The 72,089-nt window shown below is 43.3% G+C and overlaps 1 protein-coding gene across 2 annotated transcripts; it reads right to left on the bottom strand.

Moving 5' to 3' along the window:
* Positions 1-21,374: 21,374 nt before the first annotated feature.
* LOC147447693 (GDSL esterase/lipase At4g01130-like) lies at positions 21,375-46,717 on the bottom strand. 2 transcript variants are annotated; one of them, XM_086523419.1, is made up of 6 exons: positions 46,324-46,709; positions 45,708-45,827; positions 25,840-26,037; positions 24,232-24,398; positions 23,350-23,620; positions 21,375-21,781 (listed from the first exon to the last, which is right to left on the bottom strand). In XM_086523419.1, the coding sequence occupies exons 1-6, from the start codon at positions 46,544-46,546 to the stop codon at positions 21,513-21,515; spliced, it is 1,248 nt and encodes a 415-aa protein (XP_086379545.1). In that variant the 5' UTR covers positions 46,547-46,709; the 3' UTR covers positions 21,375-21,512. The 2 variants fall into 2 exon arrangements, with proteins under 2 accessions (XP_086379545.1, XP_086379546.1); XM_086523420.1 differs by lacking the exon at positions 21,375-21,781 and adding an exon at positions 21,882-22,178 and having other exon boundaries at positions 46,324-46,717.
* Between the last annotated feature and the right edge of the window lie 25,372 nt (positions 46,718-72,089).

Genomic DNA, 72,089 nt, shown 5'->3' with positions numbered 1-72,089 from the left:
CCTCCATTGACCACTTGGAATTGGCGTGTGTTGATCAACCGCTTCAACACTCCCCCCTCCCGCGTTCTTGTTGTCCCCAACAAGACTTGTTGGGGATGACAAGACTTGTTGTCTTTTCCTGTGGGCGTCCTTTGCTTTGTTTTGAAGGTCACTGTCAATTGTTGGAGATGAGCTTTCGCTTGTAATTTTTTACTCTCTTTAAAGGATTCTCTTGTGTACAAAGGGTAATGGCTTTTGTTGACGAAGCTTTTCTACAACTTGTTATAAATGTCGCTTTTCTGATGATTGTTTTTTCCGTCTTCATCTTTGAGTACTTTACTTCTTGTGAGACTTTTGTTGAAGCTTGTACTTTAGTTTTTGTGACCATGATTTGTGTGGAGAAGTTTGCGCAGCTTTGTCTTGCGAGACAACCATTATTTGTACCTCCTTAGTAAGATCCCTGTTACCTTTTGTAGTCTTTCCTTATTGTCTTTGATGTATGTACATGTATTATTGAGATGTTTTCCTACATTAAGGTCTGAAACTTGGATGACCAAAAGAAAAAACCCAGTGGGAAAAATGCCTTTGGTATACGCTCTTATTTGAGTTGAGCTTGTTGGACTTTGAGTACATGTTCATGCAAGGTGAGTGCTTGGGAGAATCAAGAAAAGAGTGCCTATTGCAAGTGCCAATTATAAGACACTCTAAATGCATATGAGAATTGAGAATTTTGTCAATAAAACCATGTTGTGTGAGAAGTGGAGTTGATGGGTACTTCAAGGGAAGAATGTAGCACTTGTGATATCCAAAGACATCTCAATAGCTTCCACTTCTCCTAGAAGGGTTTTTGATGTAGAAGCTTCTCCACTCATTCGTCACTGTGCTCAGTGTGTGAGTGTCTTTTAGACATTCTCCTTCTTCTTCTCCAGACTTAGATTATATAGATTTTGACTTTTATGCTCACATATTCCAGCATGAGCGACCTAACTTAAATATGCTCAACTCTTCCAGCTCAAGCAGTACCTATGGTAGCTAAGACTCTTAGACCACAAAAATATTACATGAAGCTTTGGGACTTATGCCTTGCTCATTAATTGGCTCAACTACCCCACTCTGACTTTTTATGCCATTTTTAATGGTGACTTGGACTTACCTTTTTTTGAAGCCGTTACATGTTGTAAGAAGGTTCTTGAGTTTGGGGACTTCATCATGGTGATGGCCTTTGGATGCCATCATTTTGTTCATAATTGGTCATTGTATTTTGAATTAGTGTTGATATTTACTTGAAGCTCAATTTTTTCTCAAGTCTAGTGATTTCGATTATTGTAGTTACCATTTGGATCGTCAAAATCTTTTTCTCTCTTGATTTGGTAAGCTTTGATGTCGCTATACCTTTTGTCCACTTTTTGTTGTGTTGATATGAGCTCATGAGCTCCTTCGTTTCATGCTTGATTGTGGGTTAGTATTTTTTTTTCTTTTTTGGAGGCATTATTTCGTATGTCTTTTTATGTAGCATTTGCTCCCCCTTCTCGTGGGGGCTAAGTCCTCTTCAGCAATTTGAAATTACGGCTTGATGGCCATTTATCATTGTGTATGGATGATGTCACGTGTTAATTTGATATGTGATGGGCTTTTGAACCCATTTCACCTTGACGTCTATTTTGGTTTGGACCTTTGGTCTCCATTCTTGTTTGATGGGTAATTCCTTTGAAAGATACCTCCTTAGAATTTGTCACTGGATACAAATTTGATAGTAGTTCTTTTGGGCTTGATATAGCTTCTTGGGTACCCAAATTTGCTTTGTTGTAAATTGTTGGAGTCCTTGTTTGTGCCCTTGATGGAGACTTCTTCTTTTGGTTAGTTCGTTGATCTTGGGGTTTTGTAGTGGCTTGTTTGGGTATCCAAATATATTCTTGACTCTTCTGTGCATGAAGTACTTTCTTTGAAACCCATACATGTTTGTAATAACCCTTCGGATGTGAATATGTCTGTTTATGCTTTGGAGACTTAGATTTTTGCTTTGGTTGTCTCTTCTATGATCTTTGTTTTTGACGCCTGGATGTTAAAGTTGAAGATGTATCTTGTGAGAGTTTTCTCTCTTGATCCATATTTGCGGTTGGCCAAGCTGTTCTTTAGGTATCCAAATTTGACCGTGTGTACCAGGTTCAAGGTTGATCTTGGGGATAATCTTTGTCGGTTGGGCTTTTGTAGGGACTGTCTTTGCCATATTGGTTGCCACAATTTTTGAATCTAGAGTTGGTCCTTGTTTGGGCAATTGTGAAGCTGACGCTTCTGTAGGTTTTGCACTTTCATGAGTCTTGTGTTTATTAACAAATGTAGTTGTGTGCTTTCCTTTGAATGTTTGAATCTGCAGAGCACTTTGTGAGCAGGGAATTTGGGCGTCATAAGCTTTTTTCCACGGTTGTCCCAATAGCATTTGATATTGCATTTGTGTATCCAAGACAATGTAGAACTGGTGTGTACACATGGTATTTCCCAATTGTAGTGGAATTACTGCTGAGCCTATGACATTAGCTTGATAGCCAATAAATCCTTCAATGTCTTCAACTGTGGCTTGTAATTCCACCTCAACAAGCTTGTTATCTAAGCTTAAGGAAATCAAATTTCCTAGTGCTTTTGTATCAACCATTGCTAGTGCTTGCACTTTATTACAACAAGCCATTACTTAGACAATTGGCTCTAAATAGTTATCCTCCTGGCTTTGTTTTGTGGCAGTATTTGGAGTTTGTTGAGTGGACTGGGTTTCCTGCACCTAAATACCCTACTGTAACATGTCTTTACAAACCAATTGAGATTTCTCTCCTCCCTCTGTTAGCACACTAAAACCATAATAAGTTACCACATCGTATCCGCTTTCATTGCAAAATTTTGTCGTTGGTGGACAACTCATTGTGGCACATACATTTAATGTTTCTAGGACGTGCTCCCATTCCAAGGGTTCTAAAGCTTCTTCTGGAAAAAGTTATGTGATGTAATTTGTGTCCTCTATAGCTCTTTCTAGGATATGCTCCTCTCGTTTAAGGCTTCTGCGATTTGATGCTCCACACATCCATAGCTCTTTGGGCTTACCCAACCATGCTGGAAGTTCAAACCCGGCGACAGTAGCGGAATCAAACTCCTCAACAAGTGTTCTCATGAGGTCTTTATAGCTATGGTATTATGCAGGTTGTGGTTTCCAAATGTCTCAGATAGATATGGTCGTATCCCCAATCTTGGACATCTTTAGCTGTCGCATGAATGATCGCCTTAATATGACATCATAGATGTTCTTCTTGCCAAAATCAACCATAGCAAATGTATGCTCGTACTCAATACCGCAAGAGGTTACAACTATCTGTTGGAGGGGAAGCGACTCACACACCCATGAAGTGCATGAAAACACTACCTAGATCAACATAATGTCAATCGAGGACACACATGACACGATAGGCACACGGAGGAAATCTCTTAAGCCTGTCAGGCTGAGACCATCCTACACATACAACACTCAGGAAGGCCAACTAAACCACAATCAAGAACCTCACTGCTCTCAACTACACCACCTAGCCACATACACACATATGGAAGGTAACTCACCTAATCATGCCAGATTCATACGAAACTTAAGGAACACCATCCCCTCACTAGGATACACCTGTCCCTAAGCTTCTACACTCAAAACTCTCACTCTAAACCCATCTGCGGAAAACGCGTAGGATGACAGAACAAAATTTTGAAAGTGCCCGAAACTGAAATTTATGAGTACCTATGCGTAGCTTATGTCACCACGATTCTATAGACTACTAGCACACAGAAAACAGACATCGTTTGATACACTTACGGCCACAAATAGCTCATAGATGCGTCGGCGTGTGCGCTTCGTCTCACGTGGAATGCTTGGTGTTGTCGCGTAGCTCTCCTCAAGCCTAAAACAATGGTGCAGTCGGATCTCCAATGTGTTGAGCGAGCCGGGGGTAGCAAGAGGATGAAGCTCACACTCACTCTCTTTGTCTCTCACACACAGTAGACGGCAGCGCTAAGTTTTAATTATGATAAAAAGTCTTCTTTACAAAATGACCTAGGTACCTTATATACTAAGGCTACCTTAGGTTTAACCAAAAATGGGGTTGAAAAGGTCAAATGGCTTTGTATTTACAATCTGGAAGTGCCATTGCACCCCGGCTTCTGAAACTAGAATAACTACTCATTACAAATGACGTTTATAGCCATAATCCGCAGCATTTCATAACTCGCAAAAGATAAGACTTTGATACGAAACTTGAGCTATGTTGTGTTGTTGACCCAGCGGTCAACATTCCCCCCTTTCGCGTTCATGTCGTCCTCGACATGACCTGATTGTAGATGGCGATGTGGTCTTTGCTGTCGTTTTGCTTCATCTGTTGCAGTGCTTGTAACGTTGTCGAACCACAACAAGAACTATGATCCATTAGAGCGGACATGTATCATCATAACCATTCATCTTTTGAGATCCTCTGATTACTTTTATGTCTGCTCTTCTTCATTGGGGACTTCTTTGTTCCTGTGCAATCATGTTGTTAGTGTTGTATGCAGCTTTGTCATTGTAGGCCATTCTTCGACTCGCCATTGAGGAGAAGTATGCTATGATTTGAAATTGGTGCTCCAATTCATTTGTCAATTGATTTGAGTAGCATTTACTTATTGTTGATGTAGAAGGAATATGTACAAGAGGATGGTGATAGGTGTCTTTAGATTAGGGTCTAAAACCTAGATGACCAAAGGGAAAAAACACGGTGGGAAAAAAAATGCCTTTGGTATACGCTCTTATTGGAGTTGAGCAGTTGAACTTGAAGTACCTGTTTATGAAAGGTGAATGCTTGGGTGAAACACGGAAAGAGTGTCTGATGCAAGTGCCAATTATGGGACACTCTATATGCATATGAGAAATTTGTCAACAAAAGCATACAATGTGAAAGAAGGAGATGATAGGTGTTTCGAGGAATAAATGTAGCACATGTGACATCAAAAGATGTCTCAATAGCTTCCACCTTTTCAAGAAGGGTTTTCGATGTAGAAGTTTCTCCACTCGTATCTCGTTGTGCTCAGTACGTGAGTGTCTTTGGACCTTCTCCTTCACTTCACCAGACTTAAGTACTTAGACTTCGACTCTTTTGCTCATCTATACCAGCATGAGCGACACAACGTAAATATGTTCAACTCTTCCATCTTGAGCAGTACCTAGAATAGCTAAGACGCTTAGACCACAGAGAATATTACTTGAAGCTTTGGGACTAACACCTCACTCATTTTGTGGCTTAGCTACTCGACTCTGACTTGTATGACTTATCGGTTGCATGATGACACTGCTTTGTGACAAGTTCTTCCGCTGTTGTAGTGGTTGCTGAGACATACTTCGTGAAGTTCCATCGTTTTCCTATACCTTCTTCTCTTTGTAGTGCTCAGGCCTCTCGTCAGTCTTTTCTTCATGTGGATTATGATTTTTTTTTTCTTAATAATAAACAAAGAAAATCTTAAAACAACTCAACAAAAGAAAAATCATTCAAATAGAAATCTAAATGATATGTACACTATACACATGTCCCTAGGGGCTCATATATGGATTTTGTCCCCATACTCCTCTGTAACACTACTATGAGGGCATATACTCTAAATTTCGTCAAAAAATTATCACATTAAAACGCAAAAATTCGATGCATCTCACAAAACATTGCCCTCTAATAGTCATAATGTTAGGTCCGCATTCAAAATGCCTCCCCCCTTCCTATTTGGAGTCATCCTTTACGACAGGGTATCGCAAAGGGTATGTGTTGTGCTTGGGCAATTAAAAGTTGTGCCTATGCAGGCCTTGTAATGTAGCCCTATTATGCATACATAGTCAATGCATGGAAAAGATTTATGTTGTGCAAGATGTGGGTATAAGCAATTTGCTTATTGGCATTTGTTGGCGAGGCTTCCTATTCTAAGCAATGTAATGGTCTTTGAAGCTCCTGTATCGTTGCTTGATTGAAGCGACTTGCTCTTTTCTAACTGTACTGTAATCGTAGGAAGAATTGTAAGAATTCGAGCGGCGATGCATTTACAGCAGTTTTGTTGTTCTTCTTTGGGACCCATTTCTTTGCGATTATTCGTTGTTTTGTTGTTGGCTCTCGTTTGGGAACCCATACTTGCCCGTGCTTCGTTTGTGTATGAAGAGACTTCTTTGGGATCCACCTTTTTGTTGTGTGAGTCGACAGTGGTCTTTGCTTCAGCCCTTGTACGCTTGGTTGGTGACGGGATTTAGGCTTTGAAAGTTGATACTGTGGTTGTTTTGGAATCCAAATGAATTCCTGGTTTTTTTGTGCTTGAATCAACTTCTTTGGAGCCCAAACCTGAGTTGTGAAAGCTTGCGACTTTGTGATATTCTTACTCGTTCGTGCACGCTTTCCTTGTTTTTGTTTTCGTGTTGGATCTTGTGATTTGTCATTAGAGATCTTTGTCTTCTTGATCCATATCTGTTTTTGGCCGATCTGACTTTTTTGTATCCAGATTTGTCGAGCTTTTTGGCTTTGACTTGTTGTCCTGTTCTTTTCACCTGTCATGGTTGTTGCTGAAGGGGTTGGTGATAGTGATGGCCTGAGTTGATGATAGGGGATGTCGTAAGATTTATCACTATCGCTACTATCCTCATCAAGGTTGACTTCTTGTACTTTCCCTTGATTTTTTGGCTGGTAGTGGAAAGTTACTGTCTGTTTGCTCGTGGGTGGTAGTTTCTTGGAGGACTTTTCTAGCCCATTGATTAGAGCATTGTTAGCTCGTTGCTCTAGTCGTATTCCTCCTAGTTGAGTTTTAGCATCCTTATTAGGAGCCATGTATGAGCATGCTTGTAGTGGCTGTGTCTTCATCGAGGACTTTGGAATCCACTTTTGATGCACTTTATTCATGTAACGATGACATTGATTTCCGGGTCGTTGATCTTCTTGAAGCTCGAAGTGTTCTACAGAGTCATAGAACTCGTCGTCTTCTTCATCTTTTGATTTTCCACATTTCTTTGTTTGCTCGTTATTTCAAGAGCTTGTTGATGTCTGGTTCTCTTCGTTTTCCTGGATTACACTCACTGCAAAATAAGGAACGACATCATAGCCATTTTCATCACAAAACTTTGTTGTGAGAGCATCCTCCACGGCGCACACGTCCAGAGTAGCCAAGATGTGTTCCCATCCAAAAGGCTCTAACTCTTCTTCAGGAAATGGTTCTGGGATATAGTCCATATCCTCTATAACCCGCTCTAGGATACATTCCTCACGTTTCAAGCTACCACATTGTGAAGCTCCACACATCCACAGGTCTGTAGGCTTACCTAACCAAGCTGGAAGTTCTGATCTTGCTACTGTGGCAGAATCAAACTCCTCAACCGGTGTTCTCATCACATCCCTATAGCTATGGTCCCTCAAGTTTACCTTTGTTATGGTTTCCATATGTCTCAGGTATATATGGTCATAACCCCAATCTTGGACCATTTTCAATTGTCGCATGAATGGTCTTCCCAGAATGATGTCATAGTTGTTCTTCTTGCCAAAGTCAACAACAGCAAAAGTGTGTTCATATTTAGTGCCACAAGAAGTAACAAGTACTTTTTCTAGCAGTCCTAGGGGCTTTTCCTTGTGTCCGTCTGCAAGCTGCAGGGTCATTCGTGTGGATCTCAAGGCAGGTTTTCCCCACTTTTTCCAAACCTCTTTGGTTGCAATGGCCACACCAGCTCCATTGTCAAGGATTGCCATGGTTTTTACACCATTGAATTCCACAGGAAGGGTGGTGTTTCCATCTTCTCCCTCATAATACTTGCCTACCTTGTTTAATGGAACTGGCCTAGTATTTAGTTGAGGCATTTCAAGCTCTTTGATGCCCTCCTCGATTCGAGTCATTGGGGTTTTTACACCAAATTTCTCTAGACATTTACTCACATTAGCCCACATGTTTGGTCTTATTTTGAGCAACTCGGCTAACATTATTGTACAGGTGGCTGGGGTAGATAGAATATCTACTAGCCCCTTTGAATCAATGGCCTTGTTGGGAGACAGTCTCTGTGATGGGACTGCAACCACGTCTGACTTGGTCTCGTACTCTCCCATGTAGGACGGTAGTGTTCTTAGCGAATGGGGTTGACTATCCATAGATTGTGCAAATCCTTTGTCGCCCCAATACGATCGCACGTCTAGAATCATTTGAGATCCAGTCTCAAATTCCTCTATTGGTGGTAGAAACACTCCTCGTTCATCACCAGTTTTGTCTACTCGTCTTCTTAGGTCATCGGCTTCATTGGCCTCTCTAACTTGTTTCCACAATTCGTCAAGACCATCTATCTCTTTACAATCCTCAGGTATAGCTTGGTGAAATCCCTCGGAAGAGTTATCTGTGGTATTCAGTACTATCCTTGGGTCTAATGCTAGGTCTTTGAGGTTTGGTCTGTGCTTATGACTAGAATCTGGCTCTTTTAGTTCCTGGTTTGGTGGGATTACTCGTGTAGACATGACACGGATCACATCCTCGAGTTTTGCAGCTGGTAGTTCTAGTAAAGCTTGGGCTGTTTGAATCATTTTCTTGCACAGCTCAAACCTTTTCTTTTCTAGATCCGCATAGGGATATGTCATCCACCTGTGTTCTTGGGTTTGGTTGTTTTTGAGCCTCACATCATAGGCTTTCAAGAGGGCATCTAATGCCTCATTAACCTTCTCTGCCAGCACACATCCTCCTGAACTAGCACTTCTCGGTTTCTCATCCGTGGATGGTTCTTCTAGAGGTTTAACCACCTGTGTAAGAGAAGGTGCCTCCTTTTCCTCATGTTGTTTTATCTTATCCTCAGCTTCGGTAAGCTTCTCAGCTAGGGATTTTTTCTCTCGTTCCCTGCGTGCTTTCATCCTAGTCTTTCTAGCTTTCCAACTATTTAGTTTTTCTTGGTTTTCTGACTAGGTGTGTCTGTCTTTGGTCCATCATCTGTCTTTGGACTCGTGTCACTTTCCGTGTTCTTTGTCTCTGGATTCTCATCAGCTTTCTTTTGTGACAATCTGTCTCTGGTTGAGGAGATTCTTTTAGCATTTCCTCTTGGCTATAAGCAAGCTTTGACCTAGATAAGCTGCTATTTGCAATGGATCGCAATGTCCTTTCGTCCATTTCATACCTTCTTTCTTTTGACTGAAACCCAGGAGGTGGAGGTTGTACCAGCCTCACCACTCCATGTGTTTCTCTCACATTTTGTTTCTCCGAAGGTTAGTACCCACTTTGGTTGCTATACCACATTGTAGCTGGTACTCGCGTTGGTTTATTTGATGCTTCCATCATTGGCATGTATCTCATGTCTACCAGCATTGTAGCACCTGGCGACGGAGGTAGTTGTCCTGAGACAAGCTGTGGCCTTAAAACTCCTACTGGTCCTGGCACATTCCCCGTAATGTATCTAGGTGGAGTAGGTGCTTCTGGAACAGGTTGTACATACCTCTCCCTAGCATTTTCCATGCTATAATAGCACTCTTCCCTCGTATGGTTCGTCCATTTTCTCTCAATTCCACACCACTTCGGCTCTCCTGAATCAGACCTTACAAGAGGAATCAACCTCTTGACCAAGTCGTCCATAAGCTTTTCTTGATCAATAGGTGCCGTTGGCTTGGCAATGGACTCACTTATCTGTGAAACACTGTGCTGAGAGGATGGGTCATCTCCTTGACTCTTTAAGTCCTTTTCTTTGTATGCCTCACAGTTATCCACTAGATAAAGAGATTCTTTGATCAACTCGTTTAGCGTCATCCTCCTTATCATATGCAGATCCTTCTGAAGGCCCGCATGTCTCATTCCTTGGATAAAGATCAGCATCAGTCGTGCTTGCGTAGGTAATTCCGCTCTCGGACAGGGCTTAACATATCTCTTGAGCCGTAATGATGCTTTGCGTACTGACTCATCCTCTTTCTGTTTGAATCTATGGATTTGCGAGACCGTGTTGTGAGCAATGCCTTTTGGCGAGAATTCTTCAATAAACTCCTCAAACAGCTCATCTAGGGTCTCAAAATCCCATCTTTCCACCGAGTCGAACCATGTAGTTGCATCATCTTCTAGAGTCAATCCAAATCCCGCAAACTGTGTCGCAAAATCTAAAACTTCCTCTGCTCTAATCACTCTTCTAAAAGCCGCTACGTGATCTCTCGGATCTTTATCTCTGGAGTATTTTCTGTTTATCCATTTCTGGACTTGGGATGGTCTAACTCGTCAATTTTCTACAAGTCTAACCAGAGACTCTCCCAATCCTTCTCTCGTTATCACTCTTGAAGGGAATCCTGGTGGCTCTCTTCTTGGAATTCCTATAGGAATTCTCATGTTTGGTGGAGGCATTTGTGGTCCTTCATTGACCAAATATCCACCTCTTTCTAGTACAGTCTGTGGATTTGTGCTTTCTACAACTCTGTATTCTCGTCCATACTTGTCGACAACTATAGATCTCCATTCACAGTCGACTCCGTATGTGTAGACATATAAGAGCTTGTAATCCGTTATCTCTTCTAGGTATGGAACTGAGCACCTATAAAGATTGACCTCATTGTCGTCAATGTATCTATGTAGTCCTTCACTCTCATGACCAATCATCCAAACTCTCTTAACAAGATGGGTCTTTATCAATTGCAAGTTTGGAAGATCCATTATGGGAGGATATTCCTCTATCGTCGGGATCTCCAAGCTTGTGTAAGCTGCGTTTGAATCTAGGGTAGACATGATTTCTGGGCTTAAGAGCTTTTTCTTGGTTCCAGTAGACTTAGTCCTCTCTGTTCAAGTCCTTTGGTTAGGGAAAAGTCGAAACTATGTCCAAAACCGCAACCGTTTCGTCACAATTCTCGCAAATTGTCGCTTTTAGACACCCCTAACTTCCGGATGAATTTTGAGGCCTCAAACGATGTTTTTTTCATAGTTGAACTAAATGGTTTCCGAGGGCATACATTTAGTTCAAGTTTTGCTCTAGGATCTGTAGAGCCGCTCTCAGGCTACGTTTTGATATAAAAACTTTTTCAATCCGATACCCTTTGTGAAAGTTATGGCCAAAACAGTGAAATATAGTTTAGAATGGTCAAAATGAGTCCAAATTCAATTTTAAATGAAGATTTGGGATCTCTGTGACACTGTGAACACTTCTGTATGGTCAAAATTTCAGTTGGACCCTAAAACTGGCCTAGAGACATCCTACGCGTAGGATGTCTATATGCTCAGAATTTAACAAAATTTGGTCCAGAGACTCCCCTTAAGTCCAGCAACACAATGGTATGCTCAGAATTTTATTTGGATTTAAAAATGGCCTTGAGACATCCTACGCGTAGGATGTCTTTTTGCTCAGAATGACTTGAAATTTTCACCCCAGCTTCTCCTTGATGTGCTGATCACAGTGGTGTGCTCATAAGTTGGTTTGAAGTCCTAAATCAAGCTGAAGACATCCTACGTGTAGGACGTCTAACTGCTCAGATTTTGTCCAAACTTCCACTGTAGCTTCCCCTTGATGTGCTAAACTCACAACTATTTTTACTTTTTGATTCTGACACCTATAGGTTGGTCAAATGATCAAGAATCTGTTCCAGAAGCCTGATGTCTGTTCTGATGAATTCGTAAGTCAAATCAACTCCAAATTGGACCAAATTTGACTAGGAGGCTTGCCTAAGGCTATACAACACCCTGCTATGTCCACAATTTGAATTTGGCCTCTAAATCATGCCTTAAACATCCTACGCGTAGTATGTCTAACTGCTCAGAATTGCCCCAAATTTGAATCACAAACTCTCCTTAGGGTGCTGATCACAGTGGTATGCTCAAAATTAAGTTTGGAGTGCAAAATCACACATATGACATCCTACGCGTAGGATGTCTTTTTGGCATGTTTGACCCCAGACTTGACCCAAAGCTTCCCCTTGATGTCAGTAACCCAGTGGTATGCTTAGATTTTAATTTGGATGTCAAAAGACCCCAAAACTAGCTGTTCTTGCCTTTTTCAGTCAAAATACTAAAGTCTGTTCAATCTTCCTTTCACTGACCCAAATGAGATGAAATTTATCACATGCACTCAATACAACATTTAGAACATGCCTTTGGAGTCATCCTATGGTTTGGTCTCAAAAATTATGCCTTGGCACAATTTGGGTAGGATGTTTGGCAATTCTCGTCTTTTGGCTTTGATCTGTCAAAATTTGGTCAAATTTCCACTTTCCATGTGAAAATAGGGTAAAACCTACCTTCTGAACACACTGGTCAACTCAGAATTTCAAAATTTCCACCAGATCACCCTGTAGACATCCTACGTGTAGGATGTCTACTGCTGATTTTTTGAGACTGAAGTGTCCCTGATGCTTCCTTATGCTCTCAGCAAGTGCAAGTATGCTTCACAATTGCAAAAACATGCAAAAATCACTCAATTAAGCCTTTTTTTTACGTTTTCTGACTTCGCCTTTTGGCTTTTGGTCAACAAAAATAGGGAAAAACACCCAAGTCAATATGTTACTAGGGTAAAACCTACCCTCTGAACCCACTAGTGTAGCAGAATTTTCAAATTTGGTCTCCAGAACCCCCTTGAGACATCCTACGCGTAGGATGTCTATGTTTATAGAATTGCAGGTTTTCTTCACAGAACCCTTGCAAATGATCTTTTATATGCACAGCATCAGTTAGTCATACAAAAATATCCACAAAAGCTTGTTTAATGCATTTTTACCCTCAAAAGCACACTTTTCCGTGATTTCAAATGCAATCAAGCACTTTAGCAAATAATTCAGTGTTGAATAGCTCTAGATCAGAATCGGATCACTTACCTAAAGCTACTCCTACAAATCATATGGGGTTTTGCATCTATGAGTAGAAAACCGCTTCACTACCACACGCGGACTAGTAAACGCTTTTATCACCTCACAAATCACTCGACCACCAACAACTACTCTAATCCACAGATCCTAACTAAACCTATCTAGTCGCAGACCCTCGGCAAGACACACGCTTCCTGGCTATCCACTTGATCGCAGAATATCCTCTTCCGGATCCACTTAAGAAAAACGCTTTCTTTAGCCAAAACTAAATCAAGCAACCGTCACACGAGTGTTAGTAGGAAACATACTTAAGTCCTTGTGTCCCCGGCAGCGGCGCCAATGTTGGAGGGGAAGCGACTCACACACCCATGAAGTGCATGCAAACACTACCTAGATCAACATAATGTCAATCGAGGACACAGATGACACGATAGGCACACGGAGGAAATCTCTTAAGCCTGTCAGGCTGAGACCATCCTACACATACAACACTCAGGAAGGCCAACTAAACCACAATCAAGAACCTCACTGCTCTCAACTACACCACCTAGCCACATACACACATATGGAAGGTAACTCACCTAATCATGCCAGATTCATACGAAACTTAAGGAACACCATCCCCTCACTAGGATACACCTGTCCCTAAGCTTCTACACTCAAAACCCTCACTCTAAACCCATCTGCGGAAAACGCGTAGGATGACAGAACAGAATTTTGAAAGTGCCCGAAACTGAAATTTATGAGTACCTATGCGTAGCTTATGTCACCACGATTCTATAGACTACTAGCACACAGAAAACAGACATCGTTTGATACACTTACGGCCACAAATAGCTCATAGATGCGTCGGCGTGTGCGCTTCGTCTCACGTGGAATGCTTAGCGTTGTCGCATAGCTCTCCTCGAGCCTACAGCAATGGTGCAGTCGAATCTCCATTGTGTTGAGCGAGCCGGGCGTAGCAAGAGGATGAAGCTCACACTCACTCTCTTTCTCTCTCACACACAGTAAACGGCAGCACTAAGTTTTGATTATGATAAAAAGTCTTCTTTACAAAATGACCTAGGTACCTTATATACTAAGGCTACCTTAGGTTTAACCAAAAATGGGGTTGAAAAGGTCAAATGGCTTTGTATTTACAATCTAGAAGTGCCATTGCACCCCGGCTTCTGAAACTAGAATCACTACTCATTACAAATGACGTTTATAACCATAATCCGCAGTATTTCATAACTCGCAAAAGATAAGACTTTGATACGAAACTTGTGTTATGTTGTGTTGTTGACCCAGCGGTCAACACTATCTTTTCTAGAAGACCGAGGGGCTTTTCCATGTACCCATCTGCAAGCTGCAATTTCATTCTGGTTGCTCTTAAGTCCGGTTTTCCCAATTGTTTCCATATCTCTTTTGTTGTGATGGCACCTCCAAATCCACTATCTAATATGGCCATAGTGGTGACACTTTGAAATTCAATTGAAAGAGTTCTATTGCAATCCTCTCCCTCACAATACTCTCCAACCTTGTTTAATGGAACTAGCCTAGTGTTGAGTTGAGAATTCTCAAGTTCTTTGATCCCTTCTTCGATTCGAGTTTCTGGATTCTTTATGCCAAACTTATCCAAACATTTCCCTATGGTTCCACATGTTTGGTTGTATTTGTAGAAGTTCAGCAAGTGTGATTGTACAATTTACAGGAGTAGATAGAAGGTCTATCATGCCCTTTGAGTCCATGACCTTTTTAGAGGACAATCTTTGGGATGGGATTGCCATGATGATTGATTTAGATTCATGTTCTCCCGTATATGAGGGTAGGGTTCTCAAGGAATGAGGCTTACTGTCTCTACAGACGAGACAGGTCCCTTATGTCCAAAATATGATTGCATTTCTAAATCCACTTGAGACCTTGCCTCAAATTCCTCGATCGGAGGAAGAAAGATATATCTCCCCTTACTGGACTAATTCGCTCGATCACTCAGCTCCTTGGCTTCATTTGACTCACAGATTTGTTGTCATAAGTCATCCATACCATCCGCTTCTCTATATTCCTTAGGTATTGTAGGATGAAGATCCACAAATGAATTATCTATGGTATTCAGTACTACCCTTGGCTTTTCTAGCTCTATGTCAGGCTTTAGACCCTCAGTCGTCTTTTTAGGTTCCCATCTAGGTGGGATTATTGGCATTGGTGGTGGAACCTCTATCCAACCTCTTCGTTTGCTAGCCGGAGGTGCTATTAAGGCTTGTGCTACATCTCTAGCCATTTATTCTCTAGCTCAGTATATGGATATGTCATCCATTTTTGCTCTTGCGTTTGATTGTTCTTAAGCCGTGCTTCAAAGGCTTTCAGGATGGTGTCTAACGATTCATTGAATTTTTTGACCAAGACAGATCCTCTCAAACTAGCACTTCTAGGCTTACTTTCACTGGTGGATAGCTCTTCTGGCGATGAAGTTATTGGTGCAACCGTAGGTGCAACCCTTTCTTCATGTTGTCTTATTTGCTCCTTTGCTTGCATAAGCTTGTCCACTAGGGAATTCTTCTCTCGTTCCCTACGTGCTTTCATCCTAGCCTTTCTAGCTTTCCAGCTATTTTGTTTACTTTTTTGGTTCTTTGCTAGGTGCATCCGTTTTTGGCTCTTCAACTACAAGTTCTTCAGCAGCTTTCTGAGTCTGAGCTCTAGTTATAGCCTGAAAAGGCACAATGTTATCATCTCCTTGGGAGGATATTTTGATCTCGGTGCTTCTCGTATTTTTGGATGGCTGTAAACAGGTTGTGCCATAGTCATGGGCCTATTTGCGATAAAGGAAAGTGTTCTTGCATCCATATTATATTTCTTTTTTGTTGGTTGGACTGTTGTGTACCTTGGTAGAAGAGGTGTTATTGGGGCTGGTTGTGCATATCTCTGGTTATAGTAACACCCTTCCATTATATGATTTGTCCATTTCTGCTTGATTCGGCACCATTGAGGTTCTTGGAGGTCAAATTTGACTAGAGCAGCAAGTTTCTGAGCTAATCCTTCTAAAAGCTTCATTTGCTCATTAGATACCTCTGGCTGTATTGTGGATTGGGAGGTGAATCACTTCTCTGAGAAGATGTGTCACTCTCACTCTCAGTATCATATCTTCTCAAGGTTCTGCTCTGATTTGGATATGAGTAAGTTATAGGGGGTGGGGGTGATAGATATGGTCCTGTTGTGACCATAATTCCACCTCTATAAAATTCATGTTCTATGGTTTCATCTGGGTATATCCATGGTGGCAATATAGTTGGGCTTGTGTCAAAAAGTGGATAGATTGGCATTTCAACACTTCTAGGTTGGCTTGCCATACCATTGGCAATCCCGTTGTCTACAGATCTCGCATTGAGGCTGTAATTCAGTTTCTAGGAGTTGTACTGTGCTTTGTGTATTACTCTGGTCATATCTACAAAAGGATTGGTAGAATGATGTCTATTGTGGCCAAATCAAGGGAGTTTTACTCCAAAGGATCTTTATCAGTTGGGAAACTCTCAGCAACTTTCAAATTTGAATTTGAACCAATTTCGTGCAAGTTATGATCAGTTGAAGCCTGACTCTAGCCCAATTTCTGTCCTTTGACACTTACTGGCCCAAATATGCTCCAAATTCCATGAATTTTGGCTATTGGCTTCTAAGGTCCCTTAGAACACTAGGGTATGCACAAATTTAGATTTTGGAGTCAACAGTGTCAAAAACACATCATACATGTGTGATGTCTTTTTTCTCAGAATGAAGAATTTTTTGTAAGTTTGTGCTTAGAATGGTGTGTTTATACACCTTGTATAGTCAAAATTTCAAAAATAGGTTCAAAATCACCAAAAACACATCATACGCGTTTGATGTCTTTTTGCTCCAAATGAGATGAATCTTGCTTCAGAGGTAGTTCACTACTTAAGGAACTCACAGCTACTTTCAAAATTGAATTTGAACCAATTTTTGTGCAACTTATAGCCAAATTGGGTGTGCAGTCTGTCTGGACTGATTTTTTGTCTTTTCAAGCTTAGAACTTGGTCCAAATGCAATGAAATTTAGGCTATGGACTCCTTTAATGCTCTAAGATACTAGGGAACACTCACTTGTACAATTTGAGTCTATTCTGGGCCAAAACACATCATACACGTATGATGTCTTTTCTCTCAGATTGGACTTTTGTTTCTACCCAAGGTTCTCCTCTATGGGTACACCAAGTATATGTGCTTAAAATCAACTTTTGATGTCAATTGTACACCAATTCACCACTTTTCATTGTTATTGGCTAGAATTTGCAAAATTCTCTTCTAAATGCCAGATTGGGTGTCCAAATGATGTGAAATCTTGCAATCAAGCTTAGAACTACCTTCCAGTGCTTTAGTGATGCCAGATATGTATGTCAATACCCAAATCTAGGCTGGCGACATCATACGCATGTGATGTCTACTGGACAGTTTTACACTCTGATCATACCCAAACTGGTCTTCAAGGTCGTTATCCTTGTTTTTAGGCCTTACCAGATGTTTTTGTGCTCTTTTAGTATTTGTAAGAGTTTTAGACTGACCAAAACTCTTGCTTTACGGTGATTCTAGGGTAAAACACCCCTTTTAAACACTTTGGTACAGTCATATTTTCAAAATTTTGTCTTAGGATGAGACATCATACGCGTATGATGTCTATCATCTCATATTTCAGATCTATTTCTATTCTAAGTTCCCCTTATCATTAGCAACATGTACATGTATTTACAGCAAAATTTAAAGCTCAAAATGCTTACAAACACAAGTTTTTGCTTTTTCAATCACAACCACTCCATCTTCTAGCATTTGGTCCCCAAATCTATGCCAAGACTCCCCATTCAAGGGGCTCCTAGAGTAAATGATACCTTTTGAACACACTAATAACCTCAAATTTTGCAAAATTACCTTGCTGTCACCCCTAGAGACATCATACACGTATGATGTCTATTGTACAATTTTCATTTTTTTGCTTTCCCAAACTCTTATTTGTGGTCTACAGTTGTTTTGATGGCTTGTAAAATGTTTTTATCTTCTTTTAAGCTCAATCAAGGCTGTTTTCAATTTTTGCCACTTTTGACTTCTCGGCTCTTGTGTTTTGAGTGTTTTAAGATGACCAAACTTCAAGTTTCAAGGTGTTACTAGGGTATAATGACCCTTTCGAACACACTGGTACAGTCATTTTTCATAGTTTTGGTCTCTTTTTAGCCCTTGAGACATGTATGATGTCTATGATGTCTAACTTTGCAGATTTGAGATTTTTATGTGCAGAGCCCTCCCAAATGTCTTCTTATGTTCTGAGCAACACTCAGCCATGCAAAACTTTTTTTTGTGAACTTTGCTTTTGCACTGTTTCTACTAAGAATCAAATTCTTTTCAAGATTTCAATGCAAACAAACAAATCAAGCAAATCTTCATTGATGGACAGCTCTAGATCAAGATCAAATAATCTACCTAAAGCTACTCCTAAACATAAAAATGGGATTTTGCAATTGTGAGTAGAAAAACACTTAGCTTCCGCACACTGACTAGCTAATGCTCTTATCAACCACTCAAACACCAAAACGTATACAAATATAAAGTAAAAACCATCTACACCGGTGACCCAGGCAAGACACATGCTCCCTAGCATCTCTCTATGGATCCTAGCTAAACGAACATAAAAAGAATACTCTGGCAAAGCAGAGGGACTCTTACCTTCATAGGATTAATCAAAGGTCACCTACTTAGGGTATTCGTCCCCGGCAGTGGCACATACCAACAAGTGAAACTATTCAAGAGAGCCATGGTTTTGTAGAGCTCTTTCTATGTACACCTATAAAATGCCAAAATAGGGATTCATTTAGTAGATCATCAATGTTGATAAGGTGAGATCCTAATTAATTTAGTCATTGAAGTAGGAGGTACCAGCTAGCGTAAAATCATAAAATCTCTCATTAGAAAAGAATATCCCCTTCGCATTGGATCACACAGAAGGTCGCGCATAGGAGGGAGCAGGCTGAGGTGTGGTGTGGTTGGGGGGGCGATTGCAGAGCGAGAGAAGTAGGGGGGGCAAACTCCCCAGCACACATGCATCGATGCCATCTTGGTTTACAATAGTAGTAAGTGGTGAACCGACGCACACGGAAAGAGGACAGGCGATCGGGCCAGGAAGGTGGCGGTTGAGCGTGCAAGAGAGGCAGGCCCTTTTTTTTAAATGTACAGAGAAGGTCTCTTTGCAACCGCGACAACTGCGCCACTGGTTACAGCAGCAATTGTCTAATCGAAAGTTGATACGCACGAGTTCGAATTGCTTCTCGGTTTTGGCTTGACGTCAACCGGGGGGGGGGGGGGGGGGGGGGGGGCGAATCTTTCAAGATTCTAGGTAAATATAATAAACATCCTGCCATTAGTCATTGAAGTAGAGGCCAATGAAAGGGTTAAGCAGGAAAAAAGTCAAAGACTCAAAAGAGCCCAAGCTTACGTGAGAGAGTAAGATAAGGTAAGAGTGGATTGAAGTGAGAGAAAGACGACCAAATGTACAATTTTGTGTGTGTGTGTGTGTGTGAGATTGTTAGTGTTCTCTCTTGTTGCTAGCTGTCATCTTCTTTGGTTCTTCCCCTTGCCTTCTTCTTTGACCACTTTGTGAAGAGCTTCTTGAGAAAACACTCCTCTTTGAGAGATGCATAAACATACAAATTTTTTTCTGTTTTTGGCATGCAGTCACCACCTTTATTAGGTGCATATATGCACCCCATAACTTTGAGGCAACGTATAAAAAACCTTTTTGCACACCCCAATTTCAATTGTGACTCTTGTGTGAATGACTTCTTAGACTGAATGCTACAAAATTAGGAATATGTTTGCAGAAGCTCAAAATTTGAAGGTTTTTGCACGATTGCTGAGTTTTCAAGTTGCCCAAAACAACCTTAATTTGTTGTGTGCATCAAGAGATGCGTGTTGCATTAAATCTGTAAAATACTAATACCTTCCCTTGTTTTAAATTTAGAGAAAACTGGAGATGGCCAAAAGCGGATATTGATGGAGAGTAATCTTCTCAACTTTGAGCAGAGCAAATACCAACAGAAATATACCCTCTTGGGCTCAATAAATCTTCTCAAAATTACTCTCTACACACACCCTCAATGCAAGAAGATGACCGTCTTAAAGAGTACAATCAAGGGCAAAACCAAGACCAATTTGAGCAAGATGAAGTGCACTTTAGTGGGGCTACGCACACGCTTTTTTTTTTTTTTTAACGATCAACGCAGGGAAGGAAGTGGGGAGACACTATACACATATCATGGATTTACAACTGTACATTGCTGCACATTACACCCTCGAGGGGCAACCATGGGAACCACCCCCCCAATAGGGGAGGAGAATACACCCAAGAGAACACAACTTGTGAGCCTCGAACCCTCAACCTTGGGGTTACATCTCAAAGGTCTCACCAATTGAGCTACGCTTCTTGGGTAACTATGCACACACTTGATTGGAACTTGCAAATGCACCATGAAAACAAGCAACATAAGCTTCCACATCAGTAGAGGGTGTTTACACATGCAAGGTGCAACAAAAGCTCACACACAACAAACCTCCCCTTTACTTAGACAATAAACAATATCCTCTAGAGGCATAATTCAAGATATTCAACACTTTCTTTCTTGTGGACCAAAAAAAACAATAATTACTTGTTTTTAAGAAGGCTAGTAGGATAAAACGAAGTATATACGATGTATGTAAATAATTGGGCAAGTAACCAAGTCCACTTCTAGTTATAATGAGGACTTGTCTATAGTATCATTCACCAATCACATAATTGTATCATGATGTTATAGCGATTACTAGTTCGTATTCTCTAAACCAATGTCACTGAACAAAGTAATGAGACGAGAGAAATTAATCAATACCCACATTATGTAATTACTATGCTACTATGTTTGACAAAAGGATACATATAAGGTGAGATTTCTCATATTACAAAAGCAAATCACCTACATATCTCAATAATATGTGAGAGACTCATATAAGATCTAGACTTAAGGCTACTTGTTTATCAAATCCAAAAAAATTTGTAAAAGATAGGAAATCCATGATTGAAGTGTCTACAAAACACCTTACCTTGACTAGTTTTGTTTTCGGAGTCGGGTAGGGCACACCCGACCGCTCCCCTCATACACCAAAAAAGTATACAAGAAGAACAACAAGGACTATGCACCCAGAAACCGAAGGCAGACGCTTTTGTCACTAGTTTCCTCTGGACTACGACCTTGACTAGTCCTCCCTCTCTAGCCTAGGTTCCAATATTTGGAGTACCATATAAGTCAAAGGAATGAAAATTGAAACTTACAAGTTAAATATCATCAAACAAGCTCTGTGATCTGCAAGAGAAGTTGAAGATCCAATCTCTATACGTTTAAACTCCTCCACAATCTCAAGAAAAAAATATACAAAATTACTTCCAAAGACGGATGTACATCTTGCTTGGGTGCACATGCATGCATATTGAGAGGAGGGATGATGTCCCTTAAAAAAATGGAGAGGTGCACATTCCTTTAGTACAACGTTGATATTTCTACACAATCGATTAAGCAACAACACATGTGACATGCAATAGCTTAGTAATGTTTTTTTTATATTCAACATCAATCAAAGAATCATGCATGCTTATGCAATGCATGAGAGGTACAAGGTGAGGATGGATAAGTTAATTGCTAGCCTAATGCTAAAGTTAAAGACTTAGCAATGTCACTCATATTGTGTGAATATGGGAAGGGCATAACTCCGAGATGGGGAAAAAGGGATGAAAGAAAGAGCCGCTAAGAATATGGCGAGCAAGCAAGCGATTCGCTCTATCCGTTAAATGGACACCGTCCCAATTTAAATATGTTGTAGGGTCCACACAAGGCAATGCTGTTAGATATTGACCATGCACATGATTACTACTACCACATTGGACACCATAATCATAATTATGGTTTCCTCCCACACCACAGCAAGCTCGAGTGGTATACTCAAAACCTGCAAAAGCATAATCCACAACTCTTGGTCAAATTGAAACCAATATAAACTCTCAATATATGTGGCCATCACATCGTAAAAGAAATGGAAAGCACAACTATGGCACATAATTCTTATTTTTACCAATGACATGGGGTTTGCACATGTTCAACATTTTTCTCACCATTGTCTTGCTTGGAATGACCCGCTTATCTACGAACTTCTGATTTCATTCTCTTATCGTCTTTCATATTGTCATTTACTCAAAGAGACCCTTTGTTATTACCATCGACCCATTTAAAGATCTTAATAACAATAAAACAATGGGTTGATCAAATTGAAATTACTCTTCACATGGAAGGGTCTAGGATGTATTTATCGTGCTAATCATTGTTGTTGATGAAGAAACTGTCCCCTTCTGTCGACAAATATTTTCTCGATTAGTTCATTTTTAAGTTTTGAACTAGTTGGTAAAAATTAGTAGTATAAAATTACATATTTTATGTACCTACTCTTTCACAAGCATGTTCTAATGGTTATTTTACTTCCTTGGGTCACTACCCATATTAATTATTTGGCATAATTTTTTCCACAAAAGGTTATTAAGGTTTTTTAAACAAAGAGATAGACACCAACTTTTCCCAAATTTTTGCCACGATGGTTATTCAGTCTGTTTTTTTAAAATGAAGATATAGAGACCCTGGCCCATTTAAGGTGCATGTAGATAGCCTTAACATCAATGAGCTTTTTAGCTTATTAAAACAAGCCTAGCCTCAAGGAAGAAGCGTTGGCGCATCTCGTTATGTTGGACATATGCTACTACAACCAGCATACATATATTTTTTCTTGATATCACACCAATGATCTTTTTGGCTTGTTAAAACAAGCCTAGCCTCGAGGAAGAAGCGTTGGTGCATCTAGTTATGTTGGGCATACGTCTCTCAAGCAAGAACGGTAATTCATTCCTCTTTGGATGCTAGCAAGGTTTATTTAGTATTCTCCTTTTCTTTGAGAATGCCTTTTAAGGAAAGGAAAAAAAAATGCAGCTAGTTTGTTGAAACTACCGTCCAATGATGGACTTCATCCATCATTGGACACATGAATTGCTTATCCTTTTACATAGGTCTTGAATTGAATAAAAGCAATTACATTTTGCAATCCAATGATTGTTGCTAAGACTACAAGTTCAACACTATAGGAATGTCTTTGTGTGTGTGTGTGTGTGTTTTGGGTTTTGGGGGGGGGGGGGGGGGGGGGGGGGGGGATGAGTAGGTATGCTTCTTTGTAGCCCGTTGTTCGTCGAGACGACGACTACTTACAAACTCGTTGGGCCCAAAGATTAGTGCAACCTACAAGGACCTATTTCCAGAATGATTTGGAATCTATTTGCTTTGATCTATGAATTTTTAAGCCAAGCATGAACCTACAAGGACCTACAACATGTTTGCATGGATGAAGGCCTCTCTCTCTCTCTCTCTCTCTCTCTCTCTCTCTCTCTCTCTCTCTCTCTCTCTCTCTCTCTCTCTCTCTCATACACAACTGCGTGCACACGTGCACACACACAATAAAAAAGTTGAAGAGTGTCTTACCAAAACGTGGAGCATTTTGAATCATGGTGTAGATGATGGAGTAGGTGTCCACGTAAACAATGGCAGCATCTGAGAACTGGTCTTGCAAGATGGAGAGCTGAGAGCGTAGCAACTGGTTATAATTCACGACCACCTCATTGTAAGGGAGGGCACAACCGGTGTCATCTAAGTCAGCCATGGTATGCGGGTATTTTGATAGCACAAAGGGCAAGCACCCCTGCGGCCCCACGTCCATCACCCAAAATGTGCGTGCCCCCGTCTCATACAAATCCTACATCCACAACATCATCATAACCATAACTATGTTACCTAATGGCTCACACTTGAAGCAAGGTCAAGAACATGTGAGGAGCTCATATATAGACATTTTTCTGTCTGCTGCTAATACAGGTAGATGTCAATAAACGTAGTGTCAGATATGAGTTCATGTAAGTCGATATGAATGCATAAGTCTATATGTATGTTATCTATATACATAGAGAAATGCACGTGTCGATGTGTAAGTACTCTACATGGTGATGTGTGTATATATTTAGTTTTTGATAGGCATAGTTATGCCAATATACATAAAATTCTCTCCGCGCACACACACACACACACACACACACACACACACACGCAGACAGGCGTGTGCGTATGCGTGTGTGGATATGCTTACTTGTATCTATTTATTGTTTAATGCGTGCATATATGCATGTATTTACATGTGCGCACAAATGCACATGTAGAGGTTCATTAACATGTTTACAATTTGCACATATATGTTCTTTCTCACATTTGTATGTATTTAGATAAATTGCAATCCAAACTTTTCGATGAACTGAAACATACAGAAAGAGTACATAAGCCTATACTTCATGATTTGGAGAAGTTATTATGTACCTTGACAGCAGTGCCGATCGAATTAACAATTCCCGGTAAGAAGTTGTGAATTTGTTTGGTGTTCATTTTGAGGTTCATGTAGGCATGGCTGAAATCACTACCACCGATTTGAATGATGTGCAAGCCCTTCACAAATGCCACCATCTCTGGCAGATAATCTTGAGGGCCTGCAATGGATTCGTCATTAAGGAAAGAATGTTTGGTGACCATATCATTGGCTCTTTCTTTTCAAGTGCCACTGATGTTAACAATGATTTCAATGTGCAGAATGCAAGATATTTCATAAAAAACATTTATTACTTTGGCATTAACAATAATTTTCCACGACACCCTCCTCATGCTTGACCGCATCCTTGCGTCTTCCTACTCTCTTAAAAGTAATAGGGGAATTAGCAATGGCAAAAATGATGTTATGGCCTCAGAGCACTTCAAAATCTGGGTTTGAACTATTTATAGAGAAATTCAATGTACAGCTTGACCTTAAAGATAGGAAAAGGTGAAGGGATGAGGTTTGATTGGTCAGTCACTAATGCCTTCTCTTGATACAAAGAAAATGATCAATATTAACGTCCCTACTATCTTTTAGCGAGTTGTTCCCTACATCACACTAAACTTCTAAGCACGAGGCGTGACTACTACATAATCCAATTTTCTTAATTCCACTTATCGTACTACAATGCAGTGGGACTTGGCCTTGCTCGGGGGGGTCAATCGTGAATTCAACAAAAGAGTTTATTCATATTGAAGGGTATTTTAAATTGAAAAATTGAAAATTTTGGTACATAAAGGGTCTTTTTATCAAGAAAGGTGGTACATAAGGGGTCTCTATATACAAAGAAAAACGTAGGATAGGGGGTTTTTTAAATACCTCGTGAATGCACGTTCTATGCAAGTTCTCTATAAAGTGAACCCCCCCCCCCCCCCCCCCCCCCCCCCCAAAGGGCTCTTAATGGACTGGATACTGATCGGTAAAAAATCGCCCGAAGCATTAGGGAAAATTACAAAAATACCCTTGAAATTTATGGAAACTCTCAAAATACCCCTCAAATTTTAAACATTCCCAAAATACTCTTATACCAAATTTGGCTGGATTGCTCAATTTTTTGCATAATTTATTCCTTTTGACAATAAAGATCTATCTGTCTTAGACTGAAATTGTCACCGATGAGCTAACAGATGGAGGAATTTGCATCTACAACTAATGAACCATTTCATAAGAGCCCACAATACCATCTAAAATCCTAGTTCTATTACCTTCTATTGAGAGGGAGAACCAACCTTCCCATGCAGAGTTGCAACGTATAAATTTTATAAAAAAAACTTAGGAGATGTTCGCAACATTAAAAGGGGGGGTTTTAGGAAATTCTGAAAAAATTCAAGCATTTTGGGAGTTGCAGCAAAATATGAGGGGTATTTTGGGAATTTTTGAATTTGAAAAGCATTTTGGGAATTCCACAAATTTAAGGGGGGTATTTTTGAAATTTTCCCAAGTATTTAATTTATACATTATTAAATATCTCTTCCAAAGGTAAAGAATGCACCTACAACATATATTCAAACCATAACAAGTTATGCATACTTACCAATTGTTAAACACGGCCTCCTTACCTTTTTGTTCCAAAGCTAAAGCCACTTGATCTTTGAAGACTTTATATTGATTGATTTGAACATGGAGGTTGAAAGGGCTGATGACAGATCGAATGTTTCTTGCCGTAGCTCCAGACGAGGCAAAATTGGCACCATGTGTGAAGTTAGAGTCTACCGATTGCAAATAAGGGCTCAAAAATGGCTTGCCTAGCCCTTGGGCTGTAACAAAGAAGCAACAGAAGAGTTCATAATCATGACAAAGTTTGAAATAGCAAGCACAATATGTTTGTTTCGCTTATGTACAAATTAGAAAAATGATGGGTACATGTAAGCTGTTCCTATGTGCAAGTACATCACTACTATACATTGAAAAGATGCAAGTGTACAAAGATATATGTTCAGACTGTTTGCAAATATCTTTGTTTCATCGTCACAAAAACAGTTTTGTTGCCACATGCATAATGGCAAGATTCAATTAAGTAGCCAACACGGTGTTATGACCGAGGAGAAGCAGACAATTCCATTGACACTATTCCATCACAATTTACAAAACATAGTGATTTATACCATAGTTTTTTCACATGGCAACCATACATCAGGCGCATATGGGTATGGAAGTATGGACAAAGTATGATTGAGATACCAAGAAATTCCATACGTTCAATATCGCATGGGGCCTGAAAAACATGCTACTTATGGCAACTATATATTGGTTCCAGGTCAGCCACTCCTTTAAAACCTTGCAAATGTGATTGGCTATTATTCTACTTAAAATTAGACAATTTTCCAATTCACTGTATATTCACTATTCACCCCTAGGCATGTATAATCGGTGCTTAATGCGTATAACCCATAGTTCGTTTGCATTCTTGTATGTTAAATTTACTGTACTTTCATACTTGTTAACAGTTGACATATGATATGCGTCTATAGTTGCCACATGATATGCGTATGGTATAGTCGAACATACTTTCCCTTCATTCACATGTATCATAATCGGTAAAGGTATAAAATGAAGTTGCACAAAAACGCCAAACATGGGACCTAAAACTCATAATTTGAGATAATATTTAGCATTAGCCACTCCGTTCAAATGCCCATTACGCAATATGACATCTACTTTTCAGGAAACAAAAATTAGTACCAGTCTATTTTGAAAACCATGCAGATAGAAAAGCAAAAAGTACACTCTCGCTCTCTTTCTAGAAAAATGGAGCTAACTTCTACTACTCAAAAAACCCCTCAAAAAAGAAGCTAATTTCTATTACTCAGAAAAGGATCCCGCCCCCCAGTAAAGGTATACCTACAGTACACAATTTGGTTCGGGACACCCACACTCTCCCAAAGGTAGTCCTACCTAAGGCGAGTGGTGTATGGTTCCGCCGGAGCGTGGAGTATTCAAGACTCACAAACTAGTGCTTCATATGCAGAAAGATGGGCCATCTTGAGGAGGCCTGTCCTCGCAGGACAACCCGACCCACGCCCACTAGCCCCCCAGCCTGTCTCCTGGCATGTCTCATTCCCCACCACCAGCTCAAGGGACAGGACACTCCTCAGCAACTCTCGGAGATCTCTTGGTAGTGCTTTTGCCACGAGTCAATTGGCTCGGGAGGGACAGCCCTACCTGAGGACGCCTATTGTGGTGTAGGCTTCTCCCTTTGCGCGAGTCCCTTGCGGGCTAACCAACTTTGGCATTCGCCGACGATGGGACTTCTTTGACTGCGGCTTTGCGCGCTTTCTTGGTGACCCATCTATTGACCTGGAGGTGCTTAAGAGTACATGATCTTTTGTCTGGCAGCCAAAGGTGCAGAGGCCTTGGACACAACTGTTGGTTTCTCTTTCTCGTTGTGTGGCAAGGATCACACAGAGTGGACTATGCATACAGTGCTAGATTGGCTCCATGTCCAGGCTATTAAGTTCTCTCACCACACAGGGGACTTGGGAGTGACAAATTTGATACAAACCCTTTGACCGCTAGCCAAGTTCTCTGTGACACCGCCTGATGTTGCAGGTTGTAGGCACATTGTGATATACTTCTTTGCACACACCCAAAGTACCCCTTGCTATGTATATGTTCATGAGAGTCCTGGACAAAGAATGTAGCCCTGCAGACTGCGTGCTCAGCTTGGGCATGGGTTGGACGGTCACTTCAGGCAAACCTGTCTTGAGGTCGCACCGATGCAGATTACTCCCCATCCAAGCAGGCTTCGAAGATTGCGAGGTTGGATGTTGTGACAGCTTTGTTTTTCTCTCACTGTCCCCATGAGGATTGTCTCATGGAATGTGCAAGGGCTTGGTGGACCCCAAGTTGTACGCCAGAGGGGTCAACTGAGACGAGAGTGTAGATGGCGGAGACGGTCTCAATAGGTGGGAACTGGCTCTTGGAAGCCCAACAACGGACCAATCAGTAATTACCATGGCGGTTACCACAGTAACTTCAAGGGGCTATAAATAGGACCCATTACATTGTAATCGGGTTGATTGTACTTTTAAGCTGCTTATCTTTTGACTTCTTACTCTTAGTTGTGTGGTTTTAGTCCTGAAGCTATTCCTGAGCTACACTATCCTCACTTGTAATCCTACTCTGTAATCCTTAATACAGTAGTCAAGTGTACTTCAGTCGGATATACCTTTTTTTTTTTTTGAGAAAAAGATCCTTCTATTAGTTAATGAAAGCTGCCCGTAGGGCTACAACCACCTCTGCAAGAGAGGGCTACAACAAACATGATGAGGAGACTCTCCCAATGAAAGAACAACATATGTACAATGAGGCTAAATCAAGGGATGCGAGGAGGGAAGAGCCACACAGGTGGTCGGTAGTGCCATCTGAGCACACCCTGGACAATGGTATAGAAAGGCCCAGGGCGCCAGAGTCGAAGGAAAGCCTCGCGACGCTCCCGCATGCGGTCGGAGCTGCCCTGAAGTCCCTCAAGCTGTCCTCTAAGAGTATGGATCAGCTCTAGCCAAAAGTCAAGAACAGTCTCTGCTGGCGGCACAAAGCGGGCCTCAAAAATGCGGAAACAGCGGGCCCGCCAGATGAACCACAGTGTCAGGCAACTGATGAGCTCCCAACACTCCTCTCTCTCACTGCACCACTCCTGTGGAGTAAGCTCTGTAGATAGCAGGCTGGAGTGTAGGACGCCCCCCCTGTATCACTATCATCCTGTTGGTGGAAGATAGCTCAAACTGAAGTGCCGGGCCCGTGAGAGTGGACCAAGCCGCTGCCCCCCAAGTGTACTGTCTAGTCGTGGAGAGAGTAGGCATCAGCTGAAGAACTCGTAGCCACACCTGCTGGGCCAAGGGACAGTCCCAAAGACAATGACGCTGACTCTCCACCAACTAGTCACAGGCTGCACATGCGACCGAGAGACCACTATGCACAAGCCAGCTCCCTACTGCTGTAGCTCTGTGTGCAACCAGCCACTGGAACAAAGTGACGCGCCTCGGCTGTCTGGAGTCCCACAGCCTCTGCCAAAAGGCTGCCAAGAACTCGACTGTGAGGCCCTCCTCCTGCAAATGACGTGCTGCAGCGGGGCGGGCCTCTCTCTGTGCTGCAAGTATATGACGTCCAAGCCGAACAGTGTACTGAAAGAAGGGGACTCCTGGGTGGTCTGCAGAAGAGAAGGGGTCCCTCCATAGCCACTCACCAAGCCGAACAGTGTACTGAAAGAAGGGGACTCCTGGGTGGTCTGCAGAAGAGAAGGGGTCCCTCCATAGCCACTCTCCAAGCCGAACAGTGTACTGAAAGAAGGGGACTCCTAGGTGGTCTGCAGAAGAGAAGGGGTCCCTCCATAGCCACTCACCAGGATCCCACTGTACTCGTGCCAGTGGACAGCACTCCCAAGCCCATAGCCTCCAGTGTCCAGTCTCAAAAGCTGCTGGGTCAGGGTCTATGACGCAAGTCCTCCCACAGATGCCCACAACTCGGATCCTCTGAAAACAGCACTCTGCTCCCTGCGGGGCCTCTACTGCAACTCGCTGTAATCGTCCCCCACCCTGAAGCTCGAAGAACAGGGCTGGGACAGTCTCTGAGCAGGCCCTGATTGAAATGAGAACCTCCAGTCGTGTGAAGGCTCCCATCCACCGGGGTGCTACTGGCTCGAGAGGCGTGAGCCACTCAGCTGGAACTGACTCTGAGATGTCCTGACACATGCTCTGCACCCCTCTCATGCCCTGCAGCAGCTGGAAACCCTGTACCTCCTCTGACAAACCTATGAACTCTAGCCAGTCACCTAGAGAGCGTGCTGGACGTGCTGCCATGGGACCCCAGGAAACATGAGGTCGACTACCAACCAAGTGGCCTCTCTGAGTGCTAACCATGGGGTTCCAGACGAGGGGCTGCCGTAGGTTCTCCTCCGTGCACATCGGCTGTCGCTGCTCCAAGCCACGCCATAAGAGCTCCCAAGAACAAAGCAAGCTCATAGCGAAGCGGTCCTCCAGTCTCCTGCTCAAACCAACTCGGCGCATCTCTGTAAAGATCCATCTGGTCGAAGGTTGCCGAGGGCCTCCTAACTGAGGCACCCTGGCACGAAGCCTCTGCAACAAGAACTCCTTCCAGGGCTCCTCACCTGGAAGAAGTCCTCTGACTATGAACTTCCCTAGAAGGGCTCTGCTCTGCTGTGTTGGATCAATGATCCCAAGCCCTCCCTGAGAACAAGGAAGCGTGATAACCGACCAAGCCACCTTGGCTCGGGCCATCGAGTGTCACGTCCTGACCAAAGGAAGTTCCTGATCAGCCTCTCTACCTAGCTGATACAAGAACTCGAGAAGATCCAACAGGAAGTGATGTACCACATAGTCGCCGACAGCACCTGGTTGGCAACTACTACTCTACCAGCCAGCGACAGACGTGCTGAGCTCCAATGTAACAGCTTTCTCCTGATGGACAGGAAAAGAGGAGCAATCTGCTGCTCGGGAGACAAGTCCAAACCAACCTGGCAACCCAAGTATCGAACTGCAGTCCCTGGGGGAATCCACCTGAAACCCTCTCCTGGCATCCAATCTGGCATAGAAGCACTACCAACCGAGAAAGCCACTGTCTTTCTCTAGTTGATCAGTGCGTCCGATGCACAACAGAAGGTCTCCAGAGCCTGCTCACATCTGTGAAGATTGGCCTCCTGGCCATCTAAGTACAAGGCTAAGTCATCGGCAAACTCAGCGTCCAGTAGCTCCTCTCCCCGAATAGGGAGTGCTAAGCCCCGAAGACCAACCTGTTGTGACACCCCAAAATCTGCTCATTGCCTCCGCATAGAACAAAAAGAGAAAGGGGGCAAGAGGACAGCCCCGTCTGACCGAGCGTGTGAGCATGAAGCGCTCACCTCTCCCCCCTGCCAAAAGCACCTGACTGTGAGCCTGTCTGTACAAAGCTGACACCCCTCTGATCCAAGCATCTGAGAAGCCCATCCTGCGAAGAGTGCCCTCTCGAAAGTCCCAGTCAACTCAGTCGTAGGCCTTCTCAAAATCGAGAAGAAGAATCACAAGGTCCTCACCACGGAGCCGTGCCAGGGCAAAAGCCTCCCAAAAAGTAAAGATGTTGTCAAGGATACTGCGTTCCTTGACAAAACCTGTCTGAGTCCCACGTATAAGGCTCTCTAAGAGTGGCTGAATCCTCAAACTCAGAGCCTTGGCAAGAATTTTGTAGGCTGAGTTGAGGATGGTGATGGGGCGCCACTATCGAATCTCATCCAAGGAGCCACCCTCCTTGGGAATGAGGTAGATCAGGCCCTCACTCATGCTGTCAAGCATCACTCCTGTGTGCAAAATGTACTGAAAAGCACTACAAAGATCTGGGCCAAGCAGGTCCCAGTACTCCAAGAAAAAGCTGGGAGTCAACCCATCCTCACCTGGACAGCTACCACGAGGGAGGGCCCTCAGAGCTGTGTGCAACTCCTCAAGCTGAAGTGGCATCTCTAGCCTCTGGCGCATCTCCTCTGTCACAAGACATGGCATCTGAGCCCAAACTTGCTCCCTGCATGCATCCTGCCGATCTGACTGAGGCTCAGCCGACAGTAACTCACGGTAAAAGTCAGTAGCGACTGCACGCATATCCTCGGGCTCACAAGCAACTTACCCATCGGCCTCCTCAACTGACTGACCTTGGCATGCGAGTGCCGAGGCCCCACTGTCTCAATAAAAACACCAGTCACTCTGTCACTCACCTGAGTCCACTGAGATGCCTGTCGGTGGAAGGCAAACTCATGACGCCTCTCCTCTGTGCTAGCAAGCTCCTATCGAGCCTGCTGTAACTGCTCCTCCAACCATGGACTGTCTGGATGCTGCTCCTGCATCCTCTGTAGTGAAGCAATGCCCCGCCTGAGACGTTGCTCCGCCTCTCTCTCTGCAGCCCGGCGAGCCAGAGACTCCTGAAGAAAAAAGTGGCTAAGCTGAGCTAGGCCTGAGGCCACTCTGTCTGCAGGTGAATCCTGTCTATCCATGCCCTCTGTCTAGAGAGCCTCTACCCTCTCTCTGAGTGCTGAGTCCAACAAGACCCTCTCTAGGATGCGGAGCATCGTGCTCCCACTCCTCTACCTGTCTGCCACTGTGAGGATCACTGGTGCATGGTCCGAGAAGGAAGTCCCTGCCAGGATGCCCACTGAACCCCCCAAGTCACTGAAGTGGTCACTAGTGTAGAAGCGATCTATCCGCGATAGATTCACTCCTCCCACTCTGCGGTCCGATCTAGAGAAGGCAAGACTGTCTTGGGGTCTCACAAAACCAGAGTGTTGCCATGTATCCGAGACCCTCAAAGTCATACAAAACCTCTCCCAAGCTACCAACTCGACTCCATGCACAGTAGCATGGCTGCCACCAATCCTGTCAGAAGGGTCCTCCAACATGTTGAAGTCCCCTCCTATACACCAATGATCGGCCTACGGCAAAGACTCAACAATCTGTGACCAAAACTCTGCACGAGCACTCGCCACATTGGGCGCATAGATGTTCAGGAAGCCCACAAGGCCACCCTGAACCTGCATAGTAATCCACTGAGCCTTGCCTGGCACAATAATCCCTCTGCCCACAATGGCCTGCTGCAGTGAGTCCGCAATAGTCATACATACCCCTCCCTGGATGCCTCCAGGTCCAAAAGCAGCTGACCAAAAGGTATCATAACGTCCGCGCAAAATCTGACCACAACGCCGAATGCGGCTCTCACACTGATGGTGCTCCTGAAGCATAAGGAGATCTATCTCTCCTCCCACAAGGCAACGCTGAAGCTCCTGACGCAATCGGCCCCGCTGTCGCTGAAACTGGGACCCACCTAATCCCTACACGTTCCATGAGACGATCCTCATGGGGAGCGAGAGAGAACAGATGCTGCCGTAGCAGCAAGACGGGCTATCTTCGAGGCAGGCTTGGATGGGGAGTAATCCACATCCGAGCGTCCTCTAGATAGGCGTGACTGCAGTGAGTGCCTAGCCCAAGCCCAAGCAGAGCGAGCCGTGCGTAACGCAACCTCCTCTGTCCAGGAGTCCTCATGAATGTATACATAGCAAGGCAAACACTGCGTATCAGCAAAGAAGTACACCACAATGTGCCTGCATCCTGCTGAGTCTGGGGGTGTCACCGCAAACTTGGCCAATGGCCACAAAGTCTGCAACATATCTATAACTCCAAGTTCTCCCATGTGGTGAGAGAACTCTAAGACCTGTGTATGCAACCATCCCACCACTGAGTCAAGGGACCACTCTGTCTCGGCCCTACCACAGAGGGGGAAGGAGAAACCAGCTGCTGAGTCCAACGCCTCTGTCCCCCTAGCGGCGAGGAACAAAACATGGACCCTGAAACGAGATGCCTCATGGTCTGCTACGGAATCGCCGAGAAAACGAGTGAACCCGTAGTCGACGAAGTCCCAGCGGCATCTGATGTCAATGCTCGTCAACCCACGAGGAATGGCTGCAAGGGAGGATGTCTGAATCTGCAGAGGGGGCCGCAAGAAGGGCTAACCCTCTCTCGCTAGGCGACTTGCGGCAAAGGCGCTTCCAAGAGATCTCCTAGCCGCCGGAGAGGGACCAGTCTCTTGAGCCGACTGAGGAACTGGAGCAGGAGGGGGGGGAGAGGGAGCTGGGGAGAGTGGAGGAGAAGAGGGGCGGGATGGGGCAACAGAGGTAGAGGGGCGAGGTGGAGGGGCGACGGGAGCAGAAGGCAGGGAGGATGAGGCAAAGGGGGGGAACTCTTGGGGGGGGGGGAGCGGCTGTCGAGGGAGAAGCGGAGGTGGGGGCTAGCTCAGGGATCTCCTCCTGCTCGAGAGGACCAAAACGGTTCCCCGTGGGAACCCACTGCTGCTGACTAGGCACCTGAGGGCCACTCTGAGCGCCAGGCTGACTTTGTGGCCCCTGGCGTCGACGGCCATGGGCCTGCTGCCACCCCTCCTCCGCTGGAGCCCCAGGCTCGGAGGGTGGCTCTGCATTTGTACGCTGTGCTGCTGGCTGTGGCTGCGGGCCCTGGCAACGGGCTGGGGCTGGGGCTGAGGCGGTGGTGCAGGTCGTGGCCTCCTCCGTGGACAGGCCTTCGCTAGATGGCCCATCTGTCGGCAAATGAAGCACTGGTTCGGGAGGCACAAGTACTCCACACTCTGTCGAAACCAACCACCACTCACTCGAGGTAAAAGGATAACCTTCGGGAGCGTGTGGGTATCTCTGACCAAAACTCGAACTGAGGGAATGCCAACCGCCTTGGCAGCTACTGATGCTGCCGTGCGAGGTGTCTCCAGGACAATCCCACTGGCGGAACCGATCCTAGAAAGAAGTGGTAGGTACTCCCTCCGTAAACCCGGAAAACAGACTGAGATGGGGATGTCTGCCTCCTCTACTAGAACATCCGAAGCTGGGTCAAAACCATGTCGCCACTGTCGAAAGTAGGCACGTGAGGCTCGAATGGCCAATGGACTCATAGCTATGACCTTGGACGCCATCTCGGAGGACTTAAACTCGATCTGATAGTAACCCCGTCCGAGAATCTGGACATCCAAAATCTTTCCCACCTCTGCCAGAAGGCGGGCCTGGAGAAGGTCTCGCAACTCTCCTCTGCTAGGTCGGGTGCCGAGAATCTTGCAGATGACCGAGGTCGCCTGCAATCGCTCTACCTCGGCGGCAAGGCTCGCTTGCTCTATAGGCGAGAGAGCAAGTCGAATGGCGAGAGAGCAAGTCGAATGGTGGGCTTAGCGGGGTCGGGCAAGGGGGCTTCTGGCGAGTCCCTCTGGAGCCTCCATCTGTGTCTACTGCTGTGGCGTAAGAAGAGGACGACGGGAGGGTGCTACAAAAGGGCGCGCCAACACTGCTCCAAGGAGTTGAAACAAATGCCGAAGGTGCCGAATCTGCAGGGAGTAACCGAGGCGGAGGGCCCAAACTGACGGGCGAACGGGCCGAGTCGCGGGGGGGGGGGGGGGGGGGGGGGGAATAAAGCGGGCTGGGACAAGCGGGCCAGCGGCGAAAAAGCTGGGACTGAGGACGTGCGGCGGCAGCAGGGGCTGAGGGCGGGCGGACGGGCTGGGACAGGGGCAGCGCGATGGGGGGCAGCGGGAGCTGAGGACATGCGAACGGGGGGCAGCGGGGGCTGAGGGCAGCGGGCAGCGAGGGGGAGGGGGGGGGAGGGGAAGGAGGGGGGGGGGGGGGGGGGGGGGGGGGGGGGGGGGGGCGATGGCGATGGCGCAGCGAGAGAGCACAGCAACAGCGAGCCGGATCAAGTAATTTAATTGGATGAAAAGAACATTGGAAACTAGAAGAACACACACTCTGTATTTTCATTGCTCACAAGCTGACTACAAGACCAAGACCACAACTAATGAGGACAGCAAACCCACCTCCATCAGTCGGATATACCTTGTATTCATTCTTCATGAACTCTGAATCTGAATCTGAACACTCTTTCCAGTCGTTCAGTCTCTCTCTCGCTTCAGCAGATGTATTTCAGTTCATGTAACTATTCCAGTTCAATTTCTATCTTCTCTCCCAATTCTATTGACTGAACTAACGACTTAACAATAGCTGTAAATTCTAACACTGGAATCAGCTATCTAAAGAGATCAGCTCCAATTCCATTTTGGCGATCACAGTGGCTAGAGCTGTTGCTCGTTGACCAGAAAACTCTTCTCCCAGTTTGAGTTTTCAGCTGAAGTGATGGGACCCAAACCCAGCCATGGCCGGAAACCATCCTACCGCGTTGACCCTATCCCCGAGGAGTCAGAAAGAGATTCTGATCTGAAGAATGAACAAGTAACTGACACTGAGGCTCAAGAGGAGCACAGTCATGCTAATGAGGCAAAGAACTCTCAGCATTCCAGTCAGTCCAGCAGAAGAAGGGCATGATGATGATGACTCTCCTCCATCTCCACCTTCAGGACCTGGTACTGGTGGAGCGGGGGCTACAAGAGGGAATCAGTCAAAGACAGACCAACCAGACCAGTATGAAGGTCAACAGTCGAATGATCAACAGGTGGGAAATCAACAACCCAGCAACGCTGAGAATTCACCAGTACACCAGTCAACACAGTATGGATGATAAAGGGAAAGGCAAAGCTGTGACTGAGATTCTAAAAGGTGATGAGTGACATTCATTACAGCTCATCACGCTGAACAAGAGATTAAGACATCGCAAGCTCCTATAATCAGGATGTATCTGGAGGATGATGATCTTATCACTGATCTGGAGCGATTTCAACGGCTATATGTAGGTGCTAGGGAAATGGTTCAACATTGGAAATCAATTGCTTTTCATGATCAAGAGGTGTGCCAATTGCTTGAGCATCCTAGTACAATACAACTGTTAGAGAGAGTGTCTGAATGGATACTAACTGCTGATGAGAAACTAGCTAATCCACATTGGCATCGGCATTCTACTGCAGATTGTCATTCCCTAGCCATCGAATTAGAGCTCCTGCTCGGGAATAGGCCGACATACAAATGTATGAAAGAGGTCACAAGTCAATTAAAAGAGGTCTTAGTGCAAACGCAACTTGCTAGGGGAGTTCTGGATCAGAGGGTGCGAGCTATTCTTGAAGATCAGACTACCACCACCAAGGGGCCTCAAACTCAAATGACAGTAGGAGAACAGGCAACTGCTCTCCGAAGATTATTTCAGCTGGTTAAAGTTACCAGAAAGATGATGTAGCAGGAGAACCAAGCTGTCCTCAATTTTTTAGAGTTTGTACCTGATTCCCCAGTTCTCCTATATGCTTTACAGGCAAGAGAAGCGGAGCTGCTGAGGTTTTTTCCAGCACTATATCCTCAACATACAAAACCAGTAGATCGGCTCACATACTATAAGATTATTGATGATCTTCAGGATTGGTATGAGCGATCAACTGTGGAATGGAAAACCTGACAACACTATTCAATGATGCTTTTCAATTAAATGATTTCCGGGAATTAAAAGATGAGGTGCAGAGGATCAAGCTGTGTATGGAACAATGGAAAATCCGGATTAGAGGTCTCACTAAGATCACAAACCAGTTGCTGCAACTCACTGTTGAGTCTGCTAAAGTTCTTGAAAAGGACATTACGGCTAAACCACGCCTAGGACCACAGTACAGAGAGATGGCTGAGATTCTCTTTGAAGCTAGGATTAAAACAAATCAGCCTCTTCCAGAAGGATGGATCCATACAGCGTCGCATTGTCACAAATTGGCCAGAACTCGTCTAACAAAAGGCAAACGCACGCTCTATGATCCCGACACCAAAACTTATCATCCTCTCACGCCTTATGAAGTCGAAATGACCACAGAAAGGCAAGAGCAGCTTGAGCAGGAGGCCATTTACAGACTCATTCAGAAGGACAATGTTGGCACTGGGACTTCTGAGACACCATCAAGACCAAAGGGAAAAAGGAAGCGGGTTCAGTGGAAGGATACTGGGTAGTTTCATCTAAAAATTCGATGGAGAAATTTTCCAGCCCTTCTCAGAATCAGACGGTGGATTTTTTCAAAAATTTTCAGAACCAGACAATAGATTTTCCCAGTCAGGTGTTGGTATCTCTTTAGCTGGACACCCATGGAATTACAACTATAGGGGTGTCAAGCACTCAACAAGCATGAAGTATGTATAAAGCTAGCAATACCACAATAGCCAGAAACGTCAAAAGAATACGGTCATAGGGAACATAGGCCGACTCATGAGGAACATCGGCCAACTCAGCAAGCAGGCAAAGAGGTTCCTCAACACTTCAAAAGGATCGAACGGTGGATTTTTCTAAAAATTTTGAAGCTTACCAAAATTCAAGAAAGGAGAGAAGGATGTAGATAGCGGAGACAGTCTCAATAGGTGGGAACTGGCTCCTGGAAGCCAAACAGCGAACCAGTCAGTAATTACCATGGCAGTTACCACAATAACTTCAAGGAGCTATAAATAGGACCCATTACATTGTAATCGGGTTGATTGTACTTTTGGGCTGCTTATCTTTTGACTTCTTACTCTTAGTTGTGTGGTTTTAGTCCTGAAGTTATTCGGGAGCTACACTATCCTCACTTGTAATCCTACTCTGTAATCCTTAATACAGTAGTCAAGTGTACGTCAGTCGGATATACCTTGTATTCATTCTTCATGAACTCTAACTCTGAATCTGAATCTGAATCTGAACACTCTTTCAATCATTCAGTCTGTCTCTCGCTTCAGCAGATGTATTTCAGTTCATGTAACTATTTCAGTTCAGTTTCTATCTTCTCTGCCAGTTCTAGTGACTGAACTAACGACTTACCAATAGCTGTAAATTCTAACACTTGAATCAGCTATCTAAAGAGATCAGCTCCAATTCCAGAGAGCTTCATAGATGCCTTGTGGGTGGCGTGATAGATAATCTTATGCTTCAACATCACCTTTGTGAGAGCCGTATTTGGCATTGTGGGTATTTGGCGTTGTGGACAGATCTTGCGTGGTCGCTATGAAACATTTTGGTCAGTTGCTTTTGGGTCTGGAGGCATTCACGGAGGTGTATATGACTATTGCGGACTCATGGCAACAAGCCATTGTGGACACAGATACTATTGTGCCAAGCAGGGCCCAGTGGGTCACTATGCAAGTCCATGGTAGCGCTGTGGGCTTCTTGAACACTTATGCAACTTATGCACCCAACCATGTGAGTGCACGAACTGAGTTTTGGTCACTTATTGTGGAGTCCTTGTCTCATGAAGCGCAGTGATGCATTGGGGGGGACTTCAACATACTTGAGGACCCCTCGGATAGGATTGGGAGCAACCATGCTACTATACAGGGGGCTCAGTTTGCTGCTTGGGAGCATCTATATCTAACTTTGAGGATTTTGGATGTATGGCAGCATGCAAGCTCTGTACGGCACTCAGATAGCCTCTCTTTCTCTCTGCCTGACTGCAAAGTAGGAGGCGTGAATCTATCCAAGATATATCGTTTTACGCTAGTGACCACATCTGTGACATGGGCAGTTCAATGTGCATTTTGGCAAGAACACTTTTTCCAATCATGCGCCAATGATTCTTACTTTGTCAAATAGACAGAGGAAAAACAGTGTCATGCTACGCAATCCAGAGAGGATTTTGCTAGATACACAACTCAAAGACGAGGCAGTGGCCCTTTGGACAGCAAGTCTGGAAACACAAGGACCCGGTTGCCAAAGCGGCCACCGACCTTGTGGAGCTTAGTCGTTTCTTCCTCCAGGAGTCGATAGCCTGCTTTGCAGCAGCCCGGGGAGGAGGAGAAGTGGCTCCAGTAGGGTATTGCTTCCTTACAATGCATGCAAGAGTGTCACCCAGATAGCCCTTGGTTGGCGGAGCGAATGCAACAGGCTCTACAGGAGCTGATCACCATTGAGAAGCAGTGCCATGAGTTTGCCTTCCATCATCGGTGGGTCCTCGTCATGCACATACTAGTGTTTGCCAGCTAGGAGACCGGATGAATTTCTTGCTACAGAGCCTAAGGATATGCGTGCAATTGCTACTGACTTCTATCGTGGGTTGCTTTCAGCCGAGCTACAATCAGAGCGTCGCTATGCATACAGAAAGCAGGTGTGGACATAGATGCCTTTCTTAGTCACTGAAGAGATGCGCCAGAGGATTGAGAGCCCTCTCCAACCAAAGAAGCTTCAGAAGGCTCTTAATGCGTGCAATTGCTACTGACTTCTACCATGGGTTGCTTTCAGCTGAGCTACAATCAAAGCGTCAGGATGCATACAGAAAGCAGGTGTGGACACAAATGCCTTTTAGTCATTGAGGAGATGCGCTCGAGCATTGAGAGCCCTCTCCAACCAAGAAGCTTCAGAAGGCTCTTAGGGCACTTTCCCGAGGTAGCTGTCCAGGGGAGGATGGTTTGACTCCCAGCTTCTTCTTGGAGTATTGAGAGATTCTTGGTTAAGACCTATGTAGTGCATACCAACACATTTTTCACACTAGGGAGACACCACATAGTATGAGGGAGGGTTTGATCTATCTTATCCCCAAGGAGGGGGGCCCTTTGAACAAGATTCGGTGATGGCAAACCATCACCATTCTCAACTCATCCTAAATAATTCTAACAAAGGCTCTGAGTTCGAGAGTTTAGCAGCTATTGAAGAGCATCATACATGAGACACAAACAGGCTTTATCAAGGAGCGTAGCATCCTTGACAACATATATACCTAGATGAACCCAGGATAAGCCCAGACTCACCCTTGAAGGAAAGTGCAAGGTGTAGACCCATGGTAGTCACCCACAAGACAATATAACATTTTAATCTTTTGAGAGGCGACTGCTCTTGCTCGTCCTCGAGGAGAGGATCTTGTGGTGCTCTTTCTCACTCTTTGAGAAGGCGTATGACAGAGTCTGAGAGTTGATTGGGGCTTCCTTGAGCGCACTATGTGATGCGTGGGCTTTTCACATGCATGGATTAGGGGAGTGTCAGCTCTCTATACGTGTGGACTGTGCGCACAATCAAGTCTTGTTGGCGGGGAAGGGCCTTCCTGTTCCTTTTCTATGTTGAGGTGATGAGCAGGTTTTTGACTCACACGAGGTTGATTTGCATGGACTACAACTACCTATTCAGGGAGATAAGCTTTTGGACGTTGAGTTTGATGATGACTCATGCTTGTTTCTAGAGGGCCGGGAGGCCAACTTGCACAAATGTGAGCAATCTCTAGAGGTGTTCTATTGTGCCTTGGGAGCATTGATTAACTGGCGGAAGACGGTGGCTTTTTGGGTTAGTACTGCTCCCACGCTCGATTGGTCGCCTGGAGAGGGCTTTAGATGGATCTCTCCAAGGACATTAGTTCGTTACTTGAGTTGTCAAGTTGGTTTAGGTCTGTCACCAAAGCAGCAAACTGCTCCTCTCCTCCTTTCCATCAAGAGAAAATTGATCCATTGGTGTTTCTCTTGGAGGTAGGGTGGTTGTGGCCAACCAGGCGCTTCTAGCTACTATGTGGTACATCACGTCTTGCTGGATTTTCTAAAGTTCTTGCATCAGCCAGAGAGGATGATCGGTAACATCTGTGGTTGAGGCGAGACACACAATTTGCTCGGGCTAAAGTTTCCTGGCAGATCATTACTTTACCTTACGCTTAGGAAGGGTTGGAGATCATCGACCAAGCACCGTAGAGTAGAGCCCTCCTTGGAAAGCTCCTTGTCAAAGGTCTCCTTCCAAGGAAGGAGCCCTGGAAGGAGTTGCTTCTTCACCGGATTCATACCCGGGTCCCACAGACAAGCGGCCCATGGAGCCCTTCCACTCGCTGGATTTTCACAGAGTTGCGCAGAGTGGACATGAGCAAGGGATGGGAGGACCGTTTTGCTTTGGGCCTGCTTCAATCTTGGGAGCAACTGTGCTGCTATGGAGTGGCCTTGAGTAGCACCAACCCATGTGCATTGAGGGGCACTAGAGGCAACCACTTGCATGGAACCCTATGGTCCACATAGCAAGGTCGCATGGTTGGTAGCAGATCTCATGTCTCTTGAGGTCCCATGGAGAGGGTCCACCCCACACTTTTGGGGACTTGCTGCAGTTTACAACAGTTTTGGAGATTCAAAGCCTTTAACTGCGAGACATGAGGGGGATGCAGAGCATGTATTAGGATATTGTAGAGGCTACACAAGTGGAGTGGCACACCCCTCTTGAGTCAACAGCTTCCCGCTCAATGGAGGCTTTCACTCGACTAGAGGTACTCATTGCAGTTAGGGCTTGCTCAAACACAAGCTCATGCATGTTCTTTGAGGTTTAGAGAGAGGGCCACCTCCACAAAGTCACTACCAAGGCACTAGAGGTGACAGACCGTTGCTTTCAGTGGATCCGAGTGGTGGAATTAGTGGGAAGACTTGTGTGATAGACCTTGACCCGTCCGCTGTTGAGTAAGGACACTGGCGGTTATGGGCTTCGGAAAGCCACCCTCTGGTGCGAGTGCACTGGGACCCAAGAGAGTGGTTTTGGCATGATCCTTTCACTTCAGCTGATCACCCCGAGACCCCCTTCTACTAGTACACAACCTTGCTGGGATGCCACATATTAACAGCACGGAGAGAGACTCGTCCTGCTCTGCAACAGACCATTGGCAGGAGAAGGGTCTCACGATCAAGTTCTTGATAAATTTTTGGGAGCACTTGTAGGATAGCAGACGGCCGAGGAGAGTCACCATGTTCCAGTGGCTAGTTGCCTATCAAGCTACTGCAATTAGAAGTTGGTTGGTGCACAACGGCCTCTTTGTAATATGTGCCGCTTGTGACCATCCACTTGAACCCAGCACCACTGTTTATGGGACTGCCCCATGGCACAGCTAGTGTAACATCCCAGACATCAGGATGGGCGCTTGCAGTTATGTGTCACAAATTAATGAAGTGGCAGTGCCCGGACACACAGTACGGACACCCGCAATTCATGCTAGCGTGGCTGACAGCACGGAATTCCATGTTTGCCGTTGACAATTGCTGATGTGACACGCAGTACGGAAATCCCGCTTTCATCTTTGATCTCCCAAAGACACAGAGTGGGCACGATGGCATTTGGACTGTCATTGACAAGCAACCTCACTTCATTCCATGAAGAAAATAGTCAAGCCGGACCATTTAGCGAGACAGTTCATTGCACAGATATATCGATTGCATGCCATGCCTGAGACAATAGTCTTTGACAAAGATCCCAATTTACGAGTTTGTTTTGGAGGGCTATTTGGGAGAACATTGGCACACGGTTGCAGTTCTCGTCATCATTCCACCCGCAAACAGATGGGCAATCTGAGATTGCAAATTCAATTGTTCTGAATTTATTGAAGTCTTACATCTCTCATCAAAAGACTCAATGGGAAAAAACATTGCCTTTGGTGGAATTTGCTTACAAAAACACGGTTCACTCTTCGATGGGGAAGGCGCCATTTGAGATAATTGAAGGTGCTCCAAAGGTTCCACCCTTTCTCAGCACTAAAGACAAGATTTTTGAAGACGACCAGTACACGAGGGACTTGGACACTCCTTTTGCCAAGGTCTGGGAGGCTTTAGAGAAATCTCAAGAATGACATAAGAAGGCAGCAGATCGTCATCAACGAGATTTGAAATTAAAGGAATACAATTGGGTGCTCTTACGTTTTGAGAAGGCATGCCTAAGGAAACGAAAGGGAAAGGAGCGGCTTTTTCCAAAGCTTAGCATGAGGTATTATGGCCCTTTCCAGATTAAAGAAAAGATAAATGATGTCTCCTTTCGACTCAAGCTGCCCAATCCTTGGAAGATTCACAATGCGTTCCATGTGAGTCTCTTGAAACCTTAAAAAGGTGACATGCCAGTTGATGGGGAGCTTGATGATCAACCCGAAGTGGAAGAAAGCAAGGAGATACTCGTTCCTGAACAGATTTTGGCACACAAGGAAAGAAAGATGAAAGGTGAAGTGACTCGGCGGTTCTTGGTTAAATTCAAGAACTATCCGGCATTAGATGCGAAGTGGATGGAGGAGGAGGACCTAGTAGATACTCCCCAGATTTTGGATCTTTACCTTGAAGCATTCGGTTTTGCATAGTCTACTCCGATAGAACCCCGAACTCAGCAAGGGTGAATCTGGTGCAACTCTATCATTCAGAGAATCATCATCACAATATCACTCTTTTCTCTCTCTAGTCTTTGCACATCTCTCATGAAGTAAAAGGAACTCTCTCACGAAGTAAAAGGAACCCTGAGTACGCATTGAGTACTCATCCTGAGCATTCACCATCAATCACTTCCATTGCACATTACATAGTGTTGATTCTCATCTGCAGCCTAACATTGTGGTTCATCTAGAGAGCCCGTTGCTTCCGCATCTTCGAGGCTCCACACGTCCCACCGACGGGGACTGTACGTGACATCTCGCTAGAGCTGATCCATGCACTCAAGGGCCAGTTTGAGAAACTTCAGGGCAGCTCCAACCACATGCGGGAGCACCACGAGGCCTTCCTGTGACTTTGGACCAAAGGCCTTCTTCACCATGGTTCATCGTGCGCCTAGATGGAGGTACCGTTCACTTATGTGGTTGTTTCCTCCTCCCATATCCTGATTTAGCCATCATTGTACATCTTACCTTTTCATTGGGAGAGTCTCCTCACATTTTGATGTAGCCCTCTCTAGCACGGGCAGGTTGTACTTCATTGGGCAGGTTTCTTAACTAATGGAAGGATCTTTTTCTTGGGGGAAAAAAACACCCACATGGTGCTGATTTTGAGGGCAAGTACAGACAATAAAGGGCACCTAGTTAGGGGCTAGTGCTTCTAGGAGTAGAAATCCTCCACTCCATGTCTCGTCTCAAGGGCAAAGTTCTCTTTTCAAGTGCTAAAGTTGATTCCAATTATTATTTTCTGTCGACCCGTGGTGCCCTTTCTGGCTACAGTGGTATCAAAGCATCAACCGTTTGCTTTTCCACCAAGCAGACCAATCCTACAACGACATACAGCTGGAAATTATGGATTTGAACGAGTATTTGCAATTTCTCATCAACGAGTTGCAAGAATTTCTTTCGAGGCATCCTGGGCACATTTTTATTTTCCTTGCATCTTCCAGCCAATGAGCAGCAGTGTGGTGGGAAGCCAACTTGCTTTCAACCTGCATCCTCCACATTTCAGTTGAAAAGTGACCGACCGGGGAATCATGGTTGTGCATCTAAAGACATGGCTTACCCTATTGCCCCTATGGACATGCAGCGTGTGCCACACCCCCTTTTGACTGCTCTACCATCAGCTCATTTGAATCCAACAATAGAACCCTTTCAATGGACCCCAGTGTCATCCATTGAGGATGTGGTCTCATGGGCACCAGTTATCAGTTACATGTAGCTGTGACAAAATCCACATAGTTGCAAAGACTTTTTTTACACATGAGACAAATGGCTGGTCCACATGTGACCATGCATGACAGACAGTCATCCTAAAAAGCAACTGACAACTTTGCTTTGCGTGACCAGAGCCTGACAACCATCTCTAGCTGCCAATTGGAAGTCGCGGATCTCTCTCTCTCGCTCTTATCAGCTTTCAACCAATAGGCTCCCTCCCATTGGCTTCAACTGATAGCTGGAGACTGTAAGGCTCTTGCAATTTTTTAAGAAGTGTTTGAACCATATCGGACTCATTCATTGCCATGGCCCCTTCACTGTGTTCTATCCGCCTCTCTTGGTAATCGATCAGGTCGCCCACCCCCAGGTTGCAAAAGAAGCGTGCCCAAAACTCGAACCCTCTGGTCTAGCAGCGATTGGACTTATAGTATAGGTGATTGCTTCTTGCGGACTTTCAAGAGAGGTTTGTGGGGTGATGGAACACTCCTGAGAGGCCTTCTAGAGGCACCTCAGCAGGACGTAACTAGATTCATATTGCCCCTAGTTTGGCCAGTTTGCAATAATGAAACAACAGAAAATAGGTTTTTTGGCTCAATTGTGCAGCTAATCAACATTAGGGACAGAGAATATTAACATTGAATGGACAAGCCCTTTGCTAATCGTAGACACAGAGGATCAAGCTTACCTATAAAGTCAATCAGCAGCCTTCCATCGCTGTATCTGTTCACTGGTCTGTGGAAGAAAGTTTCCCCATAAGGAAACTCCTCTGCCAGAGTCATGAAAGGGAAACTCACATGGATGCCGCCTGAAAATTATTCAACGTCAAAACAAAATTCAGCAGAGTAATTTAGTCCAACCCCAAAATTAAAGCCCTCAATCAAAAGATCAAAGTTATTTTCCAGAATTTGAATGTTCAACTTAAAAACCCTCAGGCTGACATTTCAAGAAGAGCTGTTGTGTGCACATTTCACCTGTTCAATGTGGTATGCACAACACAATTTAACTGCCTACACTTTTTTTTTTTTTGCAGTTTTGTTTTTAAGCGTAGATGCTGCTGGAAATCAAGGCATGCACTGGCGGGTGGGGTTGTCACGCAGAGGTAGATAAAATGATTTTCATGGTAATCACAAGCATGCAAATTATTTTCATGATAATCACAAGCATAATAGACAGTGTATGCTAACCAGCATAGAATGTAGGCTGTACATTTAGCTAAGAAGAAACATTCAAGAGTGCACAAGCCCAACTACAACCCAAATTTGGAGTATAGAATACTTCTAAAATGCTCAAATGAGGCTTACCTGTGTCAGAAGTGGAGTCCCCAAAGTTGAAAATTGCAGGAAATTCACAGCTTCTTGCTGTCAGTTCCTCTAAGGCTGTAGAAGGCTGCAAGTAAGTGAGAATAAACACTACAAGTGAGAGTGTTTTAGCAAGCATATTAAGGTTTCTGCAAAGGATAAGGTAGCCAGCAGCAGCATCATAAACTAGCGGTGGCCTCTCCTTAAAACAAAGTGGTTTTGCCATCACATGCCCAAGAGGCCTGGGAGGTGAGCAGAGGCAAAAGCTATGGCTTCTCAAGCTTTTTGCTTATTCAAAAACCACAGCTTTCCCATCTGGTTGTTGCTTCAAAAGGGCAACAACAAGCTCTGCTTCAAAAAGAAATTCACAAAATTCCAAATCAGCACCTGCAAAATTCTGGGTTTTCATTTTTACCAAGAAAAGTGCCAATGTTGTAAAAAGCCTACTGTTGTACTATGCTCATGAATGAGATATTACTCTAGGCTATAGAGTTTTGGAAAAGAACAACTTTGTACACACAAGCGACCCATGATGAGAGAGACTGCGCGCGTGTGTGTGTGTGTGTGTGTGTGTGTGTGAGAGAGAGAGAGAGAGAGAGAGAGGGTGTTGTGGTACTAGCATAGTAGTATGCCAGGCTCTAGAGTGTTACTTTTGGCATCATATTCTTTCCTTTCCATAAAATTATGGTAGAGTATATGATATGGTGGAGCTGCTTTGTTGAGCAGGGTGCAAAAGCCTTTCTCCCATCATCATTGAGAATCAATCTGGAACAACTCATCACATAAAATAACTAGAGGCAAAGGTCTTTGCCTCAAGGCCCAAAGGCTAAATTATGTGTCTCACGTGTCGTTACATCCTACACCACTCATTGTCACGCACCACATAAATTTCACATACACCTTATTGTGTATGCAAAGTGTGTTTGTGAATGTGTACATACACATACACACACACACACATAGGCCTATATCTATTCTATATATTAAGCAGAGAGATATTCAGGGGACCACATGGCGCAATTTCCTTTATCCGGCAATGTGGCCGGCTACAGTGCGCACGCAGAGGGAGGGAGAGAGAGAGAGAGAGAGGGGCGGTCGAAGGCCGCCGGCCGTCGGCCACACTAGTGTACAAGTATGTAGGCATCACCTGTGGTGGCGGCCCCTCCCTCTCTCTCTCTCTCTCTCTCTCTCTCTCTCTCTCTCTCTCTCTCTCTCTCTCTCTCTCTCGCGGACATTAAGAAAACTTCAACAAGATCTAGGACCATGCGAGAAGCCCAAGATGTAAGGACGGGACAAGAGCAAGCCTAAACGGACAAGTATGGCACTTAAAGGCATGTCGATAGCCCTAGAGTGAGAGAGAGAACGGGGAAGAATCTACAAAGATTCTCTTTCTCTACGTTTTCCAAAATTGTGGGGCACTTGCTGGAATGGCAGGTGCCCCACAATTTTTTTTTAATGGCATACTTTTTTTAAAAAAAAATCCTACAATTCTTCTAAAGGTTAGCACTTTCCTAGCGCTTCTTTAGAAAGAAGGATTTTGCAGCCTTCTAAATTTAGGATTGTTTGCCAACATGCGTGTAAGTGTGTGGAACGATCTCAAACTTTTAATGGGAAAAAGGACAAAGATGGAGATAGCTAAAGATCTTTTTGACAAGTCTTAAAATGTAGATTAGGACAGTAGGAGCAGTCCAGCAATATCTCATCTCATAGTTTTACTGGCATAGGACTAATCCAAAAAAACCTCATGGGTTTATCTGATATGACTTGAACTCAAGACTTGGAAATTAACAGGGAGGTGGGATAACAAATCTACCACACATGTGTGATAGAAAGATTATACCATATTCCTCTTTCTATTCAATAAAGCCACACTCAATGAGAGAGAGAGAGAGAGAGAGAGAGAGAGATAGAAGAGAGTTTTTGACATAGCAAGAACAATCCTGAGAGCCCTAAAAGTTTCAATATCAATCTATTCAAGGGATCTTGAGCTGATGTCCTAATACTCAACTATGAAATGGATAACCAATCTATGATGAGAGAGAGAGAGAGAGAGAGAGAGAGAGAGAGAGAGAGAGAGAGAGAGAGAGAGAGTTACATGGACAAAGGAGAGAAAGAAGGAGGAGGAGAATTTGTAGCATTGTAAGAGAAATTCTAGGAGACCTCCAAGATCAATTTAATTCTTGGGGGGGGGGGTCGGGGGGGATAACCATGCCCTAATTGGGAAGAGCATGTTGGATCTTGGCATGGAAAAGGAGATACCTAGCATGGAAACCACAAAGCATGATTATATTTTGGTCGATAGAGGAGAAAATGGAGAGTAGGAGAAGAGTAGCTATATGTTATGAGTTGTTAGTGTTGGAATTAGGGTTGCAAGACACACACAGCTTGGCACAAGTGACTGAATTCCCATGAGGGACAGACTCAATAGAGGTGAACAAATCACGATGTGAGGTAATGTGCTTTGTAGCACCACTGTCAAAATACCACACATGTGAATCTGCAGCAACTGACATGCATGCATCATGGACAGCTAGATTATAGGTACACTCTGCACTAAAAGCCCATTCTGCATCAACATCAAAGTCTCCTTTCACAGAAGACTCAACAATAGCTACATTTGTAGTGGAACCAGCATTTGCAGTGGAACCACCCTCTTTCTTCTTTGCCTCTTTGGCCTTCAACTTAGGACACTGCTTGATCAAGTGATCATTAGCTCTACAATAATGGCAACGCGTCTTCTTTTTGCCCTTATCACCAGAATTTCCAGACGATTTGCGGCTAGCAGAAGCATTAGGAGCATATGATTTTCCATCACAAAAGAACCATAAGAAGTGACTGCATTGTTGTTACCACCCTCTCTTTGAGCAGCAATAAAAGCCTGTTCAACTGCACGTTGTCTAGTCCTGTTTTTTTTGGAAAGTGACTCTTGCAACAACAATGTGCACAATGCATCAAACTTGACAGCTTCAGGATTTCCTTGGGTCATGAGTCTCCAAGTACTAGCAAAAGTCTGGTAAGAATGTGGCAAGGTATCAAGAACAGTCTGCACAAGGGAACTGTTTGAAATGACTTCACCTGCAGAAATAAGTTGCTCATTGATATCCTTGACACCAGCAAGAAAAGTGTCCATAACATCTTCCTCATGCATAATCTTTGACTCCAGCTCTTTACGCAGCAATGCAATTTTTGCCTCATTGCGGCTTGCATAAAGACCATCCATAATATCCCAAGTTTGTTTTGCAGATTTCGTTGAACGAATGTGAGGAGTAATGGTGCGCTTTACAGACAACGCAATCAATGCATAAGCATGCGCATCCTTTACATCCCAACGAGCTTGTTCTGTCATAGGCAAAACAACTCTAACAGTAGCAATCCTTAGAACCAGGACGTACATCAATGCCCGGCACAATATTCCAAATGCCCTTTGACACAAGAACATGTTGCATCATGTAAGCCCACATAGGGTAATTGTCCCCATCCAATTTGTACTCAGCAACAAACATCTTGAACACATTTGTTCTATTGTCAGCCATGGTAAATGCTACACCTGATGTGAGAACTATCCCAAAAGAGGAGAAACAAAGCGGGAACAACACGTTCTATATAGCACAAATCATAGAGGACTGTAAGGCACCTATTATGCAGAAAACGAAACTGATAGAAATTTTGCACAAAATGACGAAATAGCATATGCAGTACTGCCTGTAGTGGAAACGGAGACCGAAATGAGCCCATAGAAATCTGAGCAAACTAAGCTCTATGATTTAACCCAAAATTTTTGTCGACCTCAGAACACTCACCAAAGCTCATTGAAACCGGAAAAAGTGAGCAGGCGTGTGCTAGAGCTGCTGGCAACTGAGCCCAGGAGGACACAACCTGTTCTGATACCAATTGTTGGAATTAGGGTTACAAGACACACACAGCTTGGAGAAGACGAAGGAAGCTCAAGGCACACAACAAAGAGTATATTACATAGTGTGCAATGGAAATATTGATAGCCCTAGAGTGATGGGTGTATATACAATCCACGGGGGGAAAAACCTCCTAAAGAGGGAAAAAATGCCCCGGCGGTCCTAGTGTGTTCACACGCATCAGTACCACATGTATATGGTAACAATTAGATCTTTCCCTTAAAAAAATAGATAGAGTGTGTCACGACAAGGGTAGGACCAATGACGGTACAGTCCTAGCTAATCTCTCTCTCTCTCTCTCTCTCTCTCTCTCCCCCCCCCCCCCCCCCCCTTATTCCCTTTCTCCTTAGTGCCTTAGTGTTTTAGTGTTAGTTCTTTGTAACTTGGTAACTTTGTAACCTGGTAATTTCCGTACTCAGACATGGTATCAGATTCACCAATTGTAACTTTTTGGTCTCATAGGTCATTTTGGCCTTTTGAAGACGTTAATATAACATTTCATTTCATTTCATCTCTCTCTCTCTCTCTCTCTCTCTCTCTCTCTCTCTCTCTCTCTCTCTCTCTCTCTCTCTCTCTCTCTCTCTCTCTCTCTCTCTAGGGAAGGCCTTTCAGTAGAGCAAGGCTTCAAAATTTCTTCATTCTATAAGCATTAAATTTTGATTTTGCCAAAAATTGAGAGTGCACGTGTGCGCGGATGTGTGTGTGCGGGAAAAGGAAGAAGCACATAGAGTGTGGGTGGAGCAACCTCTAGTACTAAGAGTGAGGAGCTCCTTATTTTTATGTATAAAAGAATAAGGAAGTGTGTACACGGTGGGCGGGCGATCGAACACCGGGACGTTCGGCTTTGAGCAAAGGCGCGGCACCTTTATCCCAACAAACTCCCACTTAAAGGCGATGCACCGATAAGTGAGACCTACTAGCTAAACTACTAGTATGTACAAGAAACTAGGTGAGAGACTCTCTCAACATATGCCCACTGGCTCACTTTGTCGATCTACACGTAGTCGTATCGGCTCTAGTGGTAGGCGAGTGTGCGTACCCGCGTTAGAGCCTGCATGTAAATCTCGCAGACAACTCTGTATGATCTGCAAAGCTCCACGAAGCATCATGCTAGTGTCAGCCACATACGATTTACTATCCCTACTGCAAATTCTCCCACTGCACTGCTGCTAGATCGGGCCTCGACACTAACAAATCAAACATGAGATGCCCGAATGCTGACAAAATTTGCGCAAACCTGGCTATACTCGCCTCCCCTGTGCTTGCTGCAATCACTGCATCATCAGGACTACCCATTGTGTATGGATGTGTCAACACCAACACTGGGAAACCTACGTACCTGTCACCCATAGGCAAAACTATGTGTCCTGGCACCAACTCATCAGCCTCTAACATGAGCATATCAAAGTACTCCATATTTGTCATCTTTGCATGTGTCTCTAGGGAGCAGACCTGCTCTACCTCTGCCTGCACAAAGTCGGACAACACCTGATGGGTCTCACTAGAGCACTGTCGCTCTATCTTTGTCTCTACAGGATCTACTGGCACATCATGCACAGCTAAATTCTCTGTCTCATGAGCATGGTGAGAGCTCACTTGCGAAGGAGACATGTCTCGCCTCTTGATCAAAGCATGCCAACAACAAAACCGAGACTACATTGTCTCAAACCTCAGACACATACATAGGATATACCAAGCCGATGCAGGCTCCTCTGGCAATCACTAATGAGCGGCAATGCATCCGGAAAGACTACTCTCTAAGCAATATCTGACAACCAAAGTTTTCTAACTGTCTCACTGAGATCAAGCTTTGTCTTAGCTGATGAACATAGTGCACATGTTGTAGCGTGTATGATGCACCACTGGGCAAAGAAAAGCAAACGTCTCATGCACCCTCTATGTCAAATGCTGAACCATCGGCCAAGTGTAGACAACCAAAACTCCCACTAGAAAAGGTGTTAAACCAGTCACGATGTGGTGTGACATAGAAAACTGCATCCTCATCTAGCAACCAACGTGGAGAAGTGTCATTGCTCAAAGACATGTAATTAGGAGGAACGCTAAAGGCAAATGCGACATCACCGTCACTGGCATATGAAGCCACTGCTCTAGCATGTGTCAAAACCTCATGCTCACCATGCATAGAGCTCCGTTGCTATCTCATACGCCTGAAACAACAACGCCTAATGTGCCTTGTGCAACCACAATGCCAACATCGTACGTATCGACAAGAACGAGACCGCCGTCTCTCACTGTCACACGTGTCTGCTGTCATAAGTGAACGCCAGAATGTCAACAAAAGTGGGAGATCACTCGACCACTACACAATCATGAAAACCATGACCAATTGCATCAAAACTGATGCTCACATATGCATAAAACAACTCCACAATCTGCTATCTGCAAGCATAAATTGGGACAAACTACTCAATCGAGTGTAAAGCGCATAACCATATATGCAAGTAGAGAGCACGCTAGCTCAAAACGCATCCCACAAGATAAATTGCCTACAAAAATCTGCAGAAACCTATGAAACGTGTGATTGTCTATCTGTAGCCACACAAGCATACACAATCCTCCCTCCTGCGAGAGTGGGTACAAGATCACCAATTGATGTCCAGGCTAACAAAACCCGTCAAAGTGAGAGTAAACACTCATGTCAAAAGTGGGAATATATCGACCACTGTACAAGATGGCATAACAATGCAAACTTTTATGGCGAGAAGACGGGGGAAAACGAACAGAATTTCCTTTGCAAAATGAGTCAAAACTCAATGCAAATCGCAAGCCAAAAAAACTACAGATAATTGCTAGAGTGTTAGCAAACTTGACCACTAAACCATCAGAGCGTAAACTGCGAATACGCATAAACCATGGCGACAATCTACGAAAAGTTCGGCAGATTTTTCCCTGAAAACTGAGCAAAAACTCAAAAATCCCACCAAATACACATGAAAATACACACTCAGTGTCTCAGTAGCAAAATCCACAAATGGCATACATAGCACATGCCAAAACCCTGGCAAACAACTCACTCCTGATCGAGTGGCTCTATGGATGTATACATGTACAAAAACACATGTGGAAATGCTCAATGTCGCCTTCCATTGTCGGGCGAAAGCACGCTAGCCGAATAGCCGCCTAATCAGTGTTGAAACGGATGCCGAGCTAATGTCAAGAGCGAAGATAATGCGAAACGCCGAGAAAACCGCCAAAATCGGTGTTGAAACCGATGCCGAGAAGTAGAAGAAAATCACCAAGAAGATCATCGAAATCAGGCCGATGCCGGGTGATGCCCGGGCTTACTCGCCTCTTGTGTCTACACACACCTATGTATGTGTGTGTGCTCTCTCTCTACCTCTTTATCTGGCTTGCCGCACTTCCAATGTCGGCATTTTTCTCTTGCTTACTCTTTCTCTCACGCCCTTGTTGAGAGGAGCTCTCTCTCTCTCTCTCATTGGGTTTTGTTTCTCAAGCTCCCTTCACCCTTTGACTTGGGTGTGTGTGAGCCGGGTCAGAGAGTCGAAGGGTTGCGGTGTCGAGGGGCTTGGTGGGAATATCCCCTTGCACACACACTCAAATTTTTGTTTTAGACAAAAAATTCAAAGTCTCTGTTGAGCTGACGAGCCTGCACACTGTTGAAAACTGCTGAACTGTTAGAGTTTGACGAGTCGGTCGATTCCTGTTGCACCCGCACCCGATTCTATCCATAGCTCTTTTGAGTGTGTGTGTGTGTGTGTGTGTGTGTGTGTGTGTGTGTGTGTGTGTGTGTTCAAACACCTTGCTATTGCTCGCCAACACTGTCCTACCTTTCTCTATTGCAAGTGCTCGCTATGCCGGGTTCTCTACAAACCTTCTCCTGCTCGGTGTTCTTTGCTCTCGACCTACTGCGAGCCTATTTGGCTGCTCTTTGTTGCAACTCGATACTTGAGCCTTCAAGGCTCTCTTTGATTGCTTTTGATTGTTTTCCCGATTCTGTGGCTACCCAATTCTCAAGCTTGCAAGCCTTAGCTTGATTTCAAAAATTTCCCCCAATTCCCATGCTCTGCTCGGGTTGCACCTCGACCTTCTGATGCTCGAATTCCCCTGCTCCCAAGCTTGCTTGGCTTCACTCCTCAAGCTTCAAAAACCATCGCAAATCTGTTGCACAGAGATCTCAAAACTTCCAAGATTCCCTCCAAGCCAAGAGGGGTTGCGTGCACTGGGGTCGAGATCCACCCAATCCATGCCGGACCTGCTTCCACCGTCAAGCTCAAGCTTGAGCTCCGAGCTCCACCATAGCTGGTGAGCTCCATCACTTTGGAGTCGTTCGTTGGAGAGCGGTCATGCACGCGGTTCGTTGCCATAGCTCTGATACCACTTGTAAATGTGTGTTTTCATGGATGCATGCGTGTGCGGTGTGGTGCATGTGGGGAAAGGGAGAAGCACACAGAGTGTGGGTGGAGCAACCTCATGTGGAGTGAGGAGCTCCTTATTCTTTCTATACCTTATTCTTATGTATAGAAAGAATAAGGAAGTGTTATATGGTGAGCGAGCGACCGGACAACAGACGTCTGGCCCCAGGCAAAGGTGCAGTGCCTTTACCCCAACAAAAATTTGAAGGATGTGGTGAATGTCTCTTTCTTTCTTCACACAGATTGTCAAGCTTTCATGGAAAGCTTTGCATCTATGTCTACGGTGTGGGCATGCCTCTTGCACACACCGAGCCAAGGAAAACACCACGAAGCACCCATGCAAGATGCCATGAAAAATTTGGAGCTGCATAGCAAGCCACGGAATTTGAGGATGGCAAGGAGCCATCAAAGCTTGACTAGGTTTTCATCATGAAGATATGATTATCTTGAGAAACATTTAAGATATAAGCATAGTTGGATTAGTCATCATAGACAATCAAGCAAGGCTCAATTCTATGAATACATCCTAGCACGGAGGCATTCTTTGCATCATTCAACCATCACAGTAGGGAGTAGATCAAGCAAGGCTTGATTCTCTATAAGCACGACTTGCGGGACAATCAACAATTCAATTTTGCCAAAGCAAGACTCTGTATAATGTGTGTATTACAAAAAATTAATACAGGGCAAGGTATACACAAGGTGTATGAATAGTGACAAGCTCACTCTCGAGGTGGGTTTGAAGATTCCATTAGAATGTCGGGCTAGCAAGCACAACAGTGCATAAGTACACATTTTTATAGTTAAAGGGTTCATAGAAGATTTATGATTGGCATTTATTTTTCCGTATACATGTTTTCTACTATGTTTTGGACATGGATGTTTTCTTCCCAACATTTATCTTGCCTCTATAGAAGGCAACAACTCATTTACGGTGGAGTATGAAATTTATTCTAAATGTATGCAACAAATGATGTTTTCTATTATCAGTATGCATGGTTATGAACCATAGCTAGCCAATTCAAGTGGCATTATTTTGCCTAATTTTATAGCAGTTTATGGACTAAGGTAGTCGCAGTATATCCAAAGATGGAGAGCATATATAAATATGTTTTATTTATGTAGTCCTTTTGGAAAATTTTCAAACATTTTTATGATGACTATATGGCTATGAGCAAGTACAATGTTTGCTTCTAGTTTTTTTTTTTCAACATTTCTTTTGCAATATATCTATGAGATGGTATGTTATGTCATGCGTGTAACACTTTGGGAAAAGTGCTCTACAACAAGACACTATGAGTGTGTAGTTGGAAGTTATCTTTGATCATATCTAGGATCATGTTTGGCTACTCTAACCAGTGACAAGGTGCTATCATAAGGGCACAAATATTTAAGCAAAGGGATGTAGATTCAGTTCTTGTGCAGCCATGATTGGGCACACTACACGATCCACAAGAGAGCAGAATTAGAGTTTGCAGGGTAGCTACAATCCAATTGTAGCAGTGGTATCACAACACATATACTTTGAAATCATAGCATGACAATCCTATAGAGAGTAATACATCGAGCAAGACAGTTGCATGAACACCTCTTAGAGTGGAGTGCTATGTATGCATACGAGCGGGAAGAGGTGGTCTACAGAAGAGAGGAGAGCGAGACCAGACAAGGGAAAAATGAACATTTGACGTCAACTGCTAGATTCAAAAAGATGATTCAACGATCTAACTGCTTTCCACTTGTCAATCATACAATAAATATATTTCAATGTGCATAATTAAATACCATTACACGTGGATGTCAGATGCTCACGAGTAAAATCTATGTTATAAATTAAAGACCGTTACACCAAATACGTCTTTGTGGCTTCTCATAATCTAACGATGGATGTCAAATGCTTACCGATAAGGCTCTGTCTATTTAGGGTGCATTAACATATATTTTTTGTATAGTTGACAAGTGGAAAGCAAGGTCTGGAACCCTCTACCACAAGGAAAGGGGTTTATTAGTGTAACAGGTGGAAAGCAAGCTAGATTGTTGGATCATCTTTCAAAATCTAATGGTGAATATCAAATGCTCACGGACAAAACAACAAATCTGCATACCTAGAAACTCAAATACATACATACATAGAGAGAGAGAGAGAGAGAGAGAGAGAGAGAGAGAGAGAGAGAGAGAGAGAGAGAGAGAGAGAAGAATAACACCAGATGGGGGCAAAATCTACTCCCTCAATAAATATTTGTTGTATGATTGACATGTGGAAAGCAACATAAACCATTGCCAAAAGCTAATAAATATTTGTTGTATGACTGACATGTGGAAAGCAACCTAAACCATTGGGTTATCTCTCAGAATCTAACAGTGGATGTCAGATGCTCATAGATAAACCCTCTCTCTATATTATCTCTCAGAATGTGACTACAAATATATCTTTTTCTCTATTTATCTCTTTATATCTCTCTATTATCTCTTGGAATCTAAGAGTGGATGTCAGATGCTCACTTGTGCTTATTCTATCCTCTCTCACTCTCTCTTTTATGTGCATGTGTAGCACTTCAATCTTGGGGTTGTGCATGCCCAACTCTCTCTTGGTCTCTCCCTCTTTTTGCTTGTGTGTTTTGATGAACAACATGTATGAGCGATCTCATGGTCAGATCGCACCAGTGATCCAAGTCGATCATAAAATTTGGAAATTACATTTTTTAAAAAAAAGCTTAAGGATCTACACTAAGATAAGACTTTTGCTATGAATACAATGCTGTAATTTCTCTATATCTCATCAAGTTTTCCAATTTTTGACTCTTGTTAGTGGCCCAATACATATGTTATATCTTTGCATAAGTTATTGGACGATGTTATGAATTTTGTCAGCTAGTGCTCTCATGTTTTAGAAGACTTATGTACGACCTGATTACTAAATTGTCTATTTATCTTCTCTGGCCACATCTCCAAGAACCAAAAGATTTGCCAATTTATTGATGATTTTGATTATGTACATCTAAAAAGATCATTCTTGGTTTTGGTCAGTAAGTCGAACAAGCAAGATAATTTGTGGCTATGTTCAACAATTACTACAAATTACATGGATTCACTGGTTTACGTAGTGTACACATTTTCATCTTGTTGTAGGTTTGTCGGTTTAGGCAATACCAACTAACAATGCAGATTTGTCAGTTTAGGTAGTACTAGCGTAGATTCACAAATTTGGGTAGCACACCCTTAGTGTAGGTTCCCTAGTTTGACCAGCATAACCTAAATGCAGATTCTCCAATTTAGGCAACACACTCAATGGGTGTCAATTCATCAATTTAGGTAGCGCACCCAATTGGTGTCGATTTACCAATTTAGGCAACACTAATTACTAAAGCATATTGCAATGGTTGGCTACCACTACTATTAGTGTGATTTTGTTAACTCGATTATATGATGGAGCTGCTTTTGACTACATTGATATGGATTTGGATTTGATTTATGATGATGATGATGTCATTGTTTATGGTGTTGGATGGTATTGATGGACCTTGGTTCTTGAATGATGATTGTGACCAATGATATCATGACACATCTAGATAGGACACATATTGCGTATTCTACGAGTACGGGGCACTAGAATATGCAATATGCAAGCAACTAAAGGGGCAATAAATTTGCCAAATCCAAACTTGAAGAAGAATTTGTGTTGGTTGCATTTGCCTCTTTCTTGCAAGCCTCTGCATCCCTAAGCTTAGAACATTGCTTAATGAGATGATCATTTGCCTTACAACAATGTCATTTCATCTTCTTTTTGCCTTTATAGCTAGACTTCTCATACCTATTGTTATTTGAAGAAGTAGCAATTGTGGTGTAGGCTAGCTACTTGAAGAAGCATTTGAGATCACAAAAATGGTATCCTTCTCTTGCTATGCAAACAAATGCCTGCTAGTTAGCCCTATTTTTTGTAGTTAAGGTGTCTTGCAGCAACAGAGAGGCAAGACCATCAAACTTCACATCATCAGGTTTATTCTATATCATAAGTTTGTAGGTGGAGGCAAAATTCTAACAAGAATTTGGCAAAGCCTCAATAAAATTTTTGAATAAGAGAACTGTCAGAAAGGACCTCAACAATGGCAATTGACTACTCACTGAGATCTTTAATCTCCAGAAGAAATGCATTCATATCCTCCTCCTCTTTCACTCTAACTCTTTTTCAGGTTAGCATTTTTTACCAAATTAAGACCTACATACAAAAAAGCTAGTCTATTCCATAATTATTTGACAATTTGTGATGAGAGGCTATGTGGAGTAATGGAACTCTTAACAAAAAGCATGATCAATGCATGACCGTGTCTATCTTTAGCATCACAAGATGCCTACTCAATAGTAGGTAAAACAAATAGGACATTGGAGCTACTAGAATGGGCATCATCATCCACATAACTTGGTCTTACATCATAACCTCATACAATGTTCCAAACACCATCTTCATAGGAAGTACATGTTGCATCATGTAGACCCAAAGTGCATAGTTGTTCCCATCTAGTTTGTCCCCATGAGACAACATGCAAGAATCATTATTGTTGTTAGCCATGGTTGATGACTACACCCAATGCAAGTTACATGCGTAGAGGAAAAACTACACAAAACCAACCTATGCTAGATAGCACAAGCCAAAATGCATGTTTTGAAAAAAATTGCACTTTTGAAATTTTGCCAAAATGGACAAAATTGCTTGCACAATACTGCTAGTAGTGGAAACAAAGTTTGAAATGCGCCCCAATTAGAATTCTAATGCAACCAAGCTCTACAAGTTCTCTTAAAGGTTATATTTTCCTATGAACACTCACTAAAAGTCATCTCAACTTGAGAAAGTGAACAATGTGTTGGCAATGCTGCTTGGGATGTCGAAGCCTACTCTAAGACCAAGTATTAGAAATATGGCTACATGAATGCAAGCAAAGATGGAGAAGATGAAGGAGAAGATCAAGAAAACATAACATAGGAGTTTGTATTACATAGTGTGTTAAAGAAAAGATCAGGCTTGCTCTAGAATGATGGGCAACTATATAAGCCAAGAGAAAGACCTCCTAGTGAGGGAAATAATTTCCCTAATGATCCTAAGTGTGTTCACACATATCACTACCAAAATATAACCACAAAAATTGGTACTAGGAGTGAATGTAAAGGCAAAGACTAATGTAGACCTCCTATTTTCCACATTCCTTGCATCCATGTAGCCAACTACACATGCATCTTTGCCTCCAAGGCAAATGCACACCCCCTTTGTACCATTTAAGTATCTAATCACACTTTTCACTACCTCTCAATGCTTCTTGCTAGGATTTTCCATAGATAAGGACTTGCATTGCTAATGACTCTCAATCATGGCAAATTTAAAGAACAAATAATAGATGCATACAAAATCTTGGCCATATCATCCCTTTTCACATTAGATTTGAGACAATCCTTTTGGCTAAGTTTTACATGTGTGGAGGCAATAGAGTAGATATATTAGCCTCCCCCTCCATATCTAAACACTTTTTTACACGGTAAATGTACTCTTTTCATGATAAGTAAAGAACAACCTTCTTTGAACTCTTTCGCTTAACGAAAATGCACATGCTAAGGACACGGTTTGCTTCACCCAAATCCTTCACGTCAAAGTTCTCTCATAACTTTGTCTTCAATGCATCTACTCAAGACTGCTCTTTGTAGTAATGAGTATCATCTATGTAAAGGATTGAAATCAAATGCTACCATTTTTAACTTTCTTTGTGTAGAGGAAATTATCAATTTCTTAAGCTTGCCATCTCATAACATTACGTCATCATAGCAAGAGGGCTATCCAGAATCTATCAACATATTCTAGGATTGGAAAAATAGCGCTCGTGGCCTAGAAACTCATGTTGACCTTCTCAATGTACCATTTTTAGCACAAGGAATCAATTGTCCCAATACCATATCAACACTACTTGATGAATTGTCATTACTTTTGCATGGTCAAAGTGGCTAGGAGCATCATTTTGTATACTTTCTTCAACTTGTTGCCCATGGTCACCCTCTTGTCTTTGGACACCAACAAGTTGTGTACCATCCTGGAAAGTAACCTTCCTCATCTTGACCTCTTTGCAAGGTATCGTGTGCATTTTCTTCTCATTGAATATGACGGAGTAGTCCCCCAACCTTGAGACGCTCATGTTTGTTGACATGAGACTTACTTCATTGCAACACACTTTGGATGTCCCTGAATAAACTAAGCCATTAAAATTTAAATAGTGCATAGGTTTTCTGAATCCCGGGTGCCACACTTGGACTATCGTGACTTTTTTTAAGAATACGTGCTCAAAAGTTTCCAATAGTTGTTGATACGCAAACTATACCCTTATAGAGTAAGTACCCATCGTCAATGGAGTAGTTAGCATACTCTCTCCCCCCCCCATGAAGTTTATCACCCCCCTTTGAAGCCATAGTTTTCATAGGTGATAAGGGGCTACGTCAGAGCTCTTCGGCTCCAAACTATAGCCCAAAGGCTCGATTAGTCTCTTTGGACTAACTCTCGCTTTGCTACGTGTCACATCTACGACCAATCTCTTTGAGCTACCACTACATACCAACGAGGAAGGTGGATGCGTTTGTGAGATGGTGTGATGACATACAACATGACAAACCTCTGTAAAAGATAGATCATGCTCACTTAAGCCATGCAATCACTTCAAGAATTCACTTTTGAAGACTGTAAAGCTTACTTCATTAATTTGCAGCATGCAGCTAAGTGCATCCACCCACTATGTTATATAAACCTCTGTCGTAATGTATCTAAAGGTCAAAATCCTGTAGGAGCTCCATCCACTGAGCTTCTCATTCCTTCAATTCATTCTAATTTGGAAGTCATTTTAGACTTTCATGGTCCATTTAGACCTCAAAAGTGGCACAATATAATAGTGTCTCCACTTTTTAAGTGCATGTATTATCGCAACTCTCGCTCATAGGCCGAGTAGCTACGTTGGGCATGATATATTTTTTTACTCTCAAATGCAATCGGGTATCCCCTTTGCACAAGTGCGGCACCAACGAACTTATTACTTGCATCTGTCTCCAAGACAAATGGCTCATTTTGATCAAATGTAGTCAATATAGGTGTAGCTGCTATAGCCACCTTATTAAACTTTTCAAAGTTTTTCTATTGGGCTTCCCCCAACTTATACTTTCACTTTTTGAACTCAACTGGTCTGTCAATGGACAATGATCTTTGCGTAGTCCTTCACAAATTGCTAGTAGAACCTTGACATACTAAGAAAAATATGTAGTTCCTCGAGAGTTCTTGGCACTGGCCACTGAGAATAGCTTCCACTTTCTCGAGCTCGATCCGCGTTCTGTCTGCTAATATAATGTGACCAAGATAATGAATCTTGGGCTCAAAGAAATCACATTTGCTTTGCTTTGCAAATAGTTTATGTTTACTCAATAACGCAAACACTAGACATCAATGTTCTAAGTGTTCTTCTTGAGATTTAATATAGACTAGTATATCATTTAGGAAAACTACTTTGAGTTTTCCTAAGTACATATTCAAAATATTTTCCATAAGCATCATAAATATTGTTGGTACATTGTTTAGCCCAAATAGCATAATCAAGAACTCAAAATGTCTGAGTCGGGTCCTAAATGTTGTCTTTGCAACATCTTCTAGTCTAATTCCAACCTTATGATAACAAGATCTCAGGTCTATCTTTCAAAAATACTTTGACCCAAAGAATTGATCAAACAACTCATCCATACACAACATTAGATATTTATTCTTAACCCTTATCTGATTAAGAACCCTATAGTCTACACACATTTGTATATATCCATCCTTTTTCTTTACCAGAAGAATAGGTGATGCCCACAAAATAGAACTACGTCTAATAAAGCCTTTGTTCAAGTATTTTGTCAATTGCTTTTTCACTTTTCGTGCCTTGAATTGGCTTAATCTAAAAGTAGGTTTACTTATGAACCTAGCACAACATCAATGCCATGATCTACTTCTCGAGATGGTGGCAAGCCATCTAGTAAATCATCAAGAAATACAACTTGAAACTCCTCTAATAAATTCATTAAAGCATCTATGTACTTTTTCTTAAGGGTCTCTTTTGCCTTGGATTTTTTTGTTTTAGAATTGCATGCATACCAAACAGGATTCTCAAACAGTGGGTCTCATCCAATGCCATTCTTTCTATATGCTCGTCTATGCAAACAGTACTTAGAGTTTCAACTACAAAAACATAGTTATTACTTTCTTTTACAACAACGAAGTTTAAATTTAGAGGGTAACAAGCAAATACCTCTGCTATTTGGCCTCTGTAGACTGCTCTGTGTAGCTCCAGGGAAAAAATGGGAGGGGTAGAGGGGACATTGTGATCACCCTGTAGGGTAATGAACTTACCATTGTGCTCAAATTGTAGCATGTTATGCAAATAACTCCGAACTAGACTCGGGACCAGGCTATATAGCCACTCCTTGCTTAAGTTTAAGTATGCTCTAACCAAGTGCATGGCCTCAAAGGCAAGCAAAACCTCGTAATCCTACATGGATAATGTAACTCTCAAGACTATGGAATTCCATACCACCTTATCATAAAAATTGGCCAACTCAACAATATACTCATGATCGCTCGCGATTTCAGTCAACTTTTCTTAACTAACAAATAGTTTAAGAAGCTATGACTCGCTCCATGTCAATGAAGACAATGACTCTACTGCCACCTATGGTGTATGGTTCCATACATGCATACCATATCCTCAGGACCTATGCTAGGCTGCCACATAGTCGGTGTCACCGAAGAAGCATGATGCTCATCATAGTGGCACATAGTCACCTCCTTGAACTCTCGAAAACTAAGAGGAAGCCTCTCTATCATATGCAACTACTTAGAGGATTTACCATCTCTCTTGGGCTCATTGCCACTAGTGCTATCTTTAAGCTCTATCTCTACGGACCGCCCATAGGCACGCACATCGGCCTAGACTCCGACGATCACGGGTGAGGCTATGCTCACTCGTGCCATGGGAGATCTCCTACTATGAGGAAGAGAAGAGCCTATCAAAGCAGCTATGTTAGTGGGTCGCCGCAACGGACGTCTGCAGCATAGCTTTCAGGCACTAACATAATGTCAATACTCAGGGAAAGTGACTCGGATGGGGCACAGAGACTCTATGAGATTGTCAATCTCACAAAGTGAACCTTAACAAGCAAACACACTAGCTCAACAAGCAAGCCAATACTCAATGATCAAGGAAATCTGCCTATGTCCTTTCTCACAGCTCTAGGTCATCACACCATTTCGGCACTCGAACGGACTTGAAATGCAACGAAACTTTAGGAGGAGGTCTAGGACACCTAGGGGCGCTATCCTAGCAAGACTGGTTGCAATCCAACAAGGTACCAAAATCACGGTCCATCATAAAAAAGGTCTTGAAAACTGCAACAGATCAATCCAGAAAGGTCGCCCTATGGTCTAGGAACACTCTCCTATGGTCAGAATGACTAAAAACAATGATTTAAGCACTCAAATTTTCAATTAAGGCTCACAGACACGTAGTCGCAAACCACAACAAAATTGACAATGCTTACACTTAATTTAAAGATCAAAGAGAGAGAAACACAATGCAAGTTTCGGATTTGAAAATGGATTACCCAATCATTAGAAAAGTCGATTACAAGTTGTTGGAGTAGCTCGTAGCTTGAGCGTACGTTTTTAGAGCTCCTTTCTTCTTCTAAAAATAAGCCTTCCTTTCACATTAAGGTTATTAACATTTATACCTAGGGCATTCTAAATGGCCAGTGGCCGGCTCACACGGACCTTAACAATTATCATGACATCATTACAACTTAGGGAATTGACCTTCTACTCTAGAATTAGGATTTACATAGAGTATCACTACACTAGCTCGGACAATTCATAGAGTACAAATGTGGTGTTCGGCTAGGTGTTTGGCCAGGTGGACGCCCGTTTGATCTGTCCTCAAACATTCCCCCCTTCCTAATTCGTGTCGTCCCTTGACACGACCTTGTGCAGTCTTGTCATAGGGTTGTCTTCAGCTTTGTCTTCAAGGTTGGACTTCAACTTTGAGAAGTGCTTTGTCGTTGATGACACTCCCCCCTTCCTTGAGTGATTCTTATCTGCCATGTTGTTGATACGTGATTTGAGCTTTGATTTTTGAGACAACTTTTCTTCTTGTTGTGCATTCGTCTCTTTGTTGCCAGCCTTGGCCACCATGGAGAAGGATTTTAATATTTCGAGTTTATAGAACTGATCCTCTTTGTGGCGTGGACTTTATGTTGGGTATGCTTTCCATGTCCACTGTAATTTGAGTTGTCTGCAATAGGTCACCAATGTTGAAGCACTGTGTGAGCTATGTGTGGTTGTTGTGGATAGCTCGCTTTGTTGAATTTTTCATTGCTTGTCGTTGTAGGCCATTCTTTGACTTGCCATTGTTTGATGGAGCTTTGTTGTCGACTTTGGAGGAGATAAAAGATTCTCTTGATAAGAATTTGGAGACCTGTAATTTTTGCTCCAAGTCGTTGTTGATTGATTTGGGTAGCCATTTCTTTATTGCTGATGTGGAAGGAATATATACAAGAAGTTGATGATGATGGTTTCTAGATTACGGTCTAAAACCTGGATGACCAAAGGGAAAAACCCCGGTGGGAAAAAAGTGCCTTTGGTATACACTCTTATTGGAGTTGAGCATTTGGACTTGAAGTACCTATCATGCAAGGTGAGTGCTCGGGAGAAACAAAGGAAGAGTGTCTAATGCAAGTGCCAATTATGGGACACTCTATATGCTTATGAGAAATTTGTCAAACAAAAACATGTAGTCTAAGAGATGGAGTTGATGGGTGCTTCAAGGAATAAATGTAGCACATGTGACATCAAAGGATGTCTCAATAGCTTCCACGTTTCCAAGAAGGGTTTTCAATGTAGAAGCTTCTCCACTCATTCCTCAATGTGTTGAGTGCGTAAGTGTCTTTTGGACTTTTTTCTTCACTTACCACTATACTACAATGACTTTGACTCTTATGCTCACCTATACTAGCATGAGCGACACAACGTAATATGCTCAACTCTTCAAGCTTAAGCAGTACCTAGAATAGCTAAGACGCTTAGACCACAAAGAATATTACATGAAGATTTGGGACTAAGACCTTGCTCATTTAGTGGCTTAGCTGCCCGACTCTTACTTTTATGCCATGTATTTTTAATGGTGACTTGGACTTATCTGTTCAAGGCCAAAAACCCATTTCCATAAGTTCTGGAAATTTAGACCTTTTCCATTGTATTGTTCTTTGGATGCCACCACTTTGTCGAGTAGGTTCGCATATTTTGGCTCCTCTTGACTTACTTGTCGTATGTTCCCATTGCTTTGTGAAATAAGTCCTTTAGCTCTTGTAGGGACTAATGTAACCTTTGCTTTATCTTGCATGAGAAGCGATTGAATCTGTGTGTGGGTTCTTTGTGTTTGAGTTTCCACTAGCAATTTTGGAACCCATCTTGTTTTTGGTCCTTGTGTGACCGTCTTTGGCATTTTACCTTCTTCTATAATTTGATGGACACTAGGCTTGGGTATCCAAATTTGATGATTTCTTTTGTAGAAGCCTTGATTTTGGAGTTAATGACGAGGTATCCATTTAGAGATTGTAGCAGTCTTTGTTGCAATTGGCTTCTGTTGGCTCTTGGTTTTCATTGCTTGCCTTTGGATAGAAGCTTGTGTTGCATGATTTCTCTTGGTTGTTCCAAATTGAGCTACAACTTTTGGTAACCATATTTGAGTGTTACCTTCATAAAATCCTTGTGCTTCAAGTAGCTTGACTGGAATCATCCGTTGCTTCACATGTTTGTGTTGTGTAGCTTGGGTAGCTTGTTTGAGGTTTGACTTCGGCACCCATAATTGTCATGTTTCCCGCTTGGAAGGTCTTTTCTTCTTCCTTTTATTGTTGTTCGTTTGCTTGCATGAGCTGTTGTATTCCATTGATAGCTTGGCTCACTCTTTGTAGAACTTCTTTCTTGAGGTTAGTACATCCAAGCTGTTACGCTAGGCTTTTTGGCCCAAACATTACCGTTTCCTTGGAAGTAGCCTTGAGCAGTGATTGACTCATTTGATGCTACCCACCCTGTCACCTTTTGTTGTTGATGTTGAACTTGTGCTTCATGTATCTAAACTGGGTCTTTGACTTTCTGCATGCACCCCATATAGAGTAGTAGCATCTTGATGCTCGTCTGGCACCACCGCAGCGGCTTTTGATTGAGCATCTTCTCTGATCTCCTCCATTGATGTCGTTGTGATTGGCACATGGTAGCCTTCATACGTCCTTGCACTACGAGGGGCTACCTCTATGACGTACCACCAATTTGATGTAGACTTTGTAGGATGAAATATTACCTGCCAGAGCCACATAACTTACATGAGAGCTTTCAAGCACATAACTTGTAAAAGGGGGATGTTAACTATTTATATACTTACTTGTTCACAATGCTCGGGTAGTACGAAAGTGTCTCTTAGGTCAGTCCATTTCTTAGTAGAATCCACCTCAAGAAAACGAGACTCTCCTCTACGCACAGTAGCATTGCGACCCTCCATGATTATCTTGAACCATTGCACGTCGAACAAGTCGACAAAAAATCCTCTGTAATCGATCCTCAAAATCTCTTGCAGCGTGCCGAAGTAAGTGAGTTCCGCCACCACAGGATCTGCATCAGAGAAACGTCGTCGACTAGACTGTTCAAATTTTGCCATGATTCCACAATCTTGAGTAAAACGCTTTTTGTCGATTAGTTCCACCCTAAAATGTCGACCTTTACACCATGCTGCTGTGTATGACTTATACTACAACGAACAAAGATTATGAGTGGCCGTTCAAACGTTTATAAATAAAGTCACTTGCTAGTCGTACATTGCAAACTTACCTTGGTCGCGCAACCCCGAGAGTACTCCCACTCTTCTTCAGTCACTTCGTCACCGCATTGTTGTGCGCTTTTCAATTGGTTGTGCAACCATCTTAAGCTCATGAAGGTTGGTAGGCTCTCCAGAACCGCTGGATAGTGCATCGGTGGTCGTCTTCCCCGTCTCCACTCGATTCGTGCCCTTTGTCGCTCTTGCTTTGCATCCTCATATTGTGAAATCCACTTTTGCATCACTGGATTGTGAAGCATGCAAAATCGGTTGATTTTAGCCTCTAGATCTTCCGTCATCTTCTTCTCAACACCGAGATTGCACATGACAATCCCAGATATGCGCTCATCATCTATGGTTCTCCATAGCGTGTCCCGGGATTTATCAAATCCGTCTAGCCACTCTCCAATGTACACTAGGGACTCTGATACCAACCAACCTTCTGCCATGCTACCCTCCGGACGTGCCTTTTGACGCACATATCCCTTAAGCGTTTTCATGAAACGCTCTAAGAAGAACATCCATCTGGAATGAACTGTGCCAACTATTTCCACCTCATCAACTATGTGAACAAGAAGATGCACCTGAATGGTTAGCATGGTAGTAGGAAAATGTTTCTCAAACATGCACACAAGCTCCGCAGCATTTAGTTTGGCGAATGGTATGGAGTCTACGTTGATCTCCTTTTGTGAGATCCATTGCACCAGCTTTGCAAGTTTGTAGATTGTGTTACGGATGTTGAGAGACAAACATCCCTCAATGGCAACCGGTAAAATAAACTGTAAAGTATGTGCAGCAATGATATTAAAGTCCACATTTTATGCAATGATATTAAAGACCACTATGAACGTACCTGACACATTTTATGCCAATCGTGTGACTTCAAACCGGTAAGCTTTCCTTCTTTAGTAAAACACGTTCGGAGCGAGTGCATTACGCCAGTGGGGGTCCGCAAAGATCGAATGGCCTCTTTTACTTTGCCTTCTTGGGCTCCTGTGAAAATCCATGGTGCTTTAGGGAGTTTTATCGATCCATCAGACGCTGTTTGCGGCCAATATTGCTCCATACGATCCACATTTCTAAGGTCAACTCTGGCTCCCAAAGTATCTTTCTTGCCGGTCAAATGGTCCCATAGTAGATTACCCACATTCTTGAATATGTGCATTGGATCGAGCAAGTGATTGATCATGAGTCGCGGCCAGTATGGTAACTCGTACCATAGAGATAGTCTCTTCATCCCTGGAGGCAATCCGTCATCGCACATCTCCTTCTGCTCTAACCATGCTTGTGCAGACATCCTTGGTGGCTCTCTTCCCAAAAAGCCGTCGCGTAACACATGATTCTCTGGAAGATACGCTTGATGACCTTCGTAGATTTGCTTCTTCAGTGAGGGTGCCCTACGTGCATTCAGTCTAGGTCCACATGTGACACATGCTCTATATCCGCTTGTTTGAAGCCCTGCATGTATACACATGATAATAGATCAACTATGGGAAAAAACAATATTTATAGTGTCTGAGTGAGGAGTGTCAATAGATCACCTGAGCATTCTGTTAGCCCGGGATAGTCATGCATGGTCCACATTAGAATGCCTCTGATCAAAGCATTCCGTCGTCCTGTGTGTCGGCTCATATCCACCACCTCTATGCCAATCCACAATTGTTGTAGCTCTTCCAATAGTGGACGAAGATACACATCCATATTCCCCACTTTATATCGCCCTGGCACAATCAAGCTTAGCCATAGGTGCCCCTTCTTCGTAGTCAACCACGGGGGAATGTTGTAGTTGACGATGACAACGGGCCATACACTGTAAGATGTTGATCTTTGACCAAATGGATTTACGCCATCCATAGCCAGGCCTAAGCGCAAATTTCGAGCTTCCCTGGCAAAATCCGACCATGTTCCATCTATATGTTTCCAGGCTGCGCAATCTGCAGGAATTCGTAGCACACCATCCGAAGATTTATTCTCCTCATGCCATGATGCTAGGGCGGCCATGGACTTACATTCGAAGAAATGCTTGATGCGAGGAAGCAGAGGAAAATGTCGCAAAACCTTTTGTGGAATTTTTGTCCCGTGGAGATCTACTCGATATCTTTCGGAATCACATTTCGGACACTTCTCCATGTCTGTGTATTCCCCTCTGAAAAGAATGCAGTCATTAGGACAAGCGTGGATAGAATTGTAATCCATCCCCAAGTTTCGCAAAATCTTTCTTGCTTCATCTCGGGAATCTGGCATCACATTGTCAGCTGGTAGTATGTGCTCTTTCAGCAATCTACACAACATAAAAATATGATACAGTCGTGTAAAAATCTATCAGATCATTGTACATTTAGAGTTCTATTAAAGTAAACTAATTGTAATAGATCACCTGAAAAGCGCTGTGACGCTAGTGTCACTCCATCCAAACTTTGCCTGCATGTTGAGAAGAACCAGGAGTGCTTTCAATCTAGACATACGTGCTCCATTATGCAATGGCGTATCGGCTTCACTTTTCATATCATCATAGATAAGCCTTTCTGAATCCATGATCGTCTCGATCATTTTATCAATCTCGGGCTCAAACATTGCCTCGTTGGGAATGTGCTCTGCATGATCATCCCCCGAGCTGTCAGAGGCTACATCTTGTGGCCTCACATATGCTGCTTGACCAAAGCGCCTGCGAACACGTCTATTGGGTTGCAAGATTGCTGCTTGTTGGCCAACGTCAGAGTCCGACGAGTTATAATTGGCAACAACTCGATCTATAATAGATGGATCGAACTCGCCAAATTCGCGAAGGTGCTGCAAAGAAACACGTCTTGTCCGTCGCACAGCATGCTTGCATTGATTACAAGGACATAAGACCCTCGTTGAGAGATAGGTGTTTCGGTTGGACGGTCCCACATCCTTGTCGCTACTCATAATGAGGATAAAAAACTTATAACCTGGACAACAAATTTAATATTCTATTGGCATTCTTCGTCTTATCTCTCTCTCTCTCTCTCTCTCTCTCTCTCTCTCTCTCTCTCTCTTTACCTCACATTCTCTAGTCATGTCCAATCCCCGCACACCTCGGTCTAGAGGTGCACGGAGATCAGAACCACCGGGTTATAATCTCGTCTTTATTGGTCAATACCTATATTTGTGGGTACAAGAAATCTACACACCCACGTCTACATGATACTGCATGTAGTGGACAAAACCCCTTTGCCTCTTCTCTAGCTGTAGCACTTCACTTCATCTTAACATCTTTTCACAGTAGATCTTTTCACTGTTCGTCTAACTCTAAACCCTAAACCGTAAGTAATTCTTGCGTGGACTCGATCTTACGTAAATAAGCGTAAATCTAACTAAAAATAAAGCTAAATCTAATTTAACGTAAGTCTAATGACTAGAGGTTGTCTAGATGGTCATTGTGTCGGGGATGTAGTGACTCTTGCCGCCCTGAAGATCCACCTTCTTCCCTATCTTCTGAAGAAATTTCACCAGTACTTTTGGATCGACGGAGCCCATCATGAGTGAAGGCAGCAATACCCTATATTCCATTGAAGGCTTTCTTCACCCGCTTCATGCAGGCATCGCAGTCTATGGAGACCTAAATCTAATCTAATATAACGTAAATCTAAATCTAGCTTAAATAAACGTAAATCTAGTTAAAAATAAACCTAAATCTAATTTAATGTAAGTCTACATATAACCTAATCTTTAACGTCTTTTAAGATAGTTTCCTACAACGTTATAACTCTCTTCTTCTTGTGTGTGTGCGCGTGTGTGGATGTGTGTGCCAATAAAAAGAGATAAATGGTATAACTTTTCTATCACCCATGCCAAGTATGATAAATTGATTATGCCATTTCCCTCTTGAATAATAGGTCTTGAGTTCAACCCCTCGTCGGGTAGATCTTTAGGTCTTTTAATTTTAATTAGTTTCCTACGACGTTAAATTAGTTTCTCTCTCTTTCTCTCTCAATGTGTGTGCGTTTTTTTGGATCGTATGCATGTTTTCTCTCTCTTTTCCTCTCTCAATGTGTGCGTTTTTTGTTTATGCATGTTCTCTCTCTCTTTTCCTCTCTCAATGCGTGCGTTTTTTGTTTATGCATGCTCTCTCTCTCTTTTTCTCTCTCAATGTGTGTGTGCATTCTTTGTTTATGTATGTGTGTGTGCGTTTTTGTTTTTGTTTGTACTCTTTCTCTCTCTCTCTCTCTCTCTCTCTCTCTCTCAAAAACACTATGTGTGTGTGTATGTGTGTGTGTGTGAGAGAGAGAGAGGGAGAGAGAAAGAGGGGAAGGGAACATGAGAATGAGGAGAGGGAAGGAGCATACCTGGCTCTCCTTCCTCTCCTCGTGTGTGTGTGTGTGTGTGTGTGTGTGTGTGTGTGTGTGTGTGGAGAAAAAAGAGAGAGAGGGAGAGAGAGCGTTACCTGCTCTTTGCTTGAGGGCGCCGAAAAACTCAGATCTGATATCTGAGTTTTTGGGCGCGCTCGGTTATTTTTTTACCCCAGCCGGCGTCGCTATAAGCGTCGCAAATTTACAAAGAAATTTGCGACGCTTATAGCGACGCTCATAGCGACG

The sequence above is a fragment of the Adiantum capillus-veneris genome, chromosome 11 (assembly GCF_014529385.1).
Source record: "Adiantum capillus-veneris isolate H3 chromosome 11, ASM1452938v2, whole genome shotgun sequence".
Classification (NCBI taxonomy): domain Eukaryota; kingdom Viridiplantae; phylum Streptophyta; class Polypodiopsida; order Polypodiales; family Pteridaceae; genus Adiantum; species Adiantum capillus-veneris.
Note: the sequence above shows the minus strand (reverse complement) of the source record. Positions and strands in the feature narration are given on the sequence as shown.

Bases quoted from the DNA above. Each gene is read 5' to 3' on its own strand.
- LOC147447693 (XM_086523419.1), bottom strand. From the start codon at position 46,546: ATGGCAAAACCACTTTGTTTTAAGGAGAGGCCACCGCTAGTTTATGAT. The intron at 45,828-46,323 runs GTAAGCCTCATT...AATAATTTTCAG, and splicing joins GGACTCCACTTCTGACACAG to GCGGCATCCATGTGAGTTTC. The intron at 24,399-25,839 runs GTAAGGAGGCCG...AATCCATTGCAG, and splicing joins TTTAGCTTTGGAACAAAAAG to GCCCTCAAGATTATCTGCCA.